The sequence below is a fragment of the Pleurodeles waltl genome, chromosome 10, assembly GCF_031143425.1.
Source record: "Pleurodeles waltl isolate 20211129_DDA chromosome 10, aPleWal1.hap1.20221129, whole genome shotgun sequence".
Classification (NCBI taxonomy): Eukaryota; Metazoa; Chordata; class Amphibia; order Caudata; family Salamandridae; genus Pleurodeles; species Pleurodeles waltl.
The window spans coordinates 469240565-469312653 of NC_090449.1; the positions used below are offsets into that span (position 1 = coordinate 469240565).

The 72089-nt window shown below is 47.0% G+C and overlaps 1 long non-coding RNA gene across 1 annotated transcript; it reads right to left on the bottom strand.

Moving 5' to 3' along the window:
• Positions 1-25602: 25602 nt before the first annotated feature.
• On the bottom strand, positions 25603-40606 carry LOC138260773 (uncharacterized). Its single transcript, XR_011198980.1, has 3 exons — positions 40471-40606; positions 40278-40384; positions 25603-25847 (listed from the first exon to the last, which is right to left on the bottom strand). It is a non-coding gene; the product is annotated as an uncharacterized lncRNA (long non-coding RNA).
• Positions 40607-72089: the final 31483 nt, after the last annotated feature.

Consider the following 72089-nt stretch of genomic DNA (forward strand, 5'->3'; position numbering starts at 1 on the left):
ATCCATCGGTAGAAGATGAAGTAAAGGATGCATAGGATTCCTGCTGAAGACTTCCAATCTGAATCTGAAGAAACACCCAGAGGAGAGACCCTAAATAGCCCTGAGGGGGGATTGGTCACCTAACCAGGTAAGCACCTATCAGGAGGGGTCTCTGACGTCACCTGCTGCCACTGGCCACTTAGATGCTTCCAGAGTGCCCCACCACCTTGGAATCCAAATTGGCAAAACCCAGGGACACTCTGGAGGAGCTCTGGGCACCACCCCTGGGGTGGTGATGGACAGGGGAGTGGTCACTCCCCTTTCCTTTGTCCAGTTTCGGGCCAGAGCAGGGACTCGGGGGGTCTCTGAACTGGTGTAGACTGGATTATGCAAGGAGGGCACCATCTGTGCCCTTCAAAGCATTTCCAGAGGCTCTGGGAGGATACCTCTCCCATGCCTGTAACACCTATTTCCAAAGGGGGAGGGTGTAACAACCCTCTCCTAAAGGAAATGCAATGTTCTTCCTTCCTGGGATTGAGCTGCTCAAGTCCCAGGAGGCTAGAAGCGTTTCTGTGAGGTGGCAGCAGCCAGGGCTGCAGTGGGATGGCAGTACTAGGGGTCCACTGTGGAGCCCCCAGAGTGCATGTGATTGTGCAACCAATACTGGAATCAGTATTGGGGTAAAATGCCCAATTGTTAGACACCTTACTTGGCCATACTCGGAGTTATCATTGTGAAGCTGTACATAGGTATTGACCTATGTGCAGTGCACACTTAAAATGGCGTCCTGGCGCTCACGAAGTCCGAGAAAATGGTCCTGGACAACGTGGGGGCACCTCTGCTAGTGCAGGGGTGCCCTCACACACAGGTACTTTGAACCCAGCCTTCAGAGTTGGAAGACCTGATATATAGGTGACTTATAAGTGACCTGGTGCAGTGAAAATGGCTGTGAAATAGTGCATGCACTATTTTACACAGGCTGCAATGGCAGTCCTGTAGGAGCCTTTGTATGGGCTCTTTCTGGGTGGCAAAAGAAATGCTGCAGCCCATAAGGATCCCCTGGAACCCCAATGCCCTGGGTACCTAGGTACCATATACTAGTGGCTTATAAGGGGGGACCAGTATGCCAATTTGGAGTGAAATACTGAGTCACCAGTATGTAGTGACAAATTTAGGAACAGAGAGAGCATGAGCATTGAGGTTGTGATTAGCAGGACTCCAGTGGCAATTTAGAAAACAGTGAAACACACTGACAACCAGGCCATAAACCATAAGCACTGGGGTCATGACTAGCAGGATCCCAGTGACACAGTCAAAACACACTGACATCAGGCAGAAATTGGGGGTAACATGCCAAAAAGAGGGTACTTTCCTACAACCAGTGTCTCCTTCAACAGGAAATGGAAGCACCTATTTGCAAAAGTCATGTTACTCCACCACCACAGCAAGGGATTGTAGTCCCTGTACCTTCTCATTCCCAAAAAGGAAAGGTCCTTCGCACCGATACTCGATCACCGGTCTCCCAACAAATACATTCTGTCAGAGCACATTCATATGATGACACTCCTGGATGTCAAGACAGCAAGGTGACTTAATGACCACCCCAACATGAAAGATGCCTACTTCCACATCCTGATCCACCCTGCACATCGCTGGTTCCTCCACTTTGTAATAAGTGGCCAGCATTATCAATTTAAAATGCTGCCCTTTGGCGTTGCCACGGCCCCCAGGGTGTTCACAAAGTGTCTTGCTGTGGTAGTGGCTCATCTCAGGAGGAACAACGTCCACGTTTTCCCTTACTTAGACAACTGGCTGATTTAGAGCGCAACCGAATAGCTGTCCTTGGCTCACACACAGGCCACCACAGATCTCCTATATGGTCTATCATTTACCATCAATACCACTAAGTCCCACTTCTAGCATCTTCAAATCCAGCGCCTCCTTGGGGGCAGCACTCATCTCTGTCATTGGGAAAGCATACCCCTGCACTGAAAGGGTGCATGCTTTCCAATCGCTGTTTCCCCTTTTTCAGCCAGGTCATCATGGAACAGTCAAGATGGTCATGTGCCTTCTCAGCATGATGGCCTCTTGTATTGCCATAGTTCCCCATGAAAAGTTACACATGCACCAGTTGCAGGAGTGCCTAGTTGCACTGTGGTCACAATCACAGGGTCACCAGGAGGATCTAATATTGATCTGGGGCCACGCTCGTTGCTCTCTGCAGTGGTGAAACAGCAACAACCAGTTACAAGGCTGGCCTTTTAGTGACCTAGTCCCCCAGGTAACAATGGCAATGGAAGCTTTCCTCACAGGGTGGGAGGCGAACTTACAAGATTTGACCCTTTAAAGAATGTGAACACCCCATCAACATGGTCTCCACATCACCTACCTTAAGCTTCTGGCCATCCTGCTAACCTGTCATATCCAACAGAAGATAGTCCTCATTGCGCATGACCACCATGTTCTACTTACAGAAGCAGGGCGGCACTCACTCTCCACTGCTGTCTGCTGTAGCCCAGAACATTTGGAGGGGGGCACTCCATTATGTAGTCTCTCTTCTGGAAGTGTACCTCCAGGAAGCCGGCGATTCTGCAGATGCAGCAACTCCACCCATAAGTCGTACTCCTGTACTTCTATCGGTGGGGGTTCCCCAAAGTAGGCCTCTTTGTCATTGCCGAAAACACAAAATGGCCAATCTTGGTCTCCAGGAACCCACACCCACAGTCCTTGGGCAATGCACTATGGATGAACAGGTCACAGATATTTGCCTGTGCTTTTCTGCCTCTCCCACTTCTTTTGTTCATGGTTCAGAAGCTTCAGCTCACATTCCTCACTCTCATCCTGGTGCCCCTCACACCTGGGTCAGTTAGCCCTGGTTCATCACCCTCTTCGATCTTTCCCTAGTGCCTCATGAGAAGCTGCCCAGCAGACCAGACCTTCTCACGCAGCTCCGTGGCACGCTTAGGTATCAGAACCCCAAGCAACGAAACCTTGTGATTTGTCACCTGAGGTCTTAGAATTTTGCTACCTCAACCTACCGCCAGAGGGTATGACCATCCTGAAGGATGGAGACTTTTAAACGTGATGCGAGCTTGCTATTCAGTCAAATGGAAAAGATTTGTGCACTACTATATTCATAGACACATAAACTCTCTCCAGTCAACAGTTCAAGATATTGCCTGTTACTTGCTTAATTTCCAACAATCTGGCCTCGCTTACACATCCATTAGACTTCATTTAGTGGCAGTTGCTGCTTACCTTCCAGACAGGGAATACATATCACTGTTCAGAGTTCCTGTTATTGAAGCTTTTATTGAAGGAGTTAGAAGTCATTCCACCCAGGGTGCCTCCTGCCCCCGTCTGGGACCTCAAGATAGCCCTCATCAGACCTATGGAAATTCCTTCTGAACCACTTCATTAATGCCCTCTACAATTCTGTTCCTGGAAGATATCTATCTTAGTGTCATTTAGAGCCCTTAGATGTTTGAGTGGGCTACAGTTGAAAAACCCTTCTTTCAAGTTTACAATGATAGGCTAGTCCTTAGGACAATTCCCAAATTTCTTCCTAAGGTGGTCTCTTCTTTCCACCTCAAACAAACTATTGAACTCCCAGTGTTTTTCCTTCATCCAGACTCTGTGGCAGAGATGGCTGTTCACACAATAGATGTTAAAAGAACCCTGATGTATTACATTCACAAGACAAAACCCTTCTGTAAGACACAGCAGCTCTTGGTCTCCTTTCCAAACCGCACAAGGGTCATGCTCTCTCTAAAGCAGGAATAACACGTTAGTTGGTCAAATTCATCCTCATCTGTTATGCCAAAGCTAAAAGACATTTGCTTATCCCTCCAGGGCCCACTTAACCTGTTAAAAAAAGAGGCCTCTGTGGCCTTCTTTGGTAACATTCTAATGGCTGAGACTTGCAAAGCAGCTACCTGGTATACTCCACATACTTTCACTAAGTATTACTTGCATTACTGTCTGAATGTCTTAGCTCACCAACAAGTTAACTTTGGACAGGCTATCTTAATCGTATTCAATATCTTCTGCCCACCGTATAGGGCAGGACTGCTTTACAGTCTATGCAGAGCATCTGTATCTACAACTACACATGCCACAAACTGAAAACTTTACTTGACCTGTAAGCATCTGTTCGTGGTATGTAGTGCTGTAGATTCACATGTACCCACCCTCCTCCCCAAAAGCCTTTGGATGTTTCAGATACTTTTTCTTCTTATTTCATTGCATGATCCTCTTCTGTATCTCTATGCTCCACTTCCATCCCCACGCACATGCAGGAAAAACAATCTGACAATGGAACTGATACACATGAGCATTACCAGCAATAGGTGGTCACTATACATCCTGACTCAAAGACCATTTCAAAGAAAACCAAGTTGCATATGTCTGAGCCCAACACTAGATTACAAGAGTATGTACAGCATGTGAATTTACAGCATTACACCCCAGGAACAGATAAAGGGTAAGTAAGATTTTCGTTATTTAGTTGTGTTTAGAGCAAAATAACTAAGCCGCAGATTTAAATTCCTTGGCCACAGCCTGCTTGCACTGACATACATTTTAAAGCTGCTGAATAAAATGTATTGCTTTTGTTTCCTATGAATAAACTTTCACCTTCACAATTATAACTGGTGTTTTTCTTCTTTCACAAAATGAACAAAATAGATTTCCTTTTCATGGTGCTCTAGAAGTCGCAAATAAAATGTATCACATTTTTTTTTTAGAAGGAAGCTGTGTTTAAGAAATTTGCTGCACAAGTAACATTTCCAAAGCCAACTGCCCAAACCACAATTGTACTTTATGCATTCCTAAATGGTTTATTGTATTTTGTTGGCTTCAATAATTGAATGCCATTTTATTGTTTATAGGGAAAAGTCTGTTCAATAATTATTCTTAATGTAGGTGTTTTATTAAAGTATCTTTTTTTAAACTTTTTTAAAAATAATCTTTTTTGATGTTTACATCTTTCAGTATCAGGATCAAGACATCATCAACATAAGTATTATATATGATTCATCAATAAGATCATAACAACTAGAATAACCATTCGCCCCCCTCCCCCCCTGCTCTTGGCTTTTTATTTTGTATATCCACAAATCTGTATACAACAGCTCAATTGGTATTGTGGAATTAAAAAAAAACAACTTATGGGAGTCCTAGAATTGGACTATTTGGGTGCTTTCTCAGTATTACAATGTTTAAGGTCTGTTAACATGGTTGCCCATACCATGAGATCATCCGCAAGTTTATCGTCAGATCGAACGTGTTTCATTCTAATTTCTTCTGCAGTGGCCCACTCTATATTATCTCTGAACCAGGCGGAGTACACGGGGGGTGTGGGGCTCATTCATTTAATAGCTATGCAACGCTTGGCTAGTGTCAAACCCAAAATTAGGAACTTCTTATTACGTTTCTGCGTTGACGGAGAAGGGCGGAGGCCCAAAAGTATATGCTTTACATCAGGTGGCACTGTCCAACCCGTGGCGTTTTGGAGGCTATTTAAAACTGGTCGAGTAAGGGAAAACAGCGTTACAGTCCCACACCATATGAATGAAATGTGCCTTCAGAATCTGGCATCAGGGTTTCTTGAAATATTTTATTGTGTGCAATGTTGATTGGTTCCTTTCATTTATCATTGTTAGTACTGCCCTATGATGACAACAAGTTGATGTGTGCCAAGCTTTCCCTACTGAACTGAGTAGATTATGCTAGTTCTTTGCTGAACTGGATTTTCGTTCTATTTCCATTATGCTTTGACTAGATTTACTTTGATGCTAGTTTGAACCTGATCAGTTGTTTTTTTGCCTGTGATAATGATTCTTAAGTTTTTAATAAACCTTCATAATTTTGAATTTCAATTTTGTCCTGCAAAGATTTTCTTTTTTTGCACCCCTCAACCTTTCAAACTCACATGGCTCCTATCCTGCACATCAACCTTTTTCATTTATTAGTTAAAACATTGACGATACAGATAGACATCTGTTTGAAAAATGTGAACATGGGCTAAGATGGAGGAAGCACTCTAGTGGTGGCTTTTCCTGACAGCAAGACTGCAACCTACCATCCCTGACCCGGAGGAGCACAGGCAAAGCCACCGAATGCCGTCCAATCCCGGCAGTAGGGCGATCCTAGTGGCGTGGCTGCCTGACTTTCTACCCGAGCCACGTGGGTCGTGTGCAACCAGCTGTCTTGAGCGAGTGCCTCTCAACCATTCAGGGCTCCGTAGGGGAGCTCGGCTCAGTGGTGCTGCCCCCCTCCTGACCAGCCCTATTGGTGGCAGTGGCATCCAGGCCTCCAGATGGGCCATGAATAACTGCCTGGTGGACCTATAATGCCTTCTCAATCATCTGGGTGGCCTGCACTGGACCCTCTGGTCATGCTTGCTGTTTCCGGGACGCCATTGTTTGGTGAGGAGTGGCAGCATGAGGGAGCTGACATCACGGACTGGTATTGGGGTACACTGCTGACTGTCTGGCCCCTTATCTCTCTTCCTCCCTCCTTTCTTGAGCGAGATGTCAGGCTCTCCCAGGGTGGGTGGGTAACCCCCATCCATGGGTTGCACATTGACTCCAGGCAGAGAGCCCTGATGCTCTACATTTGAGATGGATAGAAAGACCCGGGAGGAGAGGACCATGATCGAAGTGCTGCCCTACGTGAACCTAGCAACTGCTCATGCTACCCAGTGTGGCCTTCAGAGCAGGTGGGCTGGTGATGTACATGACCTCGAAGCCCCACAATTTGCTGGATCGCCTGACCCCTCAAACATGGAGGTCGAGGCCCTGCTGGGGCCTGTCAGCTGCTTGTGCTGCCCACTGCACACTCCAGGCCAAGTACAGGATGGTATATGTTCCCGCTGTGCGGCCGGTGGACACCCATGTGGGCCACTCCTTCCTGCGGGACTCCAGACCTTACTCACCAGCGTCCTTCTCTAAAGCTCAACACCAACCTATGGGCTGAATCTACCAAGAAGTGTCCAGAACAGACCCTGACCTACTATGCCAGCATGGGAAAAGATACATTTTCTGTCACCCAGACTCAACCTACCATTGACAAATATACAAACTCACAGGGAAGGATGACCCACAAAGGCCCAGTCCATGAACGCCCACAGCGTGGAGCTCCTGCCAATATGAAAGCAATCCATGCTGCGATCCAGCCTTCCTCTGCAGCTGTGGAGGCCAAGGTGGGTGAGGTAGGGGTGGATTGAGCACTTCTTAGGCAATATCTCTGCAACATGGCAGCCACGGTGACAAGAGCAGAAGATTGAATATCTATCCTAGATGACAACGTGGCCTCCCTTAAGGGTGACATGGCAAAAAAATCTCTTTCAGCCACAGCCACCCTGGAGCAATGAACAAAAATTGCAGAAAACAGGTTGAGAAGGAATAACCTCAGTTTTGTAGGCTTTCCAGAGGCGACTGAAAACCCAACCGCCACGCTAATCCTGGAGACCTGGCTGAAATCCTGGGTGTCCGAGGAGAAACCTTCACAATGGATTGCTTTAGAGTGAGCCCACCAATCCTTGGCCCTGAAGACCTCCCCTGTAGCCACCTACCCACCCAATGATAGCTCAGCTGCTCAATTTGTGCGACAGGGACACTATCCTACGAGAAGCCAGAGTGGCTAAACCTTGAAATACCAATCCACCCACATGATGATATTCCCCAGAGTACTGTCGGGTGACTCAGGAATGGAGGAGGTCTTTTATGAAGTAAAACAAAATCTTCGAGCCATGAACTGTCAGTATTTGCTTATTTATCCTGCCTGAATAAAAGTGATTTTTCAGTGACATGCTCACTTCTTCGATACCCCTCATGATGCCTGGGAATGGGTGGTGAAATAGAAGGTCCTGAAACGACTGCAAACCCCGAACAGGTGTCACTGAGGACAAGGACCCCTGCCTTCCAGCTTGGGGGCCACAGGCTGGCACTGGATCCCAGTTGCATCCCTGGCAGGGCTGTGCCCAAACTCAGCAATCTTGGGGTGCCTCAGATTTGGAGGTAGATGGATGTTCACAGGAAACCGAACAAAATGGATGCTCCTCCTACTGCTAAATCTGGAGTGTCTTTAAGGCAGTCGCACATCATTGTAAACCATCATTAAGGTGGAGGTCCATCTCATATGCCTAAAAAGCTTCAGAATTTTTTTTATTTAATTATGGGGATCTTTAGGACAGCAGATGCTTCTGAGGGAGGTGTGGAATGGGAGGAGCGGGGAGGACAGGGTTATTGTTCTCTGTTTACTTTTTGTTATGTAGCATGTGCACGCCTCCACCCGTACTTACTGTTAACTTGGAAGAACTACTGCTGCACTTCTGGCTGCCCCACAGTGGCTTCCACCTGCTCTATAGAGCTGTGCTCTAATCAGCATCCTATTAGAACTCATGACCCCACTTAAGATTGAAATGATACCTGTAGGAGGCTGGACTGGCTTGTAGGGAGTACCAAGGGGTTCTTACACCTTGCACCAGGCCCAGGTATCCCTTATTAGTGTATAGGGGTGTCTAGCAGCTTAGAATGATAGAAAAGGTAGCTTAGCAGAGCAGCTTAGGCTGAACTAGGAGACGAGTGAAGTTCCTACAGTACCACTAGTGTCACTTGCACAATATCATAAGAAAACACAATACACAGATATACTAAAAATAAAGGTACTTTATTTTTATGACAATATGCCAAAGTATCTCAGTGAGTACCCTCAGTATGAGGATAGCAAATATACACAAGACATATGTACACAATACCAAAAATATGCAGTATAGCAATAGAAAACAGTGCAAACAATGTATAGTTACAATAGGATGCAAAGGGGGCACATAGGGATAGGGGCAACACAAACCATATACTCCAAAAGTGGAATGCGAACCACGAATGGACCCCAAACCTATGTGACCTTGTAGAGGGTCGCTGGGACTGTAAGAAAACAGTGAGGGTTAGAAAAATAGCCAACCCCAAGACCCTGAAAAGTGAGTGCAAAGTGCACTGAAGTTCCCCAAAGAGCACAGAAGTCGTGATAGGGGAATTCTGCAGGAAAGACCAACACCAGCAATGCAACAACGATGGATTTCCAGACGAGAGTACCTGTGGAACAAGGGGACCAAGTCCAAAAGTCACGATCAAGTCGAGAGTGGGCAGATGCCCAGGAAATGCCAGCTATGGGTGCAAAGAAGCTGCTACTGGACAGTAGAAGCTGAGGATTCTGCAAGAACAACAAGGGCTAGAAACTTTCCCTTTGGAGGATGGATGTCCCACGTCGTGAAGAGTCGTGCAGAAGTGTTTTCCTGAAGAAAGACCGCAAACAAGCCTTGCTAGCTGCAAAGCTTGCGGTTAGGATTTTTGGATGCTGCTGTGGCCCAGGAGGGACCAGGATGTCACCAATTGCGTGAGGGGACAGAGGGGTCGTCCAGCAAGACAAGGAGCCCTCTCAGAAGCAAGCAGCACCCGGAGAAGTGCCGGAACAGGCACTACAAAGTGTCGTGAAACGGTGCTCTCCCGAAGCCGCCGGAAGACAACTCAGGAGGTCGTGCAATGCAGGTTAGAGTGCCGTGGACCCAGGCTTGGCTGTGCACAAAGGAAATCCTGGAAAAGTGCACAGGAGCCGGAGCAGCTGCAAAACATGCGGTTCCCAGCAATGCAGTCTGGCGTGGGGAGGGAAGGACTTACCTCCACCAAACTTGGATTGAAGAGTCACTGGAATGTGGGAGTCACTTGGACAGAGTTGCTGAGTTCAAGGGACCTCACTCGTCGTGCTGAGAGGAGACCCAGAGGAACGGTGATGCAGTTCTTTGGTGCCTGCGGTTGCAGGGGGACGATTCCGTCGACCCACAGGAGATTTCTTCAGAGCTTCTAGTGCAGAGAGGAGGCAGACTACCCCCCCAGCATGCACCACCAGGAAAACAGTCGAGAAGGCGGCAGGATCAGCGTTACAGTGTCGCAGTAGTCGTCTTTGCTACTTTGTTGCAGTTTTGCAGGCTTCCAGTGCGGTCAGCAGTCGATTCCTTGGCAGAAGGTGAAGAGAGAGATGCAGAGGAACTCTGATGAGCTCTTGCATTCGTTATCTAAGGAATTCCCCAAAGCAGAGACCCTAAATAGCCAGAAAAGAGGGTTTGGCTACTTAGGAGAGAGGATAGGCTAGCAACACCTGAAGGAGCCTATCAGAAGGAGTCTCTGACGTCACCTGCTGGCACTGGCCACTCAGAGCAGTCCAGTGTGCCAGCAGCACCTCTGTTTCCAAGATGGCAGAGGTCTGGAGCACACTGGAGGAGCTCTGGGCACCTCCCAGGGGAGGTGCAGGTCAGGGGAGTGGTCACTCCCCTTTCCTTTGTCCAGTTTCGCGCCAGATCAGGGCTGAGGGGTCCCTGAACCGGTGTAGACTGGCTTATGCAGAAATGGGCACCATCTGTGCCCATGAAAGCATTTCCAGAGGCTGGGGGAGGCTACTCCTCCCCTGCCTTAACACCTTTTTCCAAAGGGAGAGGGTGTAACACCCTCTCTCTGAGGAAGTCCTTTGTTATGCCTTCCTGGGCCAAGCCTGGCTGGACCCCAGGAGGGCAGAAACCTGTCTGAGGGGTTGGCAGCAGCTGCAGTGAAACCCCTGAAAAGGCAGTTTGGCAGTACCCGGGTCTGTGCTAGAGACCCGTGGGATCATGGGATTTTGCCAACAATGCCAGGATGGCATTTTGGGGGCAATTCCATGATCATAGACATGTTACATGGCCATATTCGGAGTTACCATTGTGAAGCTATACATAGGTAGGGACCTATGTTTAGTGCACGCGTGTAATGGTGTCCCCGCACTCACAAAGTCCGGGGAATTTGCCCTGAACCATGTGGGGGCCCCTTGGCTAGTGCCAGGGTGCCCACAAACTAAGTAACTTAGCACCCAACCTTTACCAAGTAAAGGTTAGACATATAGGTGACTTATAAGTTACTTAAGTGCAGTGGTAAATGGCTGTGAAATAACGTGGACGTTATTTCACTCAGGCTGCAGTGGCAGGCCTGTGTAAGAATTGTCAGAGCTCCCTATGGGTGGCAAAAGAAATGCTGCAGCCCATAGGGATCTCCTAGAACCCCAATACCCTGGGTACCTTAGTACCATATACTAGGGAATTATAAGGGTGTTCCAGTATGCCAATGTGAATTGGTGAAATTGGTCACTAGCCTGTTAGTGACAATTTGGAAAGAAATGAGAGAGCATAACCACTGAGGTACTGAATAGCAGAGCCTCAGTGAGACAGTTAGTCATAACACAGGTAACACATACAGGGCACACTTATGAGCACTGGGGTCCTGGCTGGCAGGGTCCCAGTGACACATACAACTAAAACAACATATATACAGTGAAATATGGGGGTAACATGCCAGGCAAGATGGTACTTTCCTACAATACCTCAGATCATTTCCTGGAACGTGAATGGCCTCCTTGACCATCTCAAGGGAACGGCCATCTTAAAATATGCTAAGCGATACCAATCTCAGATCCTGATGCTCCAAGAGATATACTTGCTGGGATCCTATTGCCCCTTTCTTAAACAATATGGCTACGATTGGGTGTACCATTCCAGGTTTGCCTGTAGCTCTAAGGGGGTGGTGATCTTCCTTTAAAAGGCCCTACCTTTGACAGTACTGACATACTTGTTGACCCACCTGGGCAGATACGTCGAGGTTGAGGGCTTCCTTGAAGGTAACTTCTACACTTTCCTAAAGGCATACATCCCGCCCAACCTGCAAGCTACTACGCTCCTACCAGGAGTCATCGCAGAGATGCCTTCTGGGATTACCGCGGTAGCAGGGATTCAACACCACAGCAGACCCTGGGATACATACTTCGGGTTCCCCCATGACAGACCGACTAACCAAAGCTAAACAACTCATGGTCTGGCTGGATGGCCTGGTCCTAAGTGACAGCTAGAGAGCCTGGTCCCCACACATTAGGGATTATACACACACATCAACCTCCCACAAGTCACATTTGTGTATAGCCTTTGTATGGCTCACTTCCTCCGACATGTTGAAAATAACCTCAGCCGCTATAAAGTCTGGAGGGATCGCAGACAACTCTCCAGTGACGCTGTCCCTGGGTGATAATGGGAGGATCACGAGACCCATGTGGCGCCTTCAAAATTCAAATTAAAAAAGTTTATTTCAGCCACAAATGCAAACATAACAGTGGACACAATAAAAATGTCAGGGCAGAAAATCAGATAATAAATAAAAACAAATAAAAGTGCCAAGTCAAATATTGAAGTTCCTATTCAGATACACAAAAATCCATCAGCAAATAAAGCTGCTATAATAGAACAGTAAATATTTCCTTCTGCTGAGAGCACATATTAATGCAATTGGTGGGAGAATCAAACTGTTGTATATACACCAGGGTTGCTCCTGCAGATCTAATCCCCTTTCTTTGAATAATTGGGATTAGAAGCTGCACTGAGAGTTTGTTGAAGAATTTACAGGAAAAAATAAAATACAAGAGACTTTGCGGGGAGGTTTCGACACATGGGCATAAAAGTACCTTAGTAGAATTGAAAGGAAACCCCAAATTCCACCTCATGAAGCCCAGCCTGAAATCTAGTGAGCAGGCACCTATCCCAAGAGTTATCCACCCACTCAAGGTAGGGCTCCATGAAGGAAGAGAGGTAGACCTCCACATAATCTCTGATAGACCGCTTTTCAAACTTGTGATGCTCCCTTAGTGATCTTGACCCGTCCATGAAGGCGGTTTTAACCCACAATAAATCAGACTTCTGTATAGAGGCTGAACTTGTGAAAAGGGACACTCCTGCCCCCCCATAAGTTACTTTGGTTGTAATATAGCCTAACCACAGGATTTTCATACCTTTATCATACCCCAGGCAATCAGAGATGATTTCCTTGTTTAACGCAGCATAAGTGTTGGCCCAGATAGAGCACCAGAGGAGCAGAGGGGCAAGCTTAATGGCATCCTCCACGTACTCCATTGCAAGTTCCTGATGAACAATGAAAGTGGAGCACATGGGTGGGGCTCCCAAAAGTCTCCTCAAAACCCTGTTATGCTCCAATTGAAGAGCACTAGAATTCACATATATGCAAATCCCAGTGCCATAGTTAAAGGCACAGAGACATTTCCTCTTGTACACTTCCAAAAGAGGGACCAAAGGTCTCTCGACGATGTTTTTGACCAAATTAAAGACACAGCCCATAGCACTGGCAAATCTATTCCTCACCCTAGTGATGCATGACCGCAAGCTTGACCTGGCGTCCACCCACAGATATGAAAACTCAGTAACCTGGGCAACGGGGTGACCATTGAGCATAATACCCAGCATCCTGTTGTTTTTTGGATTTCATATCATGACAAAGGTTTTGGCTTGGTTGGCAGCCAGGCCTAAGGAACCCATAAAGGATACAAATGCCAGAAATAAAATATGAAGACCTTTGAGAGTTCTGGCTAATAAAACCGCATCATCTGCATATGATAAAAAATGAACTTTTTGTCCTACCTGTCTTAGGGACATTCGAAACGACACCAGAAAGGGCTGCACCTAAACCATTTATATACGAAAGAAACAATATAGGGGCCATAACACAGCCATGTCTCATCTTGCAACTCAACTTGAAGCTATCAGTCCTCTCACGAAGCTGGCCATATCTCACACAGGCTGACAGATCAAAATGAAGGTGTAGGAGGCTGGCCTGGTTTATAGTGGGTACCTAAGGTACTACACCTTATACCAGGTCCAGTTATCCCTTATTAGTGAAATGTAGGCAGTATTCTAGCAGCTTAGGCTGTCTAGAGGTACCTGTAGCAGAGCAGCTTAGGCTGAACTAGGAGACATGCGAAGCTCCTGCAATACGACTATAATTACACAGTACTTATACACAACAAAAAACAATACTCAGTGTTACCAAAAATAAAGGTACTTTATTTTAGTGACACAAGGCCAAAAATATCTTAGAGGCAATACTCCCTTTGGAGGTAAGTATAATACACAATATATACACTAGTATCCTAAATTAGGTGGGTAAGTCATAGAATAGTGCAAACAGTAGAAAATACAATGGAATAAAATGGGCCTAGGGGCAAAACAAACCATATACTAAGAAAGTGGAATGCGAATCACAAATTCCCCCCTAGGAAGGTGTAGTGTGTAGAGGGGCGCTGGGAGTGTAAGAGAACACCAAAGTTAAGTAATGTACCCCACCCCGGAGCCCAGGAAAATAGGAGTAAAGTACTGCAAGTGTTATCAGGACACACTCCAGGTCCTGATAAGAGATTTTGGCAGAACAAAGCAAGACTGCAATCAACAAATGAACAGTGGATTCCTGGACTTGAAGTCCTATGAAGAGAAGAGACCAAGTCCAGAAGTCGCAGAAGATTCCAAGAAGGACAGGAGCCCCTGCCAACCTAGAAGATGGTACAAAAATGGATTCTCCAGTAAGAAGAAGAGTACAGAAGAGCACCAAAGAAGATGGCTGTGGGTTCCTGCGTGGTGCAGGAGATGTCCTATGTCGAGTTGTTGGATGCAGGCTGTTTGCGTCGCTGGATTCCACCAACAAGCCTTGGTTCACGCAAGTATGCGGTTTGTATCAAAATGGAGCTGCCTGGACCCAAGAGGGACCTGGGGGTCTCAACTCAGACTGAGGAGACAGAGGGGGCTCTCAGCACTGTAAAGAGCCCACAGAAGACCATGCAGCACCCATGGGAGTCCCAGGACACAGGGACAAAGAAGATGCAAGTGCAGTGGTCGCAGCACAACAAAGGAAGGTCCCACTCAGCGAGTTGTGCGACGCAGGATGGAGTGCTGAGGACCAGGGCTACACTGTGCAAGAAGGATTCTTGGAATAAGTACACAGAAGCACAAGGAGCTGGCGATGGCGCGGTGCACAGGGGTACTGGGGCACAAAGAGGCAAGCTCTTACCTCCACCAAATTTGGACAGCTGGACCTGAGGACAGTCTGGGTCGCGTCGGTCCACCACCTGTGTTCCAGGTAGCCCGCTCGTCGTCATGAGAGGAGTCCCAGAGTACCAGTCGTCGTCGCAGAAGGGTGCCTGCAGAAGCAGGGAAGTGACTCCGTCACTCCACGGGAGATTCCTTTGGTTCTTCTGGTACAGGATGAAGACAGGCAGTCCTCAGGATGTGCACACTTTGGAAATTGTTGCAAATGCTGGCTGGAACTGAAGTTGCAGGTCACCGGAGTCATCCTTGATACTTTGTTGCAGTTACAGCGGTTCCTGGAGCAGTCTGCGGTTGATCCGACGGTCAGAAGCTGAAGTAGAGGATGTAGATTGAGGATTCCTGAAGGAGTCTTGCAAGCAGAATCTGAGGAAACACCCAGAGGAGAGACCCTAAATAGCCCTGAGTGGGGGATTGGCTACTTACCCAGGTATGCACCTATCAGGAGGGGTCTCTGACGTCACCTGCTGGCACTGGCCACTCAGAGGCCTCCAGAGGGTCCCCACACTTTGGAATCCAAGATGGCTAACGCCAGGGACACTCTGGAGGAGGTCTGGGCACCACCCCTGGGGTGGTGATGGATAGGTGAGTGGTGACTCCCCTTTCCTTTGTCCAGTTTTGCACTGGGACTGCGGGTCCCTGAACCGGTGTAGACTGGATTATGCAAGGAAGGCACCGTTATGCCCTTCAAAGCATTTCCAGAGGCTGTGGGAGGATACCCCTCCCATGCCTGTAATACCTATTTCCAAAGGGAGAGAGTGTAACACCCCTCTCCTAAAGGAAATGCATTGTTCTGCCTTCCTGGGATTGAGCTGCTCAAGCCCCAGGAGGGCAGAAGCCTGGCTGTGAGGTGGCAGCAGCAGTAGCTGCAGTGCAAGCCTCAGAGAGCTGGTTTGGGAGTACTGGGGGTCCATGGTGGAACCCCCAGGATGCATGGGATTGGCCCCCAATACCAGATTTGGAATGGGGGGCAATTCCATGATCTTAGACACCTTACATGGCCATATTCAGATTTACCATTGTGAAGCTACATATAGGTATTGACTTATATGTGGTGCACGCCTGTAATGGTATCCCTGCACTCACAAAGTCCAGGGAATTGGCCCTGGACAGTGTGGGGGCACCTTTGCTAGGGCAAGGGTGCTCTCACACATAGTAACTTTGCACATAGTGTTGAAGTAAGCCTCAGCAAGACCTACTAGTGCAAGGGGTTCGCCCTTCTCTGCACAAAGTCCTCAGACCATATAGGAAGAAGTTGCCACAGAAACTGAAATAAAAGACAAAAGGGGTCATTACAACCTCGGCGGTCTTTTAACAAGACCGCTGAGGGACCGCCGTGAGGAAGACCGCCAGTAGTGGCGGTTTGTAGCTCGGCGTATTATCACCGTTGGCTGCCCTCCGTCCTTTTTCCGACGGAGAGCCGCCAACAGCCATACTGGCGGGCGGCGGGAAGTGGAGGTTGCTCCACCTCCACCGCCACGCCAACAGAACACCGCCCAGCTAATCACATCCTGTGATTCTGCGCGGCGGTGTTCTGTTGGCGGTGTGGTGTCGGCGGAGCTTCCCCCATGGCTCCCGCCCCCTCCCAGCGGATCGACGAAACAGGTAAGTCGATCGTCCGTTAGGGGAGGGGGGGACGGGGGTGTTGTGTGTTGTGTGGGTGCATGGGGGTGTTCGTCTGTTTATGTAGGGGGGGTGTGAGTGCCTGTATGCTTGCGGGTGTGTTGCGTGTTTTGGGAATGAGTGCGTGTATGTCTGTAGGTATGACTGTATGGATGCGTGCGTGTCTGTTTGAATGTGGGTGTGCGTGTCTGACTGTGTGTGTGGACGTTGGCATGCATGTCGGTGTGTGTGCGTCTATGTGTGTTGGTGGTGCCTGCGTGCGTGTCGGGTGTGTATGTGTAAGGTAATGTCGGGGTCGGGGTGGGGAGGGGGGCCCTGCCACCTTTGGGGGGTGGCAGGGGTGGTGGTGGGTGTAGCGGAGGGAGTCGGGGTGGGGGGTGATGGAGACCCCTATCAGTGCCAGGGAAGGAATTCCCTGGCACTGATAGTGCTTACCGCCATGGATTTCATGGCGGTTCCTACCGCTGGAAATCCACGGCGGTAAGCCGGGTCAAAATACCGGCGGCAGAATTGTGACGGCCGCTGGGCTGGAGACCCAGGTCTCCAGCCCAGCGGTCGTCTCGACCCTGGCGGGCGGAACGGAGAAGCGGCGGATGACCATGGCGGTAACCGCCATGGTCATAATACTCAAAAAAAGACCACCAGCCTGTTGGCGGTCTTACCGCCTCTTTAACACTGTCCGCCAGGGTTGTAATGACCCCCAAAGTTTATTAAAACTCATGAGGTGGTACTACAGTTTAAACAGCACCCTTCGGTAATGTTTGAAGTAGCACACTGAACTAAGAGAGCATGGTCCTTTTATACCCACACAGGGGCTAAAAGAAGATGGTACAATTATAGAAGCAAGACTTACATACATATAAGGTCATATGGAAATGCACAGTCGACAGGTAGGAGGGGCTAACAGTTTTCAAGGACTAGTTGACACATTACTGTCTGTTACTGATTACTAACAGCTGCAGATCTTACTGAGCATGTGCGAAAGTGGGAGATGCTAAATATAACTTGGCACTAGACAGATTTTCAAGAGTAGTTAACAGAAAGGTAGGACAGAGCACATGGCAGAGAAAATGGCTGCCATGAATTCAAAATGGATTCCGCGAAATGTTCACAATAGTTGCTAAATAACAGATGTCTTCTGCTAATGCTTAATCTAATTGCTATTAAATTACAACAGACGACCCTTTCAGCATTAGCTGAAGACATTCGTCTTATGGGATAATCTAAATATTCATCTTGTATATTTATGCTCATCATTTCAGCTATTTCCTTTTCTAACATGTGTTGTGCTTTCCTTTCTGTAATATTTCTTTTGGTAGGCATACAAGCAGTAATACACATGGAGCAGAACATTGGACCACACTGAAGACAGATACAGCATGTGAAAAATATTGCAATCATTACACACAGGATAGTCAGTAGTTTCCAGCCCCAAGCGGAAACAAGAGCCCAAAACCATCCAGAAAAAGTCCAAGTACCAGTCTCTGTATGGATTTCTGCAGCAATTTTGTGCAATTTAGATATTGCATCATATACTGAAGGTGAGTGATCTGGAATAAAAATGCATCAACTACTACCGATGATGTGACATGCACCACCTCGATCAGCTAATATCACATCTAGTACCATACGATTTTGGAGCGTTACAATCCTCGCAAATTGGAGCTCCTCTGTAATATTCCCAAGTGCCAGAGCTGCCTGATTGGTAACAGCTTCTACAACCCTAGTCAATCGTCTCACTTTCCTACTGTTTAACGCAGCACCCACAAAGGAGAACAACCCTAAATTAAAGTCAACATATTGTTGCAGGCTAGTGTCCGTTTGGTCTACCTCATTTGTACTTATTGTCCTTTTATATCTATTTTTAATGATGTAATTGAACAGTTTAAAATCTCGGTGATATGATGCAGGGGCCAAAAACACAGGGGGTAATAGAAAAGATACATAACACACACCTGACCACCCAACAGGTAGTTGGTAATATCCATAGTTACCACAAACAAAATATGTATTATCTGAAGCTGTAAAACTACTATTATTTACACCCTCAATAGTTAAAATCAAGGTACAACCGCTTATCCCCACTGGAATTCGCCCAATGCTACGTATACATAAATCTGCTTTAGTTTTTGTAACAGAAATTACAAATTGTTCTTTCTTGTCAGAGTCTCTTATATTTGTGAAGACATATGGTATTGAAACACTGTCTGGTTGATACTCTTTCCATTCCCATTTAGTTCCTTTGGCTTGGGGATACCCATCTTTGTCTTGGTAGCATACTTTATTAAGGCGAAAAAGAAGTCCGCCCTCTGTACGTTTTCCAGATGCAAACAAAAGCATATACCAAGCTTGACAAGAACCATTGTGTGAAAAAGGAAGAGGAATGAAAGGTGTTCCTCCTTTCTTTTGATGCGCAGGTATCATTCTACATACCCAACAGTTAGTAGTATTTGTAGCATTATGAGTATGATGCAACATCTGAATGAAAGTATTATTGAAGTACGATTGACGGTGCTTCTGCTCCTGATAGGGAAGCGTAAAGTAATAGTGATCCTCTGGTACTGGAGTAGTGGCAACAAAAAACTCATGAGCAGGAGCCTTTTTTTCAACAAACCAGGTGATTATTGCTATAACCACCAAAACAACAACAAACCCCGTAGTACTAATGATCAGTTTGTTATTCATTTTAGCAACAGTGATACTCGACCCTTTCAGAAATTAATTAAAAACAATCGTTGGAGCTCTTATCCCTGGGCAGCCGCTGATTTCTTCACCACGGGCCAAGATGGGTGTCACTACTCTAATCCATGGCTGATCCCCCCCCTTGCCACATTGGCTCTCCGTTTCACTAACCCAGGGCGGTACCTCAACCAGTTTTCTCCAGCACTACGGGGTCTTTCCTCGGTCTCAAATTATATCGCGACACTCCAGAAATCGTATGGTCCGGAAAGAACTCTGCAGATTCCTCAGGTGATATAGCACGGCCTTTCTCCGTAGTCAAAATCTCTCGATGATCGGTCAGCACAGCAGGTTCCACCAAGGTAGGTAGCACTCTCTTGCAGTGAGTACTATGGACCCAATTCTTTCGGTTCGTCACTCGAACTGCTGTCCTTGTCGCAAGGAGCACCTGCTCTGGGCCTCGCCACCTTGGTTCCAAGCTGCTTGATCTTTCAAAGGACTTAATCATCACCTGGTCACCAGGTCGGAGTTCATGACCTTCACCTGTAGATCTGTCAGGAAGTGCTTCTTGAACCTGTTGATGAACAGAAATTAAATTGTCGGTTATCTGTGCCAAATAATCATTCATCAGGACACAAGGTATATCATATACAGAATTTGGCTTAGGAACTCCCCAAATGTTAATTGGCCTTCCAAACACTATTTCATATGGAGTAAGGCTTATTCAAGAGGGTGGCACTGACCTAACAGACATTAATGCCAACAGTAATGCATCCGGACAAGTTAAGGATGTGGAAGCCTGTATCTTCGAAAACTTCAGCTTCAAAGTAGCATTATACCTTTCAACGAACCCTGCTGATTGTGGGTGGAAAACCGCATGAAACTTCTGTTTGATCCCTAATCCTTTCAGGACATACTTAATAACTTCCCCAACAAAAGGAGGTCCGTTATCATTCCATAAAAGTCTGCAAACACCAAATCTAGGGACAAATTCTTTCAAAAGCACCTTCGCTGTGGTAATGGCAGTATTATCCTTTGTGGGGTACGCCTCTATCCTTTTACTGAAGGCACATACCACCACCAAGACATACTTTAAATTGTTGCAGCGTTCAAGCTGAATATAATCCATTTGTAGAACTTCGAAAGGTGCAGTTGGTGTAGCAAACCCTCCCGCAGGAGTTCGTGTCCCTTTTCCAGGATTGTATTGTAAACAGATCAAACAAGACTGTACTACTCTCTTAGCTGTACTGGAAATTTCTGGATGCTCCCAAACTTGCGTAAGCAACTTTGTTATTGTTGAAGCTACAACATGTGCCAGCCCATGTGCCATCTGAACCATAAGTTGTACAACAGCTATAGGCAATTTTTATTTATCCATCTGCTTATTCCGCCAACAGCCCTCATCATCCAATTCTCCTTCTTCAGACCATTGCTCACGTTCTTTCACAGAAGCAGATTTCTGTATATCTAATACGTCTTATCTAGCATTATGCGAACGTTCAGCTTGTGACTTCACTACATACATAGAAGTAGTACTTCGCTGCATCGCAGTCTCACGTGCTACGCGGTCCGCAAGGGCATTACCTTGCCCTAGCTTATCGGTCACTTTCTTGTGTGCATTACATTTCACAATAGCTAGTTTCTTTGGATATGTCAATGCAGTTTAGAAGTTATGCACTAATTCTCCGTGCATTATCTGCATCCCGTGGGATGTGAGAAAGCCTCTCTCCTTCCAAAGCAAACCAAAATCATGAGCCACTCCAAAAGCATAGCGGCTGTCTGTATAAATGTTCACACAGAAGTCAGTATTAAGCTCACATGCTCGTGTCAAAGCTATTAGTTCAGCTGCTTGAGCTGACTTCTGTGGTATACGAGCTGTCTCCACTGCCGTGTGTATTGTGGTGATTGCATATGCAGCTGAGGTCGTGCCGTCTGGCAACTTCAAACAAGACCCATCAACCCACAATTCCCCGTCTACATTTGGAAGGGGCGTATCTTGTGAATCAATACGACCCTTTGTCTGTTCTTCGGTAAGGAATATACAATCATCTGTTTCTTGTGACTGAGGCTGAGTCACCGGATATGGCAACAAAGTGGCTGGATTTAGTGTTGCACATCTCTTCAGTGTAATGTGAGGAGCCAGCAATGTCAATTCATATCCTGTCGGGCGAGCGCTAGTTAAATGTTGTGTCTGTTTGATTTGAAAGAGCATCCACCGCATGGGGTACTAACACCAACAGTTTATGTGACAAAACTACCCCTTCACTCTGACGTATTGACACAGCTGTTGCGGCAACTGAACGAAAACACCCAGGCAATGATCGACAGGATCAAGTACTGCTGAAAAATATGCACAGCGACGCTGCTTATCGCCATGTGTCTGTACTAAAACTGACAATGCACATCATCATGTACGTAAAGTGCAAAAGACTTTGTGTAATCTGGAGTACCTAACACTGGTGCTGAACAAAGGGCTTGTCGTAGCTGCCGGAAAGCAGTCTCACATTCATCTGTCCATGGGAGGGGCATTGGAGTATCTTTAGTCAAAAGTGCTAGCAAAGGTTTGACAATGTGTGAAAACCCTAATATCCATTGCCTACAAAAAGAAGTAAGACCAAGGAATGCACAAACATATTTCTGAGTAGAGGGTACTGGTGTGTTTAAAATAGCTTGAATACGATCTGATGTAAGTGCACGGCCCTCCTTAGACAAAAGGTGACCTAAATAGATTACCTTTGGTCTACAATATTGCAATTTCTTTCGTGATACTTTATGATGGTGTGAAGCAAGAAAAGAAAGTGAGGACAAAGTGAGGACAAAGTGCACTTTTCACATTGCTCAGGGGTATCAGCTGCCAACAAAATATCATCCACATATTGTATGAGAACCACACCTTCAGGCAAAACAAAAGAATCAAGTTGTCATTTAACGCTTGACTATAAATACTAGGACTCTCAGTATAGCCTTGAGGAACTCTGCAAAATCTATAGATCGTTTATTCAAAGTAAAACCAAAGAAATATCAGCTGTCCGGATGAATAGGGGTCGAAAAGAAAGCATTCTTCAAGTCTATCACAGAGAACGTAGTTGCTGTCGGGGGAACCAAAGTAAGAAGTGTTGTGATGTCAGATACCACAGGATATTGTGGTACCACAATCTTATTGACTTCTCGTAAATCAATAATGAATCGGTAAATCCTAGTATCAGTATCCTTTTTCAGAATAGGATGAATCGGACTCTTACAAACATTATACAGAACTTCCTCAACAACTCCAACTGTAATAAGATCATGCACAATTTGTGTGAGTGCTTCTTCGCCCTCCTGTGAAATTTTGTAGTGAGGCGAACTTGGCAATACAGCTCCCTCCTTGACACTAATATGTACCAGTGGAATAATCATTTGTCCCACATCAGTGTCTGAAGTAGCCCACAAAGTACTAGGGAGTGAAGCGAATGCAATATCCTCTTTAACAAGACAAACTCTTTCCATCACAGGATGATTATCATTCAAAATAACACGCACCCCTTCAGGAGAGCATCGTATTGTATCCCTGAAATACTTGAGCATATCAAGACCCACAATATTGTCTGGTGTATTTGGAGAAAGCAAAAATGGACATGGAGCAGTAAATTTATCAACATGGAATGCAAGTGGTTGTGACAATGGGCTAGGGGAAGGTGTTCCATTGAAACCTATTGATGTAATGGTTAAGCCAGACAGAGGAGCCCTTGGAATCAATTGTTTAGACAAGGCGCTACGAGAAGCTCCTGTATCAACCAGAAACTGATCAGTAGAACCCAAAACATGTGCTGTAACATAGGGACTCCTCTGATCTACTGGAACTTCAACTGATTCCTTAACCCATCCTAGGCAATCCTATGCATAAGCAGAATCTTGGAAATCAGGCTGCACATAGTTAGACATCTGGTATTGGTTCCGTCTATCAAAAGTGTTAAACCCATCCTGCCCTCGTACATTAACATCAACCCTAGCATGATCATTCGTGCTTCTTCTAGGTCCTGAATATCCTGAGCGATTTCTCATTTGTCCCCGACCACGTGAACACTGCTGAATACATAGTGCTGGACAATCGGCACCCCAATGCCCAAATTTCTTACAATACGCACACTGATCAACAGACAAATTTGAACGAGTGTAAGAAGAACCATAAGATCCAAGTCCACCTCTATCACTACCTCTAAAAGGCAGACCATAAGCTTGAGCCAACATAACCTTCGTCTTTAATTATTTAATCTTTTTATCCTCGCTACCTTTTGCTTCTAATTCCTGACGTTCATAATACTGAGCCATAGTCAAAAGAGAAACCAGAGTAGAGGTAGTCCATAAACTTTCACTAGCTTTTAGACAACTAGCTATTCCTGGTAACAGATTTGCGACATATTTATCGACAAACAAATGTCTGCCCATATCATCCGACAATAACTGGCCGCTAAAATCATGAAATGCTTTTTCAAAGCGTGTAAAGAAACCAGAGACCGATTCATCTGCCTTTTGCTTACAAGACGCTAAAACAGTCCAATCTATCTTTTTAGGGGGAATAATCGTTTTTAACTTAAATAATATGGCTGTGGGAAGATCTAGAATCAACTGATATGGCTTTTTCGCGGGTTCCCTATCCCCGTCCATCTGTTCTAATTCTTTCCATGACGCCCCAAAAACTACACGATCATCAACTTTACAAACAGTTCTCCACATATCTGGAGGTAATATAAATCCGAAAAATAAATCAATGTCAGGCAAAGTCATAGTACAAGAACTAATTGCTCCCTCAACTTCCTCATAAAAGGCGGCTGGATTTTTCCGCGGGTCAGGTAATGCTGTTTTAAGTGCCATTACATCTGCCCTATTCCAAGGAGTATACACCCAATTATAAATAAAATAACCCTTAGCATCAACAGAAGTTTTATCATCACTTGTACCCAATCCTTTAGGAGGAACATACAATGGTGCGGCCTCCCCCATTGGTCTTGCGTGAACTATCATAGTCTTATCTGTTCCGAAGATGGAAGCTTGCACCCCGCCGGTCTGCGATGTCCGTGCAACTACGTCCACGGCCCTTTTCTCCTCTTGCAAACGGACTGCTACAACACATAATTTCACCAAACACCTGATTGCATCAGCCATCTGGGAGAAAACAAAAAGACCATCACGCATTTGCTTATGATCAGCTGCTAAATCATCGGGCTCTAACTCATCAGAATATTTCCGAAATAGTTCAATAACTTCTGTGCCAAATGCCTCAGTAAATTATAGCTGCTCCTTTTTCATCCACCCTTTCATGTTGTCTAAAAGTTCAGAAGCAGAGACAACACTATGAATTGTTTTTACGAACAATAGATCTAAGTTCAGACGCACGGTCAGCAGGCAACATAGAGCGACTGTCTCGTATCTTCTGTTGCTCCGAACCGGAGACCTCAGCTAACTAACTCATGAGGGGTAGAAGGAACGACATACGGAGGTGGAGGGCGATCTGGTAACAAAAAATCATCGTGTCATTTATTAAGGATAGGCTAGAGAGGTTGCCTAACAGTGTATTGGCCAGTTACATGTAATTTATGTTCTTTCTCTTCTAGCTCCTTTAAGTCATTTGTTTCTTTCTTTCTCATTTCCAATGCTTTCACATATACATTCTTCTGCCGCTCTTTCTCAAGCAAGGCTTGCTCACGCTTCACTCATCCACGCACTTCTTTCTCCCACATTCGTACACAGTCAAACATATCTTGCCTAGACCTTCGCTTACACATACATTGTTCCACATACTCAATCTTTCGCAAATCAAATGACCCATGCATAGGCCAACGTAACTCAGGATCCGGACGAGTGTATTTATTCCATAATGTCCTGTACATTATAGAAGAAAGACCATGTTTAACATACATATCTCTATTAGGTGTCCCCTCTGGGGGTGGCGGTTGCGATTCTTCCAGTCTCAAATTGGTACCATTACAATAGCAACACATCCTACGAAGTGCGCTAAAAACAGGCATGCCAAAAATAGTGCAGAATATGCAATATTATAATCAAAGTAGCACTTAAGGTGCCATTCAAATCAAAATTAAATTGGAGAAAATTCTCCTCATTACCTGCCTATATAAATTGCAATTTATATATCAATTCAAAGGACACAAATTGACTAGTCACCCAAAACACGAGAGCCACAGTAAGTGGTGCTAAACTTCATTACCAAACAAAGGCATCAAAACCCACAGCAAGTGCCGTAAAACGGCTCTTACCAATCACAGGGCGTCCAGGTTCCAACTACCAAGTTCTAAAATCGACCAAATGGTCACTGCATGACGAATGAACAAAAAGGATCTCAGTTGAGGACCGGCGCCACCTGGATGGTCAAATCAGAAAGAAGGGAAAAACGCCGTGGGTGCCAAGACGCGGGTCTCCTCAGGCATTGATCGTCCGCAGTGAGATCCCAATCCTTCGTCGCAACCAATCTGTCGGGCGTTCGAGTCGCCGATGAGTCCCTGTTTGGGCGCCAATTTGTTGAAGTAAGCCTCAGCAAGGCCTACTAGTGCAAGGGATTCACCTTTCTCTGCACAGAGTCCTCAGAGCATGTAGGAAGAAGTTGGCACAGAAACTGAAATAAAAGACAAAGTTTATTAAACCTCATGAGGTGGTACTACAGTTCAAACAGCACCCTTCGGTAATGTTTGAAGTAGCACACTGAACTAAGAGAGCATGATCCTTTTATACCCACGCAGGGGCAAAAGGAAGGTGGTACAATTATAGAAGCAAAACTCACATACATATTAGGTCATATGGAAATGCACAGTCGACAGGTAGGAGGGGCTAACAGCTTTCAAGGACTAGTTGACACATTACTGTCTGTTACTGATTACTAACAGCTGCAGATCTTGTTGGGCATGTGTGAAAGTGGGAGATGCTAAATATAACTTGTCACTAGACAGATTTTCAAGAGTAGTTAACAGAAAGGTAGGACAGAGCACATGGCGAGCACATGGCAGAGAAAATGGCTGCCATCAATACAAAATGGATTCTGTGAAATGTTCACAATAGTTGCTAAATACAAGATGTCTTCTGCTAATGCTTAATCTAATCGCTATTAAATTACAACAATAGCCTTCAGTAAATGAAGTTTAGACATATAGGTGACTTATAAGTTACTTAAGTGCAGTGAAAAAGGCTGTGAAATAGTGTGTGCACTATTTCACTTAGGCTGCAGTGGCTGTCCTGAAGAAGAGTTTGTCTGAGCTCCTTATGGGCGGCAGAAGAAATGCTGCAGCCCATAAGGATCTCGTGGAACCTCAATGCCCTGGGTACCTAGGTACCATATACTAGGGACTTATAAGGGGAATTGGAATATGAAGTCACAAAACTATAGTGACTAATTTGGAAGTGGAGAGAGCATAAGCACTGGAATTCTGGTTAGCAGAACTTCAGTGACACAGTTAAGTACTACTGACAACACACACTTTAGGCCACAAACTATGAGCACTGGGGTCCTGGCTAGCAGGTTCCCAGTGAGACAGGCAAAACACACTTACAAATAGGGTTTTAACTATGAGCACTGGGGTCCTGGCTAGCAGGATCCCAGTGAGAGAGTAAAAACACACTGACACACACTCACAAACAGGCCAAATGTGGGGGTGACCATTTCAGAAAGAGGCTACTTTCTCACACCCATCGCTCAATCTAAATATTTTACGAGGCCACGCACCTAGTTTTTGAGCAGGATAACCCGTCCGGAGTGCCTTTGGACCCCAAGCAGTCGGAGGAGGCCCCATCAGGTTCTGCACCAGCGACTCCAGTCTCAACTCCGATGGGGTCTCATGAATCCAATCTCAGATCCAGATCGGCACCGGTCATGCCAATGTGGCCTTTTCCGGCACCGATCCAGACACTCACAGCATCGCCAGTGCCCACTGGCGATGCCAGCCCCTTCCTCATCCTCGACGACTCAGAGTGAGAATGGCATTGATCAACAACAGTTCCAGCACCTGCAGGGCCCATTGGTGCTCGGTCATTGAGCATTTTGTGGGGCAGCCAGGCATGGGAGAAGAGTGGGAGAGGTCAATGGACCCTTTAGAATACCAGTAGAGACCTCTACATCATTGGACTGGTATGAGGAGCTAGGAGGTCCCAGTGGACTGGACACCTCTGCTGATACTGGCTTGCTCTGTCCACCCACCGTGGCTAGCGAGGAGGGAGCATCCTCCAGTTTGGTGTACATCTGTTCAATAAGTCAATACAGTTTCCTGACTTATTACTCAGTATTTTCAGGTAATTCCATGACTCCTCTTTGTTTATGATTTTTTTTTTGGTTTATCCTTAACTCTACTGTCTCGCCTTTATTATTGCTTTTTATTCACTCTAGTGGGTGTATTATCTACCCACAATGGCTTCAAGGGTGGCACACTTTTGTTAGTTGAGCTTGTTCACTTTTCTGGTCACTTCTTTTGTCTATGGGTTCTTATTTGTATTTTTTAAGGGTTACTGCCAATCTGTGTGCACAAACTATGGTACAGATCTATGTTTCCTGGTTTTGTGTCTGTAAACACAACACTATGTTGGTAATGGTGTAGCTTCACTGGATGTGTGTTGATATGCTGGCTTGATTTTGTAACACAAACAACTTGGATTGATATGGAATATTGTATAAACATTTTGCAGCCATGAAAAAGTCCTTGGGACAAAGTTAGTTGGCTGCTGTTTGGCAAGGACATTGTCACTATTTGTTTACACTCTTCTGGGAAATAAACATCACTTCAAGATGAAAAACATGCCTTCGTGAACAGTGGACTTTTCTTACACATTTTTTTCAGTGTTCTTCGGTACCCTTGAAAAGTAGCATCTTACACAATGTTGGTGAAGAGGGCAGCCGAGGTCCTTGATCTTGAACTCCCTCGGTGGCAGTCAAGACTTACCTCTTGACCAAAGCGCTTCAGCCTGGGGCTTCCTCAACCGAACCCCTATTGCCTTTTAATGAAGCACTGACCAATGTCCTTCTGGGAACTTGGTCCAAGCCCAGCACAGGGACTCCTGTGAACAGGACAATTACGTGCCGCCATTGCCCTGTCCGGTTGATCGTAGTTTTGTCACCCAAAACCCCACCTCAGAGAGCTAAGTAGTCTAAGCCTCAACTTTTTATTGCGTGTTTTTTGCCACTCCCCCAGACAGGGAATCCAAGAGCCTGGGTAGCTTAGGAAAGAAAATGCTTTCTTCCGCCAGCCTAGGACTGCGGTCAGTGAACAATGCATGCCTGTTGGGCCGTTATTCCCATACCTTGTGGGATATGGTTACGCAAGTACTGCCACAGGTCCCGTAGGAGACCCAGGCCATCCTCTCCCAAGCAGTGAAGGATAAAAGAGATGCAGCGAAGTTCACTATTAGGTGTGGTTTGGGCACGACTAACTCACTGGGCAGAGTTTTTTCATTGATAATGGACTTACGGTGTCAAGCCTGGCAGAGAACATCTGCTTGTCGGGGAATGTCTAAGCCAGCCACATGGAAATGCCCTTCGACGAGACTCGTCTCTTTGGAGAGAAGGCAGATTCGGCACTGGATCGCTTTAAGGACTTGTGCGCTATGGCCAAGTCCTTGGGCCTCTCAGTGACACCTCATGGCCACTCTTCCTTTACCCCATATTGAGGCTACAGAAAGGGCATGCCACTGCGCAAGCCCTATGCCATCCATGACCTACGCAGGCTCCTGAAGCTGTGCGTGGACATGGATATGGTGCATTCCGACCCTGTGGGTCTGGTAGCCAGAAGTCGTCTGCCACCAACCCCCCGGCAGCTGCAGCCTCTAAGCCCTCCTAGTCTAGTTCTGAAAGACCATGGGTGCCCAGATGGAGGGAGAATCTACCATCATCTCTTCCACTGGCAGTCTAAAACATCGGACAAATGGCCTTGCAGATCATTCGGAGGGGGAAACATCCACTTTATTCTTAATTGTGGCCCAATGCATTTTAGGTGGGAGAAATGATCGGTTTTTACCTCTCAAAACTTTGCTGCCATAACTGACTAAACTTATTTTTTGAACCGTTTTCAAATATGCAACAACAAAACAAATATTGTAGGTCTCCTGTATTTAGGTTTGGCTACAGGACATTTGTGACATCTGCCAGATATCATGTTGGAACAATGCACAACCAACATTACATAGCGAATACAAGGAGGGCTTTTGGGTGACCACCGTTCAAGCATTATCTCAATGGGGTGTTCATCACACTTTGGTATTCACTCACAGTATTTCGCAGCTGTTTACATTTACCATTTATAGTCTTTGTCAGGGGAAGGCTATGAAGTAATTTCCTTGATTACTGCTACACCGCCCATCTGCGGTCGATAACACAACCATGACATTGTCCATATGGAAGATGCATGCAGCAGCAGTGGCACTTCTTAGTGTTGGGCACTGCCTGGCCCACACGCGTCTCTTCCACCAGAGTGTCAGTTACACAGAAGACCGGGATTGTGAAGTTACACTGCTAATCAATGATATGCGATCCTGTGCAGTTCAACACACAGCTGCACATTTAGTGTGCCCCTTATGCAAAGCTGAGTAACTTTGTTCGACAGCTGGAAAAGGAATTCTCCCTTGTAAAGGCCCTCTTCCAGTTAATAAGTGGAATTCCCACCTCCATAGGTAAAGGTAAGATACGCAGTACATTCCACCATGGTATCTAGTCAGCTTGTATTCAGTCATAAATGTATGTACTGAGCAAATAACTAACAAGAACAGATCAACACCATTTAGATGCTAAAAATAAATATTAGGAAGAAGGAAAAAGCAAAAGCCAAAGATCTTTTAAAACATGTCATATCTAACCTCATACTCATGTGATAAAGACTGAGATAAACGGGGTATGTGGGATAAAATCGAAAACACATTTGCAAAATATTTTTTTAAAAATCAGGGGGGACAGTGTGGTTATTTCTAAACCCCATGTCGTCTCAAATTAGTTTTCCTTATATATCAGTTTGTAGCATGACTCTAGGAGTCCCCAGCAAAGGTTGTGGCTTCGGTACTAAGGCCCAGATTTACTAACCACATGATTTACCCTTTCATCACACCAGGCGATACAAGGCAATGCAAGGGCTTAAGTCATATTTACCAAGCCATGCAAAGCCACCTTACGTGGCCCTGAGGGCTTGGTAACTCCAGAGTTATGTAAGGCAGCGCAAACCGCTGACTTGCATTACTCTGCATTGGGAAAGTGTGCCATGGGTGGAGTGTAAACTACAAACAATAAAACACCCCACTGGCTATTGATTAATAATTTAAAAACAAACACCAAACAGTACATCAATACTGTGTGCCAATATAATTCATTTTCCATGTATCTCATAATTCCCCTTTTCACACATTATCCCTGTCTTGCATATACAATTTAAAGTATCCACTTTAAAAAGAGAAGAAAGAGCTTAGGCGGTTCCCTACACCTGACAAGAACATTTAAATCCCAAAGAAAACGTATATATACACACATATAATACAGACAATCAAATCCTATTCAAAGCCTCATCTCTTTTTAAACATGAAAAGCTATCCATAAACAAGTCTCTGGATCAGAGTAACGATGATTGGTTACAAAGCCCTTCGATGCAAGAGGATTAGTTTCTATATTGGCCCGTTCTTCATTGAGTTCAATCCACTTTTTGATAATACTTGAAACATAATTAACTAGATGTTTCAAAAGAGGTCATACAATAGTTCCTTGTGCCATGCTTGCCAACTCGTTTCCACCTCCATAAAATCTGGGCACATGAATTCTTATGAGGTCATCATCAGGGCATCATATAGTTCATCTTGATGCAGACTCTAGTAATATATTATAGGGAGGGTGGGGGAAGAGAAAGGATTATAAATACAAATACATATGGTACCCGCTTGTTAAACATATTCATTAATTATCCACCTGTGAATTTCACTTTATAGTTTTTAAGTGATGTAAGAAAATAGGGCTCAGCCTCAAAAGATCGCAAGTGTCTTATTCATGCTTCAAACATGGCCATAAAGCATGCTTCTTGAGGGGTGCTCAAAGTTAGAGGTACACCGTCAGGAAAGCGTCCCAGAGTAATCAATCTTGAGTAAACTTTTTTTGTTGTCGGTGCACCCAGTAATGTGTCCCTTGCTTACCGATAATGGCATTACTTATAGTCCTACTCCCTCACCTTCTTTCCGTAACCAAGGAGGCTCTTGCCTCTCATAGACCCCTCCCTTCCTAAATAAAATGCCCTAAACCCTCCTCCTCCCAGTCACGTACGTAAACAAGCCAACCAGAAACTCATATGTTCCGTACCAGGATGGCGGGAGGGAATTTGGAAGGAAGGCAAGGGTGTAGTACTAGGAGTAATGCCATTACCGTTAAGTAATGAACACATTACCTCCCGTCCCTCCGTCGCCTTCCGTCTTAACCAATGAGTCATTGCAAGTAAAAACAGAAATGGACAACTGAGTTGCAACACTCAATCTTTAGTAAAGAAAATTTCCAGAAAATACACAGAAACACCTCTATTCCCTCATAGAGGACAAACGTCTGTGACCCAAAACATTATCCAAACATTCCAGCTCAGCAATCAAAGACTGGCAAACAAATGTGGAGGGAAGTGGACCAAGTTGCTGCCATACAAATTTCCACCGCAGAAGCCCACTGCAATTCAGCCACTGTTGCCGCCATACCCCATGTGGACCACCCCTGATCCCTGGAGGAGGAACCACACCCTTCAATTCATATGCCAAAATGACCAGAGAATGGATCAAATGGAGGTCCAGTCAAGACATCCAAAACCAACTGTAAATTCCAGTTAGGGAAAGAACGAACCAGCCTAGGAAACAAATTTAACAGACCCTGAAAAAAACTAGGCTTCAGCCCCCCCATCAGATTCTGCCAAGGACTGCAAAATGCTTGAATTGCTGCCCATTGAGACCCTCAAAGTGGCAACTGACAAATCCAGGCTAACACCATCCTGTTAAAGTTGCATAATCAAAAACAGAGAGGCCATCGTAGGATCCACCTGTTTCCTCAAAAACCAAGAAGAAAAGACCTTCCAATGTCTGGCAAAAGAATGCAGAGTGGACGATCTCCATGACGCCTGTAAAATCACAGCCAGCTGCTCAGGAACCACCAGATCAGTCAAGCCCCTCTGTTAAACTTCCATGCCGTCAAATGCAATTTCCTCAAGGACATGAGAGGGATGCTCAGAAAAACAAGTGGAGATGGTTGCACCAGTAGAATCCACTCTGGCCTGCTCTTCAACAACTGCAAAAAAGGAAAACAATTTGCTCAAGGCCAACGTGGAGCCACCAAAATCACCTGTGCCACTTCTCTCCAGACACTCTCCAGAAAAGCCCTGACCTACTGAAAGGGCAGGAAGGCATATAGCAGTCCCTGAGGCCAAAGACAAGTCAACCTGTCCACTGCCCAAGCCAGAGGATACCAACTCTGGGAACAAAACATCCCCACCTTCACATTTCCCGGTGAAGCAGACAGATCTATCACTGGAAGACTCCACCTCAGCAGAAGTAGATTGAACAGAGACTGGTGTAGGGAGAAGTCATTGAAGGATGGAATTTCTCTTCTCAACAGATCTGTATGGACATTGACCACCCTCCAAATGTACCGGCATGGAGGGTCAGAACCAAAACCTGTGCCCACAAGAAAATGTCCAGAGCAATCAAATTCAGAGTCCTGGACCTGGTGCCTTCCCTCACAGGAGCCCCTGAAAATGCACCAGAGCCAGAAGAACAGTTTTCTACTCCCTCCAATTTGAGGACCTGCGAGACTCCTGAAGAGATCAAAACCCCTGAACCTTCTCCGACCCCAGCCAACCCACCCAACTGGAGAGACTGACATCCTTTGTAACAATCACCGAACCGGAGGAGATAGGGGAATCCCTTGACCAGATGCTTGCGCTTCAACCACCACAACAGTTCCCTGCAGACAGAAGCTGCCATAAGTATATGCTTTTGAAGACTGAGAGCCCCAGGAGACCAATGAGAGAGAATCCAGTTGGCCAGACTGTGCACATGAAATCTGGCCCAAGGGAGCAGGAACTCAGCTGACGCTAAGTGGCCCTGCACCCGCAACCACTCTAGAGCCAGGGGAGCAGCCTCAGCCAATAAAGACAAAACCTGATCCTGCAGGATGACCAACTTTCTCTGCGACAATGTCACCAACACTCTGAGAGTCAAACTATTTGATGCAGTGAACACCATGGATTCAAATCTGACCTTACCCAGTTTATCACAAATCCGTGCACTTGGAGGACCTGCAATGCTCTTATCACATGAATTTGGGACTCGCTTGGGATCTGAACCAAGAGATCGTCCAAAAAAGGATGCACAAACACTCCAACTTCATGAAGAATAGCCATCAGAGGTGCCAGAACCTTTGTAAACACCAAGGGTGACGACTTGAGCCCAAAGGGAAGAACACAGAACTGGAAATGTTCACCCCCTATCGCAAACTGCAGAAAGGTTTGAGAGTGCACTGTGACAGGGACATGCAGATAGGCATCCTGCAGATCCATGGTTTCCAAAAAAGTATCCTGGACAAATCAGCGTAATAATTGCATGAACAGTCAACATTCGGAAATGAACAGCTTTGATCCAGGAACTGACCCACTTGAGATCCACAACAGGGTGAAAAGCCCCAGACTCTTTCTGAACCAGAAACAAGATGGAATAGGCCCCTTTTCTGTGCTTTGCCACAGGAACCCTGCAGATGGTCCCTTTTTCCACAACTCTCAGACCCCATCTAGGGCAAACCTCTTTTCCCCTGCCACAGGAACTGGAGTCAGCAAAACACCAGTATATAGAGGAACATGATCAAATTCTATTGTGTAGCCATTTGCCACAATTTTCAGCACTCATTGGTCTGATACATCCTGTTGCCAAACGGACAGAAAATAGTGTAGCCTGCCTCCAAGCTGTAATGCCCCACCGGAACAGTGATTGTCAGGAACCCTTCTTTGAGGCCCCATTCTGAGCAGGAACAGTGCGTTTCGGAGAAAACCGGGGCTGAAACCTCCTCCTCCGAAAAGAAGATGTCCGAGACTCATGTTTAGGGCAGGATTTACAAGCCTTTTTCCATCCTTTATCAGCAGAGGAACCTCCTTTATATGGCATGGCATTCTTTCTCTTCTTAAACGTCTTGGAGATCATGGCTGCCAACTGTTTCCCAAACAGCGTCTGACTCTCGATCTGGATCCTCATCAGGGCGGCCTTCTCCCCAGGGTCTGCATTCCACTGTCTCAAACACAGAGAACATCTGGCTGCAATCAGAGCCCCAGGGAACACAGCGGACATCCATATAATATATCCAAGGGAATGTCAGCTAGCAGTCTCGCCTGCTGTTCCATGACCACCAATAAATTAAATCACTCAGACCCCTCCTGAATGGCTACAGCCAGCTTATCAAAGTCCTGCACCAGGATTGTGCCGAATAGGTAGAGAAAAAGACTTGCCCAGAAAGCCAAATTCTCAGCTGCAAATGCTTCCTTAGACCAGAATCCACCTTCCTATCTGTGGCAACAGCAGGAGTACAGTCCTCCGGATTGACTGCCATCTTGCCCATCAAGGTAACCAGGGTTAAATCCAGACAAACAGAATGAGGAAGGGCATCCTCCCCCTCCCAAAAAAAAATGTGTGCAGAAAGCGAGGGACCTGAATCATATCCACATCCTTGCATTCCCTCTGCACCAAATCCTTAACAGGACCCTGAAATGGCATGGCAAATCTAGAAGATGTAACATATGGGGGAACAAAGTGGGACCACGTCTCTGCTGACTGGAAAGAAGGAAAGCCCAGGTTCTCCCTCACATGGGCCAGAATGTCCCACATCTTCACGGGAAACATACTTCCTGCCCAAAGACGTTGATCGAGCCTCCAAATCCGAGGCAGAAGAACCATCACCTGCCACCAAAGTGTTTTTTTTTTTTAAAGGAAATTTCTCATTCTATGTCAGGACCGGAGGCGAGGATTATGCAAGTTCAAAGCTTACTCACCACCAAAGAGGCTGCTTTGTGTGTAAGTTTAAAATATAACTTTTTAAAGCTAGATTCTGAAGACCAATCCGCCGCATTCATGATGTCTTCCAATCTGCCACCCACTTGGATGTCTTTGGAGGCCATGGCACCTCGAGCGGAATGTGCCCCGAAAACCCATACATTGATACCTGCTTCCGCCAAGATCCATCTGATCCACCTGGCGATTGAAAGGGAGGAATCCGCCTTAAAAGGTTTCTTCAAGGAAATTCACAGTTGACGTACACCAGGAGGCCGAAGCTCGGCTGTCACCTCCTCGTAAACCTTTAAGCATCTCATCACGCATAATTTAGGGATCTGAGGGAACGCAGTATAAGATACCGACCCGGTATTACTTTTGGTCCTCCTAGAAACAGTGAAAGTTACTCCTTCTGGGGAGAAAACTCTATCCAAAACATCTAGGGCTCTGACATCCGACACCCTTTCGCACGAAATAAGACACAATAACATAGCCAGCTTAGCTGACAACTCCTTCCTTGAAAGATATTGATTGTCCTGCCACGAGGATAACAGACAAAGAACCAGGTTGATGTCCCATAACTCCGAATACCTGGGTTCCGGAGGTTTGGAAAGTCTGATACCTTCAAGAAATTTATAGACCCAAGGGTGCTCCCCAACTGTGCGGTTATCGAGAGGGGGATGACCCGCCGAGATGGCCGACCTAAAGGAATTTACTGTACAATAAGACAAACCAGCCCGCCAGTTCCGCAAGAAAATTTAGGATATTCGTAATTTGGGCCCCCATGGGATCGGCATGCCTGTCCACACACAAGCGGGCCCACCTATTCCATGCGGACCTGTACTGCTTACCTTTCCCTGGAGCCCAGGCCTGTGCAATGAATTTCTTAGCCTCCTGTGAAAGTCGGCAGTCCTGCCAGCGAGTCCAGAAATCTTCCAGGCTACCAGAGGTAGATGGCCATGAAGGACCAGGGGATGGAAGTGTCCCGCAGGGTCCTGGAGAATTGAGGGAGAGTCCGGAAGACGGATTGGAAAATCGCATAAGAGCTCCAGAAGAGACTGAAACCATGCCTGGGTTCTCCACAGATGGGTTATTAGTACCACCGTTGCTTCCTGACGACGTACCTGGGCTGATACTCTCGGGATCAGAAGGAAAGGGGGAAACGCATGCCCCTGGTGTGGTCCCTAGTTCTGCAGGAACGCATCTACCACTGCTGCCCCTGGATCCGGGCGCCAGCTGAAGTACAGTGGTAGATGGGTGCTCCATCTGGACGCAAAGAGATCCACTGACCATGGACCCCACTGGTCCATGATCGCCTGAAAAAAATCACCTGATCCAGCTGCCAATCGCTGGAGTCCATCAGGAACCTGGAACTCTAGTCCGCCAGAGTGTTCTGGGAACCTGGAAGGTACTCCGCCTTGACAGAGATCTGATGTTGGAGGCAAAAGTACCAAAAATCCTTCGCTAGCTCCGCCAGGGCCTTCGACGAGTGCCCCCTAAGCGGTTTATATATTGCACTGCTGACACGTTGTCCATCCGAAGAAGAACAATGCAGGAAACTCTGTCCCGAGTCAGAGACCTGATCGCAAAAGAGCACGCGAGGAGTTCCAGACAATTGATGTGCATATTGAGCTCCTGAGGGGTCCAACATCCCCCGAACGAGATGTCCCCGCATCGGTCTCCCCATCCAGGACGACTGGCGTCCGACTCTATGACAAGGTCTGGGGAGGCTCCAAATATGGCCCTGCCATTCCATGTCTCCATGTGGTCTAGCCACCATTGCAACTCCGTTCTCGCCCCTGGGGAGAAAGAGACGAGTTCAGAATATGTTAAACCACGTCGAAGGTGGCTTTGAGGCGCTGGAGAGCCCTGTAGTCGAGGGGGCCTGGAAAAATGGCCTGAATCGATGAGGAGAGCAGACCCACCACTCTGGCAAGTTTCTGTAGTTAGATCCTGTCACGCCTCAGGACCTTACTTAACTCCTTCTTGATCTTGGAGATCTTTGGGTTTGGGAGACTGAGAGATGCTGATTGGGAATCTACGAGGAACCCCAGAAAAATCATCGACTGCGAAGGCAGAAGCTCTGATTTCTGTTGGTTGATCACAAACTCCAACTCCTGCAGAAGTACAATAGTCGTGTTCGCATTGGATATAAATTGGGACCTGGATTGATCCATCAGAAGGAGATCGTCCAGGTAAATGATGAGGCGGATCCCTCAAGAGCAGAAGAACTCCACTACCGGCTTGAGAAGTTTGGTAAAGCACCATGGTGCCGACGACAGTCCGAAGCGGTGAACTCGAACACCTGACCCTTCCACAGAAATTGCAGAAACCTGCGATGAGGAGGGAAAATCGGAATTATGAGATAGGCGTACTTGAGGTCCAGAAGGACCATCCAATCTTCCCGTAACAGGAGATCCCGGAGCATGTGAATACCCTCCATTTTGAAATGTCTGTAACTCACCCATTCGTTGAATGATCGGAGATTGATTACAGGTCGAAACTCCTTGTCCGTCTTCTCTACAAGGAAGAGATTGCTTCCAAAACCCCTGGGGTGGAGGGTAGAGTTGCTTATGGCTCCTTTCCGAAGGAGCTCCTGGACCTCTGAGTCTATTAGAGCAGAATCCGCTGTTGAAAAAACTAATGGTGTCGGAAGCTTCTCCTGGATCGGAGTTCCCCAAAACTCGATGTGAAAACCAGACACTGTCTGCAACACCCAAGCATCGGAGGTTATGAGCTCCCAATTGTGCCTGAAAAAATGTAACATCCCTCCAATTTTTTTGAGGGGAAGAAGGGGTAATCCTTGTCAGAAGGCCCTCCTGTGGCGTTGACTCCACCCCAGACGATTCTGTTCGCTCTGCCTTTCCCCCTGCCTCTGTTGGGAAGAAGGCTCCTTGGCGACCGTCTCGCCATCCATTGTTCCTGTAGGAGCCGGGGCCTTGTTGATACTGGTAGCTGGATGAGCGACCCCTGCCTCGTCTGGCTCCTCAAAAAACTTGCACGGAAATATCTTCTTGATAGAAGACTACGCCTTGTCGAGTGCAGAAAAGGTGGCGACAAATTTACCTAACTCCTTAACAAAAGGATCACCAAATAAATTGCCCTGGGCGACCGCCCCTGCCTCCGAAGTAGACAACTCCCCCAACTTGGGGTGGATTTTAATGAGCAAGGACCGGCGCCTCTCGGCTGAAATGGAGCAATTATCATTACCCAGGAGACAAACTGCCTTCTGGGCCCACCCAGCTACAACATCCATTGGTAGGGGGTTTTAGACTGCTTGACAAGTTCAGCCAGTTGGATGATCTGTGTCAGGGAAACCAACACATCAAGGAGTTTGTCCTGGCATGCTCTCCAGGAATGGTCAATACCCTTCTTGGGGTCCTTAGTGTACTTCGCAAAGAAGATACACATTTTTGGGTCGATATCCGGCATAGCGTCAAAATGTGGCCCAAGGGCAATCTTCCAGCTTCGGTAGCAAGCAACCGCCAAACGGAGTGTAAAGTGGGGAGTTGGAGGGGTTAATCAGAGCCTTGGCTCAAGAAGACCCCTAACGTGTGGAAAATCCGAGCGCAAAGCAACTCAGCACCAGAAAAATGCACAAATTCCAAAGATGCGCGCCCTCTAGCAGGCCCGACGCGTCACCGCGTGTCAAAAGTGCACTCGGGCTGAAAGCCTGCTGTGCTACGGCAATGCGTCCCTAGCAACGCTTGTTGCTTGCTATAACACTAAAAACACGCGAACGTGCACAAAACATATACAATATAGTAAATAACAGTAATTGTAAATAGTAAAGAGCACTCAGAGGCTGTAAGGGCACTTATCTGACACTGACAGCAGTAAAGAAAGAGGGAGAATGACGTGGACGAAGGCATTTATACACTTGGTTGGAACGGCGTCTCATTGAACATTGGTTGCTATAGGAACAGACTCATGGGACATGTAGTTTATTATGTTTTTCTTATGAACTTTGAACTTGCAGGTAAATAAAAAGTGAAGAAAGATCTGCAGAATCCTCGCCTCCGGTCCTGACATAGAATTCCAGCATTGTGCTTGTACTTGATGTCTCCTTTCTGTTGAGTGGCTTGAAGTGAGTCTTCGGCATTTTCATTTTTAAAGGCGATTAGTGCATTCACACATGACGTTGTGGTTTTTATTCACAAGGATTCTTGGGAAATGTAGTACTGTGTGGGCTCTCGTCCAGCACTCTGGCTTGACGTGTCTTTTCTGTAACCCGGCATTTGTGAAAAAAGTGATGTTTTTTGTTTCACATATCAATGGGGTCATGGCAAAGAGATAGAGTTGGATATATACACCTAGTTGTACTGGATTAGGTGGTGAGAGTTCCAATGTTTGTAATTTTCAGGAGTAATCACAGTGACAATTTGTCTGATGTTATGTTAGCCTAACGATTGGCTAAAATATGTTTCTGATATTTTGTTAAGGCCTGTTTCTGCAGTACGCAATTTCGATATCATAAAGGCTTCTTGTCTTAATAGTGCCCTTTCATTGCCAGATTATATTTGCCTTAAAATTGTCTACCTTAAATCTGACACCTTATTTCCATTTTGAGAAAAGTGTTCATCCAATGGAGCTGACATTGTATGACATCTTATTCAGGACTTATGTTGGCTGATGCGATGTCTGATTTCTTGCCTGGTCTGTCCAATATATGCCTTATTGCACAGGCACAGTATGCAATATACCACATTCTTAGAGCGACAGTTAGTAAACTCATTATGTTTAATTTTAATATTGTTATAGATTAAAATACTTAATTCAATTATTGCTTCGCATGCAATGCAATTTCCACACTTGTGGTGTCCCAATTATCAGAGGTAGTCTTAGCAAATTTCTGAGATTGTGCTGTGGTCTGTTTTTTTGTATTCGAGTGGACCAAACTGTTCTGTATGTTCCTATTTCTTTTTAGGATGAACAAAGTTAGTTTCTTAAAGGGTTTTTGTAATGATACCATTCCCCAATGTTTTCGATCAATTTTTGTGATTTCAATCGAATTAGAGTTGAATGTTGTAACACGTACCAGCTGGGTGATGCATTTTTTTCTTGGGGCTCAAGTAGACTGTCCCTCGGGATGTACCACGCTCTCTTCACCTCCACAGTGATAGAACGTGTACTGTAAGGAATTTGCTGAAAAGAGAAAGTGTTGTTTTAGAGCTATTATCAGAAGTAATTTAAAAAGTTTAAAAAACAACGTATCGTTATCAACTTCCTACCTCCTGGGCATGTGGCTATATTTGCTCTTTTGGTACGGGTAGCGAAGTTCCGAGGGGCCCGCTTTTTCCGTGGCCAGTGGATCCCTTCCATCCTTCGTTTTTCTTGAGAATTCCAGCGTCGTGCCTGCACTTGAAGTCTCCATTCCATTGAGTGGCTTGACGTGATACTTAGCCCGTTCATTTTTAAAGGCAATTGGTGTGTTCGCACAAGACGTTGTGGTTTGTATCCACAATGATTCTTGGGAAATGTAGTACCGACTGCGCTCTCATCCGGCGCTCTCGCTTGAGGTGTCCTTTCCCCCACACAGCTTTTACGAAACAAGCATTTGCAATGCAATAGGTCTCGCATTTTCGTGAGTTAGAGCTATTAGCATTGTAAATGCATAACTGGAATTTTCATGCCACATAAATTGGTCAACCCTGCAGCATAATGTAGATTTTCCTAGTAAGTTTACGAAGGAAAGTCTTAATTTTATTAAAGACACGGAGCCGAGCATTATGCATTTCTTTTCTAATTTTATTAAACGGGAGCAGCAGCCAAGAACTACAATTCCCATGAGGCAATGAACATGTAGCCAATGGGAAGCAAACTGTAGTCAAAGGAAAATCCACTAATCACCAACCACTAAGTCGTATACTACATATCCTGACTGAGAACTCCCCTCTTTTCTAAGCTGCTCGCAGTCATCATAATACTTCTCATTCTATTTGTCTAACGGTTATACAAGTTTATTGTTCCATTTGGTTTCTGTGTTTATAAGCGTGTTTTCACAACGCGCTCTGGATTGTGAACAGCCGGCTTGTAGCCGCACCTTTCTTGCCTGCGCGCGTGCTGCCGGAGACTCGCTCCGTCTGTTAACACTTCAGCGCGACCGCCATTTTATACGGCAATCGCCCTGAAGTGAAGCCTTTTGCTCTTTCTGCGCCTCACCTTCGCCCTCATGTCGTATTTGTGTTATTTACAAGCCTGGTCCGAGTTTTCTGCCTCTGGACCTTCCGAAGTCTGCCTGGGAGCCTCTTCGACTCTCCTCACGTTTCCTGGTGCCTTTTTTCCCTGCCCAGAGGTGGGGTTAGTTTATCCAGCCAGCCTGTGAGGGAAAATTTAACCCCTTAGTCTCCTTTGTTTTTTCTACTTAATTTTGCCTGTTATTTCTGTTCATTATGGATAGCTCCCCATTTTCACATACTGTCACAGGGGAGGAGGAAATGATTATAGAAAATCTAAATGATTTTATACAGTCTTCAGTGGAACAAGCAGTCTCTGCTTCCATGGACAAATTATCTAAGACATTACAGAATTCTGTGGTACAATTAATGTCTAAGACGATGCTGGCCCACTCTGTGGGGGAAGGCAGAGAGTGTAGAGGAATTTAAAAAAATAAGATGACGCTTTTGAACAGTGAGGATTCCTCACACAAGGCAGAGGACACAGTTCCTCAAAGGCCTCCCTTAAGGGAGGCGATACTTTCTAAAACATCGCCGCAAAAATTCGCTACCAAAACAAAACAAGTTACACCTATTGTCATATCAAAAGTCTTAGATTCTGATGATGATAGAGCACATGATAACTACCCGGACTCGGATCTTTCTGATAAAGACAACGGAGACTCTGTCTCTTCTTCCCCTCCTCCAAAAAAGGTAAAAACTAAAACTCTTTTGGGTGCCAAGACAGTGACAGTTTTTGATTCTGAGGGTGAACCCATGTTCGACCCTAATGATATCCAGCACCCGCTTTCTACTGAGTGATTGCCTGCGGAGCATGTGGCAGAATACCTAACGTCGACGCTCCGCTCTCCCCTGGACAAACAGGTCAGGTCGAAGCTTAGATCTGAGTGTCCACGTCCCTCACTTCCTTCAAAGATTAGGACTACTCCTGTCATAGACGCCTCCCTCATTAATTTATTTTCCAAATTTGGAAAGGACCCTCGAAAGGGGGTTGACAAAGCCTGATCTAGATGCCAGGATAAGCTTTTGAATATGGTGGGCCCCCTAGCACAAATTTTTGACATGGCAGAAGCAGCTCGTTTGGACAATGCTAGCCTGGATCCTGCTGAGTTATCCTTGTGGGTACAAAGAGCTGTTTGTTTATTGGGGAATGCTAACTGCGCCATAACCCATGAGAAACACAGCCACATTGGACAATTCGAAATACACACACCTGATACACATATACACACCACACCCACACACCCATTACTATATAAAACACACACCCACATCACCCACAAACACCTACGACCACAATTCACGAACGAAGGCCAGAGAGAGACACCACCATCAACAAACTAGCATCTACAGGCACACAACACCATCACCCATACAACTTCCACGCACCTCACACAACACACCACTACATATCAGCACACTTATCACCACACATCCCACCCCACACATCACCTACACCACCCCATGGCACGGCAAAGACACCCCAAGTTCTCGGAGAAGGAGCTCAGGGTCATGGTGGAGGAAATCGTCCGGGTAGAGCCACAGCTATTTGGATGCCAGGTGCAGCACACCTCAATTGCAAGGAAGATGGAGCTATGGCGAAGAATAGTCGACAGGGTCAACGCAGTGGGACAACACCCAAGAAATAGGGAGGACATCAGGAAAAGGTGGAACGACCTACGGGGGAAGGTGCGTTCCGTGGTCTCAAGACACCACCGGGCGGTTCAGCGGACTGGCGGCGGACCCCCATCTCCTCCCCCACAACTAACAACATGGGATGAGCAAGTCTTTGCGATTCTGCATCCTGAGGGCCTCGCAGGAGTTGGTGGAGGAATGGACTCTGGTAAGTCAAATCTTAACTATTACATCCCCCACCCTACCTGCATGCTATCACATACCCCCACCCTCGCCCTCACCCCTATCACTCCAACTCCTCACAAATGTCCCAATATCACAAACCACACATCCCAAAACCAAGCCCTGCATGCAACAACAAAGCATGGACACACATCACTAAAGAATGCCCACTACACCCCCCTAAACCATCATCACACAAGCTCACACACAGGAATGCCAGCACTAGGGTACACATGGTCACCCACCCATTGCACACCATGCCACACACAGATGCAATAATCATGCCTTTCCACCCCTGCAGGACCACTACCCAACGTCACCAGACAGGAGGGTCCAGACATGTCCACTCCAGCCACAGAAGAGGCCCACAGTGATGACAGCACCTCTTTCCAACTGGATCTAGATGACCAGCCCGGACCATCATGGGCCTCAGGACAGTCGGTTCCCCTCACACAGGCACAGGCCACCACAGACCTTCCCCCCTCTGGAAACACCAGCACAGCACCCACCCAGCGGGCCCATACCTCCGTCCCCAGGACACTTCAATCAGCTGTGTGTCCACCACTACAGGGAACCCAGGATAACCCACCACCCCAACAACAACAGGGACCTGGGGGCAGTGGCAGTGGGCACACGGTCCAGGGGATGGAGGCCCAGGAACACAGGGGAACTGGGAGGGCTGCCGTGCGACAGGGGGCGGACAGGCCAAGGGAACCCACTCTCCACGAGGCCCTCTCCTCCATCATGGGAGCATACCACCACTCCCAGGAGACGATGGCAACGGTCCTGGCCAAGTTTCAGGAGACCCAGCGCATACAGGAGGAACAGTATATGGGTTTCAGGGAGGAACTCAGAACCATCAGCTCCACCCTGGGCACCATCGTAGGGGTGCTGAAGGAAGTACTCAACACCAGGAGGGACACTGTGGCACTACAAGGGGCCCCTGACACTAGCATGGACGATGAACTGCCCACCACCTCCGCCGGCGCTAGTGGACAGGACGCCCGCCACAGGACCACCACACCAGCACCCCACCCCCTGCAGGCGGAGAACCACCCCACAAACGGTCCCTGAGATCCAGGAACAAGACAGAGCACGATGCCAAGACCCCCGCCAAGAAATGAGACCAACCTGATTGTCATCCCACTGTCCCACTTTGTCACCCTGTCCATATTTAAAATGCCCCAGCTCCACTTCCTATGCCCATATGGGCATTGCACCTGTGAGACTAATAGACTGGACTCTGCCATGGACACTCTTCCGCCATCACCCCTCACCATTTAACTTCCCCCTCCAATATTTTGCATTTAAATAAACACACGTAAAGCACAAAAAGATCTGGAGTCTGTCTGTGATTTCGAAATAGTGTATTTGCAATACAGTGACAAAAGGTTCTTGAAATAATAATGTCAATATACCTATGTCACACAGCTCTAGTCCATGAGGAATCTAAGCAGATGACACACGTTGGGACCCACATCTGTGAAACCGTAAGGGAAAGTGACAACTCAGTGACCATACACTGGGTGAAAACGACAGACAGGAGAGAGGTAGTAGTGTAAAAGTACATGTAATACGCAGGAATGTATTCTCACCTGTGTGTCACTGGAAATATTGCTGGATCACTGAGTCCCTGTTCTGCATGTCTTCTTCCTCTGCTTTATCCTCTTCACTGTCCACAGGCTCCACAGCTGCCACAACACCGCCATCTGGACCATCCTCCTGCAGAAAAGGCACCTGTTGTCGCAAAGCCAAGTTGTGAAGCATACAGTAGGCCACGATGATCTGGCACACCTTCTTTGGTGAGTAGAATAGGGATCCACCTGTCATATGCAGGCACCTGAACCTGGCCTTCAGGAGGCCAAAGGTCCGCTCGATCACCCTCCTAGTTCGCCCTATGGGCCTCATTGTAGCGTTCCTCTGCCCTGGTCCTGGGATTCCTCACTGGGGTCAGTAGCCATGACAGGTTGGGGTACCCAGAGTCACCTGCAAATGGGGAGGGACAACTGTTAGACACACACTAACCTGTAGGGACAACCCCAGACAACCATTCCCATTGTCTTGCTTCCAGGGGCTCACCTAATAGCTACACACGGTACCTCTGGAGTTGACCCATCACATAAGGGATGCTGCTATTCCGCAGGATGTAGGCGTCATGCACTGAGCCAGGGAACATGGCATTCACATGGGAGATGTACTGGTCTGCCAAACATACCATCTGTACATTCATGGAATAATAACTCTTCCGGTTTCTGTACACCTGTTCACTCCTGTGGGGGGGGGACCAAAGCCACATGTGTCCCATCAATGACACCTGTGATGTTGGGGATATGTCCAAGGGCATAGAAGTCACCTTTCACTGTAGGCAAATCCTCCACCTGAGGGGAAAATGATGTAGCTCCACATGTGTTTCAGCAGGGCAGACAAAACTCTGGATAATACGTTTGAAAACATAGGCTGGGACATCCCTGATGCCATGGCCACAGTTGTTTGAAAACACCCACTTGCAAGGAAATGGAGCACTGATAGCACCTGCACTTGAGGGGGGATTCCTGTGGGATGGCGGATTGCTGACATCAGGTCTGGCTCCAACTGGGTACACAGTTCCTGGATTGTGGCATGGTCAAACCTGTAGGTGATGATCAAATGTCGCTCCTCCAATGTCGACAGGTCCTCCAGCAGTCGGTACACCGGAGGATTCCGCCATCTCCTCACATGTCCCAGTGGACGGTGCCTATGAAGGACAACAGTGAGCACAGAGTCAAACAACTCAGAGGTACGTACCCACAGTTTACACAGAACACCAATCTTACACAAAATGTGGCCTGTATGTCTGTTGAGACTAGGCCTAGGTATGTGTGACGCAGTTGGAAATTAGGCCATGTGGGCCCCTGAAATGGCGGCTGCCTGACCTCTAAAGTGGGACAATGGGATGTGAGGTAACTGCGCTGGCGTTGTACACCGTCGCGGTAGGCGGTCGGAGACCGCTGTGCAATGCTGCATTGGGTAACATTGGACCCTATGGGTCCCAGGAGCCAATGGCGATGTACGCTGGCGGTGATAGTAGGCTCCGCCGCGGACGTGACCGCCATTTTCTATCTGTTTAATCACTCGATACCTGATTTTCGACAGGAGCGGACCTACACTGCAAGTGCTGCTGTGACCTCGGTCTGGAAGTGACAATGGCTCGTGCATCTGGGGAAAGGGCCCCTGCCTTCACATCGGAGGAGTTGGAGAAGCTCGTCGATGGGGTCCTCCCCCAGTACACGCTACTCTACGGTCCTCCAGACAAACAGGTAAGTACACAGGGAGCATGTTGTATGGGCTATGCCTGTGTTGAGAGGGCTGGATGTAAGAAGGAAGGAGGCAGAGTTCTGCATGCATGAAAGACGGTGGGTGCATGTGCCACATGGCAAGGGTAGGGATGGGGCCACTCACTTTGACGGTGCAGTTGGTAATGACTTCTCTTCTTTCCCTGTACATTTCATGTAGGTCAGCGCCCACCAGAAGAAAAATATTTGGCGTGCCATCGCCAAGGACGTCCGGACCCTGGGGGTCTACCACAGACGGAGCACCCACTGCCGGAAAAGATGGGAGGACATTCGCAGCTGGAGCAAGAAGATGGTGGAGGCTCAGCTGGGGATGGCCTCCCAACATGGGAGGGGTGCCCGTTGAACCATGACCCCCTCTGATGTTCAGGATCCTGGCGGTAGCCTACCCGGAGTTGGATGGGCGCTTGAGGGCATCACAGCAGACACAAGGGGGTGAGTACACTATCATTCTGCTGACTTTGCGCGCAGTGGAGTTGTCTGGGTGGGGGAGGAGGGTTGTGGGTTTCCCTAGGCCAGGGCGAGTTCCGTAGGCTAGGCCCCTCCGTAAGGCATGGCCCTGTGGCCCCCCACCCCACCTCTGTAGAGTGCCAAGTACAGCTATTCATGCCCCTGTGTCATCTATGTGTGCAGATGTCGTCCATAGCCTTGTAGGCCATTTCCCAGGAATTGCACTGTAGAGCCCAGGAGCGCGGCGTAGTGCAGGGGGCTTCTGTGTCTGTCTTGTCCGCCAACGGTAGCGGTAATCCATGCACTCAACATGTCTTTCTTCTGTTCCCCCCCCTTTTTTGTGGTCTCCCTGTTCTTGTTTGCATTAGCATCACCAGGAGGAGGAGCAGTGGCACCGGAGCACGAGGGAGCTGCATCCCACATGGCCATGGAGGGCCACACTACGGACTCTGAATTCACAAGTGGGACGGAGGGCGAGGGGAGCTCCACGGCGGGGACAGGAGCTGACACCAGCAACACAGACTCGTCCTCTGATGGGAGCTCCCTTGTGGTGGCGGCAACATCTGTGCCTCCCGCATCTACAGGTACAGCCGCCACCCCCCCTACCAGCACCGCCCTCCCAGCAGCCCCTCAGCCTTTGCCCCGTGCCCGCTCACCCAGGAGGGCGGTCATCACCTTTGCCCTAGGCACCTCAGGCCCTTCCCCAGTCACTCCTGCTGCCCTCAGTGAGGAGGCCATTGACCTCCTCAGGTCACTCACTGTTGGGCAGTCTACCATTTTGAATGCCATCCAGGGTGTAGAAAGGGAGTTGCAACAAACCAATGCATTCCTGGAGGGCATTCATTGTGGTCAGGCGGCCCTTCACCGAGCCTTTCAAACTCTGGCCTCAGCACTGATGGCAGCCATTGTCCTTGTGTCTAGCCTCCCCCCTCCAACTTCCTCCACCCAGACCCAATCCCCTCTACCTCTACCTATCCCAAGCACACCATCAGACCAGCCTACACACACCTCACCACACAAGGGAAGCTCAGGCAAACATAAGCACCACATATCCCACAGGCACTCACGCAAGCATCACACACATGCAGACACACCAACATCCACTGCCTCCACTGTGTCCTCCTCGTCGTCGTCTCCCTCCTCCCTCCCAGTCTCGTCTACACACACACCTGCATGCACTACCTCTACAGCCACTACACCCCTCACCAGCAAACCCACCAGCACACCCCACTCACGTGCAGTCACCACCCCCACTACCATTCACACGTCCCCTGTGTCCTCTCCCAGTGTGTCTGTGACGCCCCCCTCCGAAGATACACAAACGCAGGCACACACCCACCCAACTGCCATCCACCTCACAACAGCCTCCAGCGCATGCACCTGCACCCAAAGTCACCAAACGTGCACCTCCTACTACCACCACCTCTTCCTCCACTCCCAAACCCCCTCCAGCTACCCGTCCCAGTGTGTCCAAAAGAATTTTCCTGTCCAGCCTTGACCTTTTTCCCACACCTCCCCCACCCCGTCCATCTCATAGGTCCCGTACTAGCACCTCAGCCACAACATCTACGGGACCAGTGGTGCCTGTAGTCACAGGTATGTGGAGTGCACCGGCCACCAGGACAGCCAGTGTGTCACGGAGCCACAGCACAGCCAGTCCCCCCCTGTGAAGCACCAGAAGTTGGCCAGTGCCCGGCGGGAGAGGGGGAAGACTCCAGCCACCCAAGCCGCTCCCAGGGGTCCCGGTGGGAGTGTGGACTCAGCTGTGACACCTCCCAAGGTGGGGAAGGGCCACAAGAAACCCAGCAACTCTGGGAAGGGCAGCACGGCGGAGAAGACCGCCATCATCCCAGCTGCCCAGGAGGGCCCGCCAGTCCCATCCCTGCTGTCCAGGAGGCCACCTCCAGCCCAAGCCCAGCTGCCCAGGAGGGCCCCGCCAGCCACAGCCCAGCTGCCCACTGCCAGCCCCAGCCCAGCTGCCCAGGAGGCCACCGCCAGCCCTAACCCAGCTGCCCAGGAAGCCACCGCCAGCCCCAGCCCAGCTGCCCAGGAGGCCACCACCAGCCCCAGCTCAGCTGGCCAGGAGGCCACCGCCAGCCCCAGCCCAGCTGGCCAGGAGGCCACCGCCAGCCCAGCTACCCAGGAGGCCACCGCTAGCCCCAGCCCAGCTGCCCAGGAGGGCCCCGCCAGCCACAGCCCAGCTGGGCCATGAAGGACCGCCAGCCACAGCCCAGCTGGGCCATGAAGGACCGCCAGCACAAGACCCGCTGGGCCATGAAGGACCGCCAGCACAAGCACCGCTGGGCCATGAAGGACCGCCAGCACAAGCACCGCTGAACAGGGCACCGCCAACTCAAGTACCGCTGAACAGGGCAATCACCGCTGAACAGGGCACCGCCAACTCAAGCACCGCTGAACAGGGCACCGCCAACTCAAGCACCGCTGAACAGGGCAAGCACCGCTGAACAGGGCACCGCCAACTCAAGCACCGCTGAACAGGGCACCGCCAACTCAAGCACCGCTGAACAGGGCAATCACAGCTGAACCGGGCACTGCCAACTCAAGCACCGCTGAACAGGGCAAGCACTGCTAGACAGGGCACCGCCAACTCAAGCACCGCTAGCCCATAAGCGGCTGGGGCACGAACGCAACTAGGACCGTCACGGGGTGAGTGATGCACTCTGGGCACCAGTCCCCCTCCAGAACCAGTGGAGACATGCATCCACTACCTCTGTCCTTAACAGGATGAAGCACTCTGGGCACCAGTCCCCCTCCAGAACCAGTGGAGACATGCATCCACTACCTCTGTCCTTAACAGGATGAAGCACTCTGGGCACCAGTCCCCCTCCCGAACCAGTGGAGACATGCATCCACTACCTCTGTCCTTGGAGACTGTTATCCACTTGAGAGACTGTGGCTTTGCACTCCCCAGGATGCAGCAGTGGGCAAACCACACACTGTAGAGACTTGAGAGACTGTGGCTTTGCACACCCCAGGATGCAGCAGTGGGCAAACCACCCACTGTAGAGACTTGAGAGACTATGGCTTTGCACTCTCCAGGATGCAGCAGTGGGCATGGAGCCCCCTCGTGGATCTGGCTTCGTGCACTCATCCGGCTGAGGTGCCCCCGCTTCCCTTCCCCCTGAGGTGCCTGTTGTATTTCTATCTGATGCCCCTGCAGTGTTCTCTCTGTTTTGATCTGGTATCGAGTGTGGGCCTCGCCCATGCATTTTGGGCCCAGTGGTCCACGGACTATGAATGGTGCAATACCTGGACTACTATTCTTGGTGTATATTTTGTTAATGGTGTATATATGTATATTTTTCAGTACTGCATTTTCATATATTACAATGATTACGCTCATTTCCTTTTGTCTTTGCATTCTTCCGGGGGGGTTGGGGGTGTAACTATCATGTATAGATATGTATTAGTGTTTGTGTTGTAGTGGGTGAGGGTGGGGGTGTTGCGTGTGTGTGTCCCTGTTTTTTGCCTCCCCCCTCCCCTGTGTCGTAGGTGCGGTACTCACCATGGTCTTCGCCGCCGGCGTTGGTGCTCCTGGTACAGGAGCAGGAAGACTATCGCAGGTAGGATTTGGAGTTCCGGGTCCATGGTGTCCTCCTTCCTTGTGGAGTGTGTAGAGGTGAGCGTTTTCCCTTTGAAAATCCTGTTTCCGCCGTGTTTTTATCTGCGGTGAATCCACCCCGGAAAAGGTGGCGGATTGGTAGGTTGTGATACTGTGGGCGGTACATTGTCCTCTGCCTGTCTGTTGGCGGTGACTGCCGCGCTGTTTGTTTGTACCGCCGTGGCGGTCTGAGTGTTAAAGTGGCTGTCTTTGTTGGCAGTTTCTGCCACAGTCGTAATTCCAAAATATTTTCCGCCGGCCTGTTGGCGGTCTTACCGCCGCTTTAACACCGCCCGCCAGGGTTGTAATGACCACCTAAGTCTTTTCAGAAGGGCAAAAGATGACAAGATAACGGGTCGGTGGAATGTCCAGTAATGGCTGATTTCTCCTTGTGTCACGTCGTTATATTAAAATTGTTGAACAAGTCTCTAATTTCCCATTGGGCAATATTTGGTGCATCGTTATCTTTGTCCAATAATCCGTCACTCACCTACTAGAATTTTCACCTAAGACAGTTCTCATGCAGTTTATTGGCTCCTGTGATTGACGTCTTCAATGGGTAGACTGTCAGGTAGGAAAAGTTACACTAGTCACTCCAGTCAGTAGTTCCATTGTCTTCCCTTGGTTCAAGCGACATTGTACCTGTTGCGAATTACACTGTTGCATTCGTCAAGAATGTCTCCTTGAGCAAGTCGGGTCTCATGATAAAGAATTTACTACGGTTACACACACATATCTCTAGCTTCTGGAAAAGTACAGTGTTGTGTCCTTCAGGAAAGCAACACATTGCACGTTAGAAAACACAGTTAATATGAGAACAAGAAGCTAGGCCCGAACCCTCGCTAACTAAGGCCCAGTGATTAATTTAGCAAACATTTATGCATAACTCTCAATGCTAATACAAAATCATACATGAATACATTATTAATTCATTATTAATTCGTTTTCATTAGTCATTGTATACATTGGTGGCCACTCCCCGTGGGCATATTTCAAACGTGTACATTATTATTATTCTAACACATTTTCTATGCAGCTTCATTATACATTATTTTGCAAGCTTTTCATGTTTGTATTAATTATAAAAGGTCACACTCCAACAATTGTAACCAATATTCATGAACAAACACAAAAATGAGCAAATGAAAACAAACAAGTCTACTTTTCCAAAGTGAACGCGAGGCAATGCAACCTAGGTGTTGCAATTTTAATAGCGCTTGAACCATTTTCGCTATAAACATTTTATGGATAAGATCTGCTTATTATGCAGCAGATAGGGGTTATGTGGGAGTGTGGCAAATTCATATTTGTGCATAAGATGCCATGGGATCACATACATTCAGATGTCCTGGGTTTTAAGGCATATTTGTGCAGTGTGGGTGCATTGGTCTGTCTAAAGTGTTGTATTATATATGTGTGTCAATAATGGGACAATCACACGCCTATGTTGTACCACAACTTTCTGCCTCAGGCTCTCTCATCCTTCCCAAATGCAGCAGTGTTAACAGACGTTCTGTCATGCTCCTAACAACCATGGCATTAATTCTCCCTTCGTATATGAGGGCTCTGTTCATTGCTGTTGATGGGAGAGTAAACAGCAGGCACAGTGATGATAGTGAATGTCTCACTCGCTATTGAGGACAGAGCACAGACAACATTCTCCATCAAGTGTCTACAGTCAGACTCCAATGGGAGAGGGCAAGTGGTGTAGTTTGAGACACCTGCCATCACATTGTTCCCCTGAGTGTCACAATAGTATGACAGATCTGCACCTGACCTCTCACCATCAGATACCTAAGATCCCTGGACACCAGAGTGAGGTGGGGAAAGCTGCAACTTGACTGAGAAAACAATGTTTGTGTCAGCACTATGCCATCACAGTAGTAAGCAGTAGAGATACTTGCTTGTGATTCATGATCATTATTGTAAAAATGTGTGGGGGAGCTGTAAACATTAAATTACTTAGAAAGCAAGACGGTAATCTTCTCTTTACCCTTTAATGCACTATTTAAAAAAACGTAGTAAACTTTAATAGCCTAGTAAACAAAACCACAAAACAAGTCACTGATAAATGGAATAGAGTCCTTCAATGGAAACCTCCCAACAGGAAGAAGCCACAGAGAACAGTGATTTCTAGGAAAGCCACTGTCTAAAATGGCTTGCGATCACACAGACAGGCTATTTATTATTAGATAACCCAATGTACACCTCACTACAGATTAAAACTGTTGAGCATGTTTACTCTGATCACAGGAACCTGTCACGATCACGAGATAAGGGCTAATGAATTCATCACGCCAAACCTCATATAAGATGTGATTAACCAAAACAGTTATTGACTGGTATCAGCAACAGGCTCGGGCATTTTACAGCATCGTTCCTAATCAGAAAGTAAGCTGTTTACAATTGCTGTAACATCTGTTGACTCTGAGAGGGCCTCATAGATGTTCCTCACTTTCCCAGACAGTGATTCGCAAAACTTCACATTGCTCAGTAGAGATAGTGGAACCTCTCTCTAAAGTGTCATGGTTCAGAAACAAGTTTACTATATGATAAACCTCTCTTGTGGAATTGGCAGATTGCTTAATCCTATCCGCAAGATAATTTGTGCATGCTTTCCGAATTGCATGATGGTACTTTCTCAGAGATGTTTTATATATCTGTTTGCTTACATAATCATATTTAGCTCTCCACTTCCTTTCATGTTTTTTACATTCTGTTTTAGTTGTTTTAACACCTCTGAAAACCACAGATTTTTGTTCCACAATGGCAGTCTTTTACTCAATTTTATCGGGATTAGGTCATCTAAATTCTTTGTGACACAGTTTTTAAATCCTTTATATGCTGTACATACCTTTGCATTATTCGTTACTACCAGGACTGATTTACCTAATGCTTACTCTCATCTGGCAGTATCTAATTTAGACCATTGCCGGGACATTTTAGAGTATGTAGTTCTTGCTATATCCTTTCCTACTTTTGAGATTGAAAACAGGATAATGTAATGACATGTCCTGGCCATTGGCAGGGACACCTCTACTGTCATATTGGAAAAAAATGGGTCTAAAATATGACCCTTCTCATGTGTTGGCAATTACACCAACTGATGTAGGTGGATTCAACGTAGATCATTCAAGAAGTTGACAACCTGCGCACAGCCCAAATTTTCTGCATGAACGTTTAGGCTACCCAATGCCGTGTAGTTAGCTGTCTGGAGGCCACTAGTATATCGGGCACCACTTTCATAAACTCTGCAACTGAACCGGGGAACTGATACATCAGCAGCCCTGAGAACGTAAACTTGTGGGAAAGCGTAACAGAAAAAGCCAAACTTTCACTTCCTGGGATTAGGATGGGGTAAATGTACATTCTAAGTCCTTCTTTACAATTATTACAACTCCTCCCCTTTTCTGATTACCCTGGTCGTGTCTGGCAATTCCATAGCTTGATGGCAAGGCCTCCGTAATATCAGGCCCACTTTCCTTCCTGAGCCATTTTCAGTTACAAAGAGAGCTATTGGTTGAGTTTCTTCTAAAAAGGTAACTACTTCTAGTCTAAGCTTGGGGAGGGATTTGCAGTTAACTAGGAACATGCGCCACTTAGGTATTGGCTGGCACATTTCGCTGCTTGACCCAGTGCCAAGCTCCATTGCTTCTTTTAGCTCAGGCATCTACGGGAAATAGTTACATACAAAGCATTGACCGGTAGTTTCGCCTGTTTCAGGAAAAGCCGACAGGTATCATCCAACTGTCTATTCAGGCTTTTCAGCCCTGTTGCTGAATATCTCTAAATTCCTAAATGCTCTACAGCCAAAAAGGCAGGGTTCCTGCTTCCCGTCCACTGTGTTCTCCATCTGCAGCTGCTTCACTGAGGGGTGTTCGTGAGGGCTACCCATCTCTCCTTCCACCTCCTACCTGATGTAAACATGTGGTGTTCTGTGAGCTGGGGCTATTGAGTGCAGGACTTCCCCTTTTCCACCCCTGCCCCTGACTGGATTAAATTCTGTGGGCTGCGGCTGTGTGAGGGTGCCTTGTTCTGGCAGGCGATACGGAATGGGGATGCCGTTGGCATGCCCTAAGTGGTCTGGACATTCTAGAGGTTCTCTGTCTACACCGGTGGAGGAGGGTCCGTTTGAAATGAGAGTGACGGGAATCTGGATCAGGTGCAACCAGGGTGTAGTGAACAACTTGAAGTAATGCTTGCACTCCACTGAACTGCTGTGGGCCAGCACCCTTTGAGGTCCATGCGTGGACCCTCATTGGTCCTCGGATGGACTCCTGAGCTGTGGTGGCATGTACCAGCATGGAATTGAAGACTACCATCGCTTGCTGCTTGTGCTACCCTACGGTAAGCATGCTGGCTGGAGTGTGCCCTTGTCCTTCCAGAGCGACAGTAACTTTGCAGATGAAGATGGGTTGTGACGTGCCCCCCCCATGCCACAACAAGCCCAGACAAAGATGGAACAATACACCACTCCAGCGGTGAATACTCTGGGAACTGCAAAGGCATCTCTTCCCACCGCAACTGGCCCATACCACGCAATCCTGGCAACCATCCTTAAAGCTATTCAGGACTCCAGGGAGGCAGTGGAATCTAAAGTGGATGGTGTCAAGATAGATGTCTCCCTCCTGTGCCAGGACCTTCAGATGGTGGCGGAGTGAGCGACAAGGCTCAAGCCCGGTCCTCAATGGTGGAAGATAAGATGCTGACCCTCAAGCGCCAGGTCTCCAAGCAGATCTCCACGATATCCATCCTGGAGGACCTGGTAGAAGATGCTAAAAACAGGCCCAGGAGAAACAATCTGCACTTCATTGGGTTACCAGAGGATGGAGGCTCCTGGGATGGATGGTTTTCTGGAGAAGTGGTTCTAGCCCTGGGTGCCGCTAGACAAGCAATCCTGTTTCTTTGTGGAGGAGAGGGCGTATCGTGCCCTAACTAAGAAACCTCCCCCAGGGCTCCTCCCACCTCGTGATAGCCTTATCCTCAATCATCGAGATGTGGATGTCATCCTTTGTGACGCCAGGAGTCATCAGGAGCTGCATTATCTCAGTACTAAGATCATGATCTTCCCAGATTACAATGGGGAGGGCCACAAGGACGCCACTCATTGGCAGACATTAAGCAAAAACTTCAGGCACTTAAGATTCAGTACATGTCTCTCTTCCCAGCTCACCTAAAAGTAATCTTCAATTCATCCACAAATTTCTTTGACATTACTGAACAAGTATGGGAATGGGTGATTGAGCAGTGGCCGCTCCAGCAGGCAGGGTCTTGGGGACTGGTGGAGTCTGTGGTGGTGGAGCAACCCCTGGCCCACCTCCACTCGGGTGCCCCAGAGGAAGAGTATCCACTCCAAGAGGGGCCAACCAAACCAGCATAAGAGACAGGGAGTGCTAAGCCTATCTCGTGCCTGGAGTGTGCCAGGAACCCTGGACCCTGAAACATCACTCTCTGACATCCCAGCTCTCCTCCAGGCTCAGGACGATGCACCTGACTTGCTTACTATAGCCCTGGTGGGTGGTGCGATCCGCAATGTACTGGTCATGGTGAGCTGACATCCACTGACATACCTCTCGTAGGAGGTGCTGTATCTATAACTGTTCTGTTGCGGGGTGGGGGCGATATGTGGAATGTTTTTCTGGAGTTTCCGTGCTGTTGTGTTGGTTCCTTGCATTCCTCTGATTTCACTGTCAGGCATTATAATTCTTCTAATGGGCGAACAGGACCCTCAGTCAGATTTCACCCCTTATTGGTTGATTTATGTTTACTTATTGGACGAATGATGCTTTAGGGCTGGAAGTACGGGGTGGGGATATTTGGGGGAGGCGTTTTCTCTTTCAGACACTCATTGCAAGCATCTTTTACCACAGAAATGTGCCTATACACTCTAGGCTCCATGGTGCAGTCTCCCGTCTCTGAGACCAGGGAGTGAACGGTCTACTTGACAGTACCATGTGAACGGTGGTACTGCGCTGTATAAAGCAGCATTGGCTGACATGTTCATGCTCCAAACTTCGCACCTCTTAGGTTCCTGATGCCCGTTCCTTGGCTGGTTTGGGCACAATCTAATCTTTCACGTCAGCTTCTCCAGAGGTTCGAGAGGGGTTGCAAACCTTCTACGCAAAATGTTCCCTTTGGCTGTGCACTCTTCCCACATTGACCCACAGTTTTTTTTTTATAGGGATTGAAGCCCATCTGGAGGTCAGGCATTATAATTTTATATTGTCCTACATCCCCCAGCATATGCTGCACTCAACATTGCAGGCACCTCAAACTTTTGTCGTGGCCCTTCCCCTGGGGACAATCCTGATAGGGGGAGACTTTTATGGAGTCCCAGACCGAATACGAGACATTTCCAAGGCCCCTCAGCCAGGTAGAACAGCGCGTTCTGCCCAGCTAACCTTCTGGGGGAACTCCATGGGCCTATGTGAAGCATGGAGATCGTGGAATCCCTCACAGCAGTCCTACACCCATGCCTCTGGGACACACGAAAAGGAGTCAAGAATAGACCAGATCTGGCCCCACAAGCGATCTCCTCGCATTGCAGTCCATACAGATCCTGCCGTGTGCCCATCCGCTTAGGATTGGGACTCTTTCAGGGCTCCCTTTGACCAATGCGGCACCTTAATGCATGGCACTAGATGGACCAAGACTGAGCTGATTTTGTGGAGGAGGAACCCTAGGCCTTCTTTAAACCGAACTGTAATTTGGTGTCCTGTGCCCGGAACCTGTGGGCGGCAAGCAAATCCACCTTGAGGGGTCTGATTAAAGAGTATGTGCAGAGGAAGGAGGAATGCCAACTGGTGAAGATAAGAGTGTTGGATGCTCAGATCCACAACCTAGAGTGGCAGGCCTGTGGTCAGGCCTCTGAGGACAATGAGCGCCTACTGGCACTGGTGAGGACTAAGCTGCAACATGTATCTCTAAAAGATGTGAATCAGTGCTGTAGATCATCAACCGAACAGGTCTATGAGTTTGGGGATAAGTCCAGCAAATTCCTCTATTGGCTGATGACCCATGATATCTCCAAACAGGATAGTTCCAGCCATTTGAGACCTCTCTGGAGCCTTCCATGAAGGTCTATCTGAGATTGAGCAAGTCTTCATGGCTTACTGTCGAGGCTTTTATGTGGTGATCCCTGCACCTCCGCAGAAAGTCGCATCCCCACTACTACAGGATTTCCCTCTGATTTCAATCCCCCGCTCCTTAGCTCAGGATCTCGACCAACCCCTCACAGTGGAGAAGATAGGTGTGGCTCTCTTCGATCAGCAGTCGGGAAGGAACCCTGGCCCGGATGGGTCCCCATTGAATTCTTTAAATGGTATAGCACTCATACTCCACCTGCTGGCCCTCTATACCGAAGCTACGGAGCAAAGATCTTTTCCTCCAAACCTAGATAATTCCACCATCATGGTTATACTTAAGGCAGACCAGACCACTGCTCTTCGTACAGGCGGATTTCCCTCATCAGTGCTGACATTAAGGTGTTTGCGAAAGTCATCAGAAACCAGATTGTGTCACATATTTATGTTACCTGATCCATCTGGAACAATGTGGCTTCATGCCTGGCAGAAGCACCCGTCATTGCAAATGGAGGGTGCAGCTCACCCTCTCTCAGTCGTTCCACCTGGAGGGCTCCTTGGCCCGCCTCCTTATTGACTTCTAAAAGGTTTTTGACACCATTCGGTGGACACTTCTGAAGGCTGTGCTGCAGTGGGCCGGATTTGGACCTTACTTTCATCGACTTGTGAGTCTCTTGTATAATGACCCCTACAGCCCAAGCCCAGGTGAACAGAGTCCTATCCCAGCCCTTCCCAATCTGCAGGGGCACTTGTCTGTGCGGCCTCCTATCTCTGTTGTTGTTTGTGATAGAGCCCCTGGTCTGCTTGATCAGATGTGTTACTCGATTTAGGGGATGTCAGTAGGAGGGGGCATTGTGGAACACATAGCTCTCTATGCAGGTGACATCCTGCTATTTCTGGGAGACCCACAGGCTTCGGGAACCCAGATGCCTTAAAATCCTCCACCTGTATGGGAAAACCTCTGGCCTGCAGATTAATATTCACAAATCAATACTGGTGCCAGTTGAAGGTGATGCTGGTGGCCACTGCTGGTGCCCTGAAGTGGTGTTATGGCGTCTCATTTTCAAATACGTCTTACCTCCCAGACCTTGCATGTACCCTTAATTTCCAAACCCTTAAGTCCACCTTACATGGATACCTGCGGAAATGGGGCCACATACCTCTTAACCTCATGGGGCACATAGCTTTTTTTAGGATGATGTGTCTTCCTCGCTTCCTCTTTATTCTTGCAAACTTTCCCCACCCAGTTCCCAAGAAATGGTTTTAAACACTCACATCCAAGATCACTACCTTCTTCTGGGTGGGGGCAGGGAGGGGCAATACCAGGTAACCTTCACCTCTATGATGAAATCCCCATACGATGGGGGCCTCTGAATGACCAGTCTCTACAGGTACTACCTTGCTGAACAAATGGCAACAATCAACAATTATCTTAATGTGGGTTGGGACGACCATGCCTACCATGTTGAGTACATCTCCTGGGCCTTGACAGTCTCCTTGGACTACTCTATGGTGCACCAGTACCGCACACCCTTCCTGCCTGCATCCAGGTAATAATTCTCTGTCGGGCCTCCGTGGTTTCACAGCATGGGATAGAATAGGGATTCCTTGTTTGGATGATGTTCGGTGAGGGGGGGACATTGGTGTCATTTTAGGAGCTACAGGACCTTTATCAACTTTCCTACATAGAATTCTTTCTCTACCTTCAGTTACGCCATGCCCTACTTGTCTACGTCCCAGTGGATGCTCAGATCCCAGAGTATAAGTCTCCGAAGCTAAGCTAATGATGGGGAGATTGGGCAAAGGAGCCATTTCCACACTTTACCTCTCCCTTATGGTTGACGCACGGATCCCTTCCTCGGCCTGCGACAAAAGTGGGAGGTGTGGGTGGGAGAGTTGGATGACAATGATTGGCGGGAGGCATGTATGGCCCCAAGAGAATTGGCAATTTCCTCATGCCTCCACATGGTCCAAATCAATTATCTTCATGTGACATATCTGACCCCACCCCAGTGGATGGGCCGCGCTGCTCAACCTGTATGTGTGAGATGCACCCTCCTGGAAGCTGAGTTTTTCCACATTGTCTTTTTTATGGGGAGAGATAGGACGTGAGCTCTCTGCGGTACTGGGCTGCAGAATTGACAATGGCCCTTGGACAGCCTGACTGGATCTCCTTGAGGTAGTTGGGGACCGAGGTTGGAAAGGCATTTATTGGAATAGCCACACTCGTGGACAAAAGAGATATTGCCTGCATCTCAAGGCTGCCAGAGCCCCTCTCGTTGGAAATCTAGAGGAGTAGGGTGGACTGGTGTGCAAGCCAGGAAAAGCTGATCTATGAAGCAGGGGGATACCCCCGAAAACATGATAAGATATGGGGTGAGTGGTGGGCATATCAAGGACTACTGGTCTAATGATGTCGATGTTTATACGTACCTGTATTATGTTCCAATATTCAATATGCAAATATGCACTGTGATGCTGTTAATCGATTGTTCGTGGACGCAGGTGATAACTGTTAAAACAAATAAAAAATAGTTATTAAAATTAAATGGCGCATTCCTGATCCGTCCCCTTAATTTAGTACAACACAGAAAGGTTTCTCACTAAGTTGTGTCAAATCTTCGTGCATCTCGCCCTACGTTTTTTCAGGAGGTGAGTTTGAAAGAGTTTATCAATTTAGTTAAGAAGGTCAAACTTATCAATATAGATCACAGTGTTATGTTTCAGTGTGTATTCTTGGCCCCGGGAACCCATCTGTGAAGTCGTAAACTTGTTTGACATTAACGTCGACTTTGCGTATGCCTGTTGTCTGCTCTGCTTTGCTCTCTACGGCCCTCTGGCTCTCCACGGCTCAGCTGCTCTCGCGCCTTATTGTTCTTGCCCACCTGCATCGGCTCACTGTGGCGCTTTGGGCATTCTCTGCATCCACTGCCCGCTGCCCGGTTTTGATTCTCCTTACTTTCTTGTCTCTCCTGTTGCCCTGCCTTTGTCACCTACCTCCCTGCTCGGGCCGGATCTATAAAGCTGTCACGACTGGGCTTGGCTAGCCAGCCCTGGGCTTGAGAGCTCGAGCACCCAGATGGAGGCTGGTGGAGGCGTGCTGGTGCTCACTAACTCGCAGGCAGGAACGCATTGCCATTATTACCCTGAGGTCAGAGACACATAGGGAGCAATACAGAAGCACATGGTGTAAACAGAGGACATTGCAAGAAGCAGGCGCACAGAAGGTGAACTGTCTGCCGGTATTCTATACTCTTGTCAGAGGGCAGTTTTTTTTGCATTATTTGGCACCAGCACTGGAATTGGTATACAGTATTTGGCATCGGCATTTTGGCGCCTGCCACCTGGAACTTGGGCCCGTATTTATACTTTTTTTAGCGCTGCATTTGCGCCGCTTTTTGACGCAAAACGGCGCAAATCTACAAAATACAATGGTATTTTGCAAGTTTGCGCCGTTTTTGCGTCAAAAAACGATGCAAATGCGGCGCAAAAAAAGTATAAATACGGGCCTTGGAGTCTTGAAGCTTGACGTCTTTGAAGTGAAGAGAACCTAGAGCTCAGCACAGCGCAAACCAGCAGGTGCGGGAAATTGCTGATTTGGGGTCGTTTCAGGGTCTGAACAAGGGCTGTGGTCAGACAGCTGGCAATAGGCTGCATGCTACCTGCTCCACAGAAGGAGCCGGCATAAGTCGGTGCAGATTGTACATGGGTGGTCTCTGCTGCCGCTTTTCACATGTGTCCTGTGACCCAACTTGGCCCCCTGTTGGCATTCAAACACCAACATCACAAACTTGAAGCCCCAGACCCTTGGTCCCTGGTTCCCTATCCAAAGCAGACCGTGGTACCTCCTCACTAAAATCGTGCCTCCCTCCCTAAACTGGGATCCTGAAGCAAGGGGAGTGGCAGCGCTTAAAGACAGCTCCTACCAGCACAACAATTTAAGTTATTGTTCTAAAATCGCATGAGGTCAGGGAGAGTCAGGAGAATGCACCCCACAGCGCCCTTTAGGAAGAGACTAGCACACATAACAGTTTACTAGGCCAGGAAAAGAAACAAGTCAAATTAAAATCTAACATGCGGCCAGTTGAGCCTACAAATGAGTCTATGACTGAGCCCCTTATAACTTTCCCCGGTATGGCTTCAGAAGGGAAACCTGGCACCCACAACTCCAACACTGGCGTCTTTATAGCTAAACCTTCAGTCTGTATCCATCAGTCCAAAATCCATACAAAGTTTAGTTTTCTAATGACACCTTTACTGCCCACTGCGCCTTCCATCTTCCCCAAAGGGGCCAAGGGCAAGGTGCAATCTCCCTTATCATCCGAATCACCCACTAACACCCCAGAATGGTCCTGGGGGATGTCATTCAGCACACATCACGGAAAGGACGTGTTGTAATTAATCGTCCCAGACATGATTTATGGTTGAAGTATTTATTATCAGTGCCAAGGATCAGCGCCTCCCTCTTGCCGGCTCCTCGTAACTGCCACAATCCACAGAGCTATCTCTGTGGTAACAGAACCTCAGAACCGCCAAGAGCTCGCGCGCTGAGAATAGATTACAACATATCTTCCTCCTTTCATTGTTTAAACAAAGTTACTACAATATTGAATATTAGTATCTGTAAGAATTAACAAAATAAATGTAACACCCAGAAACAAAAATAATAACTTAACCATACATGAGAGTAAAATGGATTACATTTTTCTTTCTTTGCATAGTCAGCCAGATACGCTGGTGCTTTCTTAACTCTTTGTGATCTCTCCCTCATTACTTCATACCTATATTCACTAAACTCTTTATGTCTCTCACTATCTTCTTCTATAAAACCAGGCAGCATATCGCCTGTACATCTTGTGTCCTGTGCAACAGGTTTCCTTTCTAGCTCATCAAACATAAATCCACTACATCATCACTGATCTCATTTTCTGTAATAATGTTTTTTGTATAATTACACTTTGCCACTCCTGAGATTCCATCTCTCACCATTGCTCAAAATCACGTACGAAGGATGAACTTCCTTGACTTGAAATGGCCCTTTGAATTCATTCATCCCTCTAACAATTCTCCCAGACTTAACTTTCACCCAATCACCCGGCCAAATTGTGTTCTTACTTTTTCCACCATCTACAGAACCCCCACCTTTATTCTCTCCCTCAGATGCTCCTACATTAATGCTAGCAAGCTCTCTCAACCAAAACGGAGTCAATTTAGAATTTGGTCTTCTACCCCTCATCATGAAAAAAGGTGAACATGCTGTTACACCATTAACAGTGGTGCGGTATGCCCACACAACGTCCGCAACAATACTTTCCATACCATACCACTAGCCAGTGCTTGTTGTATTGCCCCTTTAACCATCCTGTTGGCTCTTTCCACCATTCCATTTCCCTGCAGATTATAAAGTGCTGTCCTTGAATGTTTAACACCCATCGATGATAGAAACTCTCTCATTTCATGAGAGGTGAGTTGTGTACCATTATCCATCACCAAACATGCCAGGCATCCTTCCTCCTTAAATATCTCAGACAAAACTCTCACTGTGGATGCTGTGGTTATCTCTGACATAAACTTCACTATTAACCATTTTGAATGAACATCCATCAAAACAAGTGCAAACCTTGACATGTGTTTAACTCCACACAAAGGACCAATGAAGTCCCCACATACAGTATGCCATGCCTGACCAGGATCCTTAATGTGACCTATCAAGGATTGTTTGCCTACTCTCAGACTCTTTTCACTGCGTACACACACATCACATCTCTCCACCCAGTGTTCAATGTCATCGTCCATTCCTGGCCACCAGAAACTTTCCCTGAGCCTCCTCTTCATTAACGTTTGCCCTAAATGACCCTCATGGGCAATATTGAAGATTTTCCTCCTCACCCCTACAGGAGGAACACATTTTTCTCCACGAACAACAACGTAGTCATCCACACATGAAAGTTCATCTAATATCTTACCATACGTCAATAAGTTTTTTGGCAGTGTACTCTCTCTACATCTACCACTCACTATCATTTTGATCACTTCCCTCATCACCTCATCACATGCCATGGCTTGACACCATTCCTCTTTACTCAATGCTCCCGATGACCATTGCACAACATCTCCGACACTTGCAACCAGATCCTCACAGTCTTGAATACTACCATACTCTTCATCCAACAATTCCCAGTCTTGTGATAAACGTGAAAGACAGTCAGCTTGTACATTTCTCCATCCCGGTATATACTCTACAGTATAGTTGTATTCCTGAGACCTCGCAGCAAGTCTAATTAGTCTGGAAGAACCTTTTTCAGCTCCACCTGGAGTCAATACCTTTACCAGAGGTTTGTGATCAGTTTGCAACTTGAATCGTTTTCCCCAAATGTACATTCTGAAATGTTCCATGCTCCATGTCGCAGCTAACTCCCCCTTCTCTATTACAGAGTAGTTGCACTCTGTCGGTGTCAAAGAACATGACGCAAATGCAATTGTTCTTTCCTTTAAACCATGTTTTTGTGATAAGATAGCACCTATACCTGTGGCACTAGCATTTACTGTAACAATCAATTCTTTTTCCCAATCAAAGGGCACTAGGATGTCAGCTTCACAAATTTATTTCTTAATTGATTCAAAACACCGTTCTTGTGTTGCACCCCATTCAAAAACCACACCTTTTCTCAATAATTTTTTAAGTACCTCCGTCTTTGATGCAAAATACTCCACGAACTTGGAATAATACTCCACTAAACCCAAAAATGACTTAAACTGGTCTTTATTCCCAGGACATGGTGCCAGTTTGATGGCTCTTAATAGATCTCTCTTCGGCTTCACCCCATCTTGCGATAATGTGTGACCCAGATATTCCACTTCCTTGGCTAGGAATATGCACTTCTCTTTTCTGAGGGTTAAACCTGATTTTTAAATTTTATCCAGAACCAGCTTCAGAGTCAAATTGTGATTCTCTACAGTTTCTCAAAAAATTAGTATGTCATCCTGAAAGTATATAACATTCGTAATTTCATTCATCACTCTTTGAAAGACACTTGCAGCTGAACACAAACCAAAAGGCATTCTGGTAAACTGAAACGTGCCTTCCATTGTAATAAATGTTGTTAAGATTTTTGACTCAGGATGTAACTTTACTTGATGATACGCATGCTTTAAGTCAAGTTTTGAAAAAAAATTCCTCCTTTCAGCATCAAAACAAGCTCATTGATATTAGGTAGAGGAAAATTGTCCATAACTACATTCTGATTCAAGCTTCTCAAATCAACACAAAATCGGAGTTTGCCATTATCCTTCCTCGTTATCACAACTGGAGATACCCAATTTGATGCCTCAACAGGCTCAATGACTCCACTACTTAGCATTTCTCTTATCAAGTCCTTGACCTGTTCTCTAGCTAATATTGGTATTCTCCTGACTTTATGCTGTACTGGGATTGCATCATCTTTGAGGTTAATCTTGTGACAGTACCCTTTGAGTTGCCCCATTTCCTCTCGAAAGACATCTTTTGCATCTCTGAGAATATCTTGTAACGTTACTTCTTCTACAACTAATATTTGCGTTTTAGCTCGAGGATTGATGATGATATGAAGATCATATTGATGGATCCATCCCAGGATTGGTGGACCTGATTCAGCTACGTATACTTTCCCTTTAGTGCTTCTTCCTCCAAATTTGATATCAGCCATCATATAACCAATGAGATCTATCTTCTCGCCTTGATATCCACCAGGACTTATATCTCTAGGTAATAATCGTGCTTGTGGCCATTCAGAAGTGAACAATCTTCCTGGAATTATGGTATACAAGGATCCGGAATCCACCATCAATTCAACTGGTTTTCCTCGAATCACGAATTGCGCCTTGGGTCTTTGTTCCTTGGATCTTTGCATTCCTTCATCTCCAACAGCCAATATTCTGTCTGTACATAGATTTGTCTCACACAAGCTATCATCCACCTCTTCTTGCAAGAGTGTTGCCACATTATTATTTTTCCTTAAACCACGACACATTCTTGCAAAGTGACCCTTGAGCCCACATTTCCTACACTCCTTCCCTATAGCAAAACAAAACTTTGCTTCCGACGTGTGATTGAAACTTTCACATTTGTTACATCTCTTATTCTCTGTTTCTCTTATAGGTTTACTGTTGCCGAACGTAACTTTGTTTGCAAAACTGTCCTGTCGCTTGCTTATGGCCGCTACCTCATCCTTTGTCTCCCGTTTCTCCATTGCTCTCATGCAATACTCAGATTCTTCTACGACTTTAGCTATATCAATTGCATCCTTCAAAGTGGGATTCCTTGCTGCCCATAACCTCTCTTGTATTTTCCTGCTTCTACATTGGACAATCAGTTGATCCCGAATCATTTAATCTTCCATCTGACCAAATTGACACTTGACCGCTAGTTCTCTCAACCTAGAAATAAAATCATCTATAGATTCACCATCTCTTTGAGGTTCGGTATAAAATTTGTGTTGTCTCCTCACCAAATTTTGAGTCTTAGCAAATCTTAAATCTAATTTTTTCCGGGCATCTGTGTATACATCCACATCTACTTCATCACCCTGAACTTGTAAGTCTGGAAGATACTTATAAATGTGTTGACCTTCTTTTCCTAAAGCATTTAATAAAATAGCTTTCTTCCTGCTAGGGCGGAACCTTTGACCATCCAAAGCTTCTAAGTAATTATCAAAAATATCCAGCCACTCCTCCCATTCTATTGCTGGCTGTCCCGGTACTGGCAAGAATGGAGGAGGTGCTGTGATTGTCGGCATATCCATTCTAAACTTAGATCACTGTACTGTTTGTACATTCAACAGCATTGAAATGAGTAAATATGTAAAACAAAAATGTTCCAAGGCATTCAAGTTTCCTCACTAGGTACTTTCTTCTAATGCCTCTCTGTTTTTTTTTTAAAGTCCTTCCATTCTTTCACAAGAGGAGTGCTTCGCTAGGTACTTTCCTCTAATATCTGTAATCGTCTTTAGAAAGGTCGAGGCAGTCCAGGCCAACTCTGCAACTAGCACAAGTAAGATGCGCAGCCTCCGTTACCTTTACTGTGAGCGCAATGCCGTTGCTGAGCTACCACACGCGTAGTTCAAATCTGCTGATGCCTTGCCACTGGCTTCTAGAACCGGCAAGTCGTCGCCAAAAATGTTGTAATTAATCATCCCAGACGTGATTTATGGTTGAAGTATTTATTATCAGTGCCAAGGATCTGCGTCTCCCTCTTGCCGGCTCCTCGTAACTACCACAATCCACGGAGCTATCTCTGTGGTAACAGAACCTCGGAACCGTCAATAGCTCGCGCGCTGAAAATAGATTACAACAGGACGCTATGGATTTCTCAGGGGTGAAGTTGGCAGCATGAATGTGTCAGGCACAAGGAACCCACGAGCAGGACTCCAATGAGAATAAGCAGGGAGGGCTTACTGCTGAGAGTGACACGTCTGCCTATCTAAGCCTTCCACACAGGGAAGGAGTTATCCACACGTGCCACCATTGACCCCACCAAGCAAAACCCGAAAGCACAGCTCAAAGTGCTGCTGGTCCTAGAGACGAACCTTGGGGTAGGGCCACAGGGGTGCAAAGTTTAAGCGAGGTGCAGGACAATCTATGCTCTGAACAGTCTTCAACTCTGCCGCAGAAAGACTCATCGAGGCCTGCATGCCCAGGTAACCCTGTTAACACTGCTAACAATCAGAATATTTCCCAACTCCCCCCCTTGTGTAGCGGCACAAGGAATCATTCTGTGGAAGAGCAGGAGGAAGATGGGGGTCAAGTGGCAATTTTGTACTGTGGAATGCAACATTGTAAGGAAAAGTTAGCCTCCTTCCCACAATCACCTCAGGAGCCTCGGGTGTCCAGCCATCATGACAAGGACGTGAAGTCCACCAGAGAAAATACATTGACATAGGACAGCGTCTGGCTATCTTTGCTGAACACAGTACAGTTGTCAGTGAAGGCACTGCAATACCAATCAAATAAAATGGACATCCAGCTCTCACTTCTTAACACTCTGGCCGTCTTTTTTGCAGGCATCACTGACAAGCTGGGGGAGCTGAACTCACTGATCAGGCGAGCACAGACAAAAACTGCCCTGATACAAACTAACTGCTCATGTATCCCCATCGTTCACAAGTTATCAATTCTTCTGACCATACTCAATGACCTAATTACTGATCTCAAAGCTCGAAGTCTCATTCGGCCCTGCAAGGCCAAATTGCAATTCTCAGTTCAGCTCATATAGCCCCTCTTAAGACCTTCATACCACCCTCAGATCTCGGGGAGGGCACTGGACCTCTAATTTCTAATACCATAGGAGCAGGGTGCACTGCAACTTCTGCAGATGGGAGCAGCCAATGTACAAGCTTGAAGATCAGTGGCACACTAGGAACAGATACAGACACCCCTGCATTTGAGAACTCAGCAGCCACAACTGAGGCCTCCTGCTTGAATATGGCCCTAACCATCAAAAACAAGCCCAAAACAGGCAGTTTCAGAGGAGGAAAGGACAGAATAAAAAACCTACCACCCATAACAAGATGGGAGTCTACCACCTAATCAGCGTGGCAGCAAGACAGTCCGAGTCACCTCATAAAGAACAGGCTTCCTGTTCAGTGGATGATCTGATGGCTGACGATTTGCCCACTGCAAATGGTAGTGCTGGGCCTTTCAGCCCCAGCACCTCGACAGTGGAATCCCATTCATATCCGCATGACGGCGATCAATCCGAAGGCATGACCCACGTGCAAAAACAGTCCCAGAAGTCGAGCCTAACCCAGTAATAAGAAACACACAGCTCGGGCCATGTCCAGGCATAGAGTTAGAACATACATGGCCAGCTTCCACCGGACGGTTAACTTCTACGACTGTTCACCACAGCCCGGAGGCAAACGGTTGGACATGGGCAGCGAACATCATGTTACACAGTCAAAGCCCTTGGGATTATGCAAACCTCACTTACATTCAGTCAGACCCTACAAAGAGCAATTCTAACTTTCACAGCAGAGTATGTATCAAAAGGCAACTGTGATGTCTTGAACAGGGGCAGTATCCTCCAGCTACTATCATCAATTCCATTCCTAGCCAACTTGAAATCGAAGGACCTCACTGCAATCGAATTTGTGCAAACGAATGGCATCACCAGATGTGAAACAACTAAGGCCACTTGGAACACAATTGCAACAGCCCAAAGAGTGCTGTCTGAATGGCCGATCTTTAAGAGGTGGGGCATAAAGATCACCCCACATTATGACCCAGGGTACATCACACCCTTGCTCACCACCGGCCAATCAATAGGTGGGTTCAAGAGCGTAAGGTAACCTTCTCCGTGCTCAAGGGGGCTATGGTGTCTTCTCCAAGGCACAGGGGTTCCACAGGCAACCAACACAGCCAGGAAGGGCATGAAATCAATTCTCCGGACGGGGACATCAGGTGGTTCTCGAGGACAATCAACCGGTAGCCTTACTTGGCATGACAGAGCATGGTCCAGGAGATTGCTGCTACGGTCAACAGTCGCCCTTTTCTTCTGAGCTCCTGGAACATCAGTGGCCTTGCCTCCAAGCTACTTGACCCTGACTTCCAACAGTAAGTGCAAGCCTTTGACATCATCCTTTTTCAGGAGACAGCTTGCTGAACCAGCTCACATACAGGGATTTACAAATGTTCCCGTTCCGGCCATGAAGGAGGCTAAACATGACCACCTTTTGGGGGTCTTGCAACATACTGCTCAACAACAAGTGTAGCTTCAGCCATAGCTCTGAACACTAAATCCTCTGCATTACTTGCTATTATGATACCAATTTTAATTAAAAGGTCGGAAGCTGATGTGGTTAACACTTATGCCCACCTGTGAAAGCAAGTCAAAGATCACAAAGACTACTGGTGGAGGAGCTTTCGAAGATCATGGAGGAGGATGGAACCTCAAACTTTGTTCTCTCTGGGGACATTAACCCGCACTTCCTTGGTTCCTCCTTAGATTACATTGTGCTGGCTCAGCCCTCACTTTGGGAGATACCAGAGCAAGGCAGAAATAAGTTTAAGGGCCCCAGATATAATTGGTAGGCAACAAGTAGATGACCTGGAACATCTCAGTTTTGGGGCTCTAAATGGTAGGCGTACAGGGGACAACCCCGCCGGCAGCCACATTTCATTCCACTAGAATCACACATCACTGTACTACTCCTTTGTGATCCTGTTGCCATTTCATCATGTTTAATCGTACGAACTTTGCGACAGATCTGACAACAACCCTTTCCTGCAAGAGATGGCTTTCCTAGCAAATCTGCCCACATTGAGCTGCACGATGTAGGTTCCGGACTCAGCAGCCACCATTAACTACAAGTGAAGTTAGGCCTCATAGTCCTCTATATGGACCTAATTGCAGCTGCAGTTGGCATGATACAAAATGCAAGGGCTCAATCCAGTAATGCTTTAACCACCTGTGAGCACTTTACAAAGGCTCTTGAGCCACTTTTGTAGCCCCAGTCAAGCTTAAGCCTGTACAAGAACACAGAGTTCAGCTAATGGAGATAAGGTCAAGATGAAAATAGTACAACTTAAGTCACTCAAAAAGGCATTGAATAAGTCACTTAGAACTTTCTGTAATAGACCAGGGGACTCTGGAGTCCAGGCAATGCTGAAACAACAGAAAACTCATCTTAGAAAGCCGAAATGGGTCATCAAAACGGCACAGAAAGGTGATCTCTGGGCCAAGCTGTTCTCAGACACCAAACACAATGACAGTGTCAGGCTCTGGCCAATGGGCAACACATTACTTTGTCCTGGACGTGGAGGAATTAAGCTCCCATATTCCGGAGGCAACTTGAACAGAATTGTTAGCGATCATTTTAATCGGTATCAGATTATTAATGCAATGCAAAATACCTCGAAGGCTGCCAAAGTGCAATCAGACAGCCCTAAATCAGCTTTAACACATTGGATCGTAGGACAACAGTCCTCACATATAGATGCAATAAAACGGCAGATAGCCAAGGGGCGAAGAGAACTAGGTCCAAATGGTATTGCCCCAGCCGTCTTCAAGCAGGATGTAGCCTTCTGAGCAGAGATACGTGAAGCCGTCTTTTCACAGATCAGGTGTCTGGACGTATTAGCAGCCTCATGAAGGGGCTCCATCGTCTTCCCATTTTTAAGAGTGGGAAAAAAATAATTGCCATAAAATTCCTGTTTCGTGGCTCTGATTGCTAAAATGCAAAATACTTTGTGGGGACCTTGCTCGAAGAACTAACAACCTGGACCACCAAATATTCCATCATTCCATTTAATCAGACAGGTTTCGCTAAAACGTGGGGCACAACAAATAACAACTTGGCAATCTCCCTCCTAATAGATGTAGCAAAAGGCTTTGGAATGCCCATTCACTTATGTTTTATTGATTACAAAGCAGTATTCGACCATATCGACCACAGCAAACACTGGAGGAAGTTGGCAAACTAGAATATATACCGACCCCCACTGGATATGCATATTTTGCTCCACACGGACATGTGGGTGCAGGTTAAGCTAGGCACAGGGACATACCTCTCCAGGAGAATACCAACATCTCACTGGTTGAAGCAGTGGTGTGACCCCGCCCAAATACTCTTTAACCTTTTTCTAGTGGATTTAATGCGACACCTAAATACTTGCAACTACCACGCTCCAAAACTAAGGCCTGTGCCAATATCCCACATTTTATATGCTGATGATGTGGTCCTGGTTAACCACACTCAGGTGGTGACGAAATGGCTGCTTAATGCCACGTGGGAATATTCCATAAAGAATGGCCTGGCTATTAATCTTGGGAAACTGAGAGCATGTCAATCAATAACAAGTAGAGAGTTCTAACATGGCACAGGAGAGGCTCACGGATCGAAGCAGCAGAGGAATATAAATATTTGGAAACTATCATTGACAAAGGTGGTTTGTTTTCTACACAGAAAACAGCTGTCAAGAGGAAGGGTATTGCTTTGATCCTCAAAAATCTGAAAAGGAATCTGGCTGGTCCTCATTTGGAACTCTGCTCTGCGTTGTGCAAGCTAAGCTATCACCAACGGTATCATATGGGAGTAAACCTTTGAGAGGAAGAGATGCTAAAGTACTGAACAGCATAATGGTACAAGCCGTTAGAATCATCTTTACGGTTCTGACTTTCACCTCCCTGGCACAGGAGTTTGGTATGACAAAACAGACCTTGGCCAGGAGGGGGGCCATATAATAAGTTTTGGAACAAAATCAGGAAGCAAAGCCAAATACACTAAGGGAGTCATTACAACCCTGGCTGACGGAGTTCAAGCAGCGGTAAGACCGGCAAAAGGCTGGCGGTAAAAAAAT